Genomic DNA, 67,500 nt, shown 5'->3' with positions numbered 1-67,500 from the left:
AGGTTCATCTCTCTGTGGGGTCTGTTTGTGAACTGAGCCCCAGGACCAATACTCTCTGTTTAGGGGACAGTCATCTCCAGGTTTCATCTCTCTGTTTAGGGTCTGTAGGGCACTCATCTCCAGGTTCATCTCTCTGTGGGGTCTGTTTGTGAACTGAGCCCCAGGACCAGCTTGCTTAGGGGACTCTTCTCCAGGTTCATCTCTCTGAAGGGAATCACTTCCTTTTAGGTAGTTGTTGAATGTAATGGCTCTTTTCTCTATTTCGATAATTAGCGGGTTTCGGCCTGATTCTGCTCTGCATGCATTATTTTGTTGTACACAGATGATTTTTACATTGTATTTTTACATTGTACACGGAGGATATTTTTGCAGAATTCTGCACGCAGTCTCAATTTGGTGTTTGTCCCATTTTGTGAATTCTTGGTTGGTGAGCGGACCCCAGACCTCACAACCATAAAGGGCAATGGGTTCCATAACTGATTCAAGTATTTTTTGCCAGATCCATATTGGTATGTCGAATTTCTCTCTCTCTTATACCCCTGTTCTCTCTCTCTCTCTCTCTCTCTCTCTCTCTCTCTCTCTCTCTCTCTCTCTCTCTCAATTCAATTTAAGGGCTTTTTATTGGCATGGGAAACATATGTTAACATTGCCGAAGCAAGTGAACTAGAAAATTAACAAAAGTATCTTTCTCTCTCTCTCTCTCTCTCTCCACTTCCTTTTTAGGTAGTTGTTGAATCTCTCTCTCTCTCTCTCTCTCTCTCTCTCTCCCATTCTCTCTCTCTCTCTCTCTCTCTCTCTCTCTCTCTCTCTCTCTCTCTCTCTCCTCTCTCTCTCTCTCTCTCTCCTCTCTCTCTCTCTCTCTCTCTCTCTCTCTCTCTCTCTCTCTCTCTCTCTCTCTCTCTCTCTCTCTCTCTCTCTCTCTCTCTCTCTCTCTCTCTCTCTCTCTCTCTCTCTCTCTCTCTCTCTCTCTCTCTCTCTCTCTCTCTCTCTCTCTCTCTCTCTCTCTCTCTCTCTCTCTCTCTCTCTCTCCTCTCCTCTCTCTCTCTCCCCTCTCTCTCTCTCCAGTCTCTCCCTCTCCCCCTCTCTCTCTCTCTCCCCCTCTCTCTCTCTCTCTCTCTCTCTCCTCTCTCTCTCTCTCTCTCTCTCCTCCTCTCTCTCTCCCATCCCCTCTCTCTCTCCGTCTCCTCGCTCTCTCTCTCCCTCTCTCTCTCTCTCTTCTCTCTCTCCTCTCTCTCTCTCCCCTCTCTCTCTCTCTCTCTCTCTCTCCCTCTCTCTCTCTCCCCTCTCTCTCTCTCTCTCTCTCTCTCTCTCTCTCTCTCTCTCTCTCTCTCTCTCTCTCTCTCTCTCTCTCTCCCTTCCCTCTCTCTCTTAACCCCCCTCTCCCCCTTCTCTCGATCTCTCTCTATACCCCTCTTTCTCTTTCTATACCTCCTCTATCTCTCTCCCTATACCCCCTCTCTCTCTCCACTCTCTCCCCTCTCTCTCTCCCTCTCTCTCCCACTCTCTCCCTCTCTCTCAATCTTTCTATACCCCCCTCTCTATATCGCTGTACCCCCTCTTCCCCCCTCTCTCCCCCTTTCTCTCTCTCTCTATACCCTCTCTCTCACTACCCCCTCTCTATACCCCTCTCTCTCTTTCTATACCCCCTCTCCCCCTCTCTCTCCCCCTTCTCTCTCTATACCCCCTCTCCCCGGTCTCTCTCTCTCCCCCTCTCTCTCTCTCTATACCTCTCTCTCTTTCTCTATCGTCCTCTCTCTATCCCCCTCTCTCTTTCCCCCACTCTCACTCCCCTCCCCCAATCTCTCCCTCACTCTCCCTGTCTCTTTCCCTCTCTCTCTCCCTCTCTTCCCCTTACTCTCTCTCTCTCCCTTACTCTCTCTCTCCCTCTCTCTTTCTCTCTCTCTCTGTCTCTACCCCCCTCTCTCTCTTTTCTCTCTCTCTCTGTCTCTACCCCTCTCTCTATTACTCACTGTCTCTATCTCTCCTCTAACCCCTTTTCTCTCTCTCATCCCCTTCACTCTATCTCCCCTCTCTATCCACTTATCTTTCTCCCCCTCCCCCTCCCTCTCCCCCTCTTCTCCTCTCTCCCCTACTCCCCCCCCCACCCACAGGTTGCAAGGCCCTTTATGTGGAGATGGATGGGAACCCTCTCTGTAACCTAGGCGACGGAGACTGCCTGTCTTTGTGTGATTCATCCCTGGCCACACCTATCGACCACCTTTACTCCATGCAAGACTCCTACTTTACCTGAGTCTGGAGGCTCAGATCCCTCACACCCTCCGTCCAGACCCTTCCCTCCACGGGCACAGCGACCCACACTGTACAGCTGAGGACGGACTCAATTCCAAGTGGACCCTCTGTACAACTCTGTGTTTTGTTTGAAGTTCAGAAAATAATGTATTGTATAACTGTAAATAACTATCTTGGCTATTATTTGTATTTATTACATGTTGTATGTGTGATCTACAGTATTTGTGCCCAAAATGAATAACCTTTTAATAAATGGATACATTAATAACGTTTATTTCTCAGTTGTTATATAGGCCTACTATGACTGTATGAATACACTGCTAACTGATCTATGGTGAAGAGAAATTATAGAAGACTGACATATAGCAGACTGACGTATAGCAGACTGAAGTATAGCAGACTTAGGTATAGCAGACTGAGATATAGCAGATGGAAGTATAGCATACTGACATATAGCAGACTGACATATAGCAAACTGACTTATATAGCAGACTGACATACATAGCAGACTGAGTTATAGCAGACTGGGTTATAGAATACTGAGGTATATAGCAGACAGATGTATTGCAGACAGTTACAGCAGACTGAGGTATAGCAGACTGACGTATATAGCAGACTGAGTTATAGCAGACTGAGATATAGCAGACTGGGTTATAGAATACTGAGGTATATAGCAGACTGAGGTATAGCAGACTGACGTATATAGGAGACTGAGTTATTGCAGACTGAGGTATAGCAGACTGAGATATAGCAGACTGAGATATAGCAGACTGACATATATAGCAGACTGAGTTATAGCAGACTGACGTATATAGGAGACTGAGTTATAGCAGACTGAGGTATAGCAGACTGAGGTATAGCAGACTGAGGTATAGCAGACTGAGTTATAGCAGACTGACATATATAGGAGACTGAGTTATTGCAGACTGAGATATAGCAGGCTGAGATATAGCAGACTGAGTTATAGCAGACTGAAGCATAGCAGACTGAGATATAGCAGACTGACATATATAGCAGACTGAGTTATAGCAGACACATATATAGCAGGCTGAGATATAGCAGACTGGATAATAGCAGACTGCAGTATAGCAGACTGACATATATAGCAGACTGAGTTATAGCAGACTGACATATATAGCAGACTGAGTTATAGCAGACACATATATAGCAGACTGAGATATAGCATACTGGATAATAGCAGACTACAGTATAGCAGACTGAGATATAGCAGACTGAGATATAGCAGACTGAGTTCTAGAAGACGGAGGTATATAGCAGATGGATGTATAGCAGACAGTTATAGCAGACTGAGTTATAACAGACTGACATATATAGCAGACTGACATATATAGCAGACTGAGTTATAGCAGCCACGTATATAGCAGACGGAGGTATAGCAGACTGGGATATCAGACTGAGGTATAGCAGACTGAGTTATAGCAGACTGAGGTATAGCAGACTGAGTTATAGCAGACTGAGTTATAGAACACTGAGATATATATAGCAGACGTATATATAGCAAACAGTTATAGCAGATTGAGGTATAGCAGATTGAGATATATAGCAGACTGAATTATAGCAGACAGAGGTATAGGGCAGACTGAATATAGCAAACTGAGATTTAGCAGACTGGGAAATATAGGAGACAAAGGGTGAGTCCTTGGCCAGTCTCTCCACAGTGCTTATCTGTCCCATATCTGTGAGCAGGCCACTGAGGCCATCTCCCTTCTTCTTTCTCCCACTGTCACTCCTTCTGTCTACCCCTGTCTACCCGTCTCCTACTGTCTACCCCTGTCTACCTCTGTCTACCTCTGTCTCCCATCTCTCTCCCTCTTTCTACCTCTGTCTCCCATCTCTCTCCCTCTTTCTACCTCTGTCTCCCATCTCTCTCCCACTTTCTACTTCTGTCTCCCATCTCTCTTCCTCCTTCTACCTCTGTCTCCCATCTCTCTCCCTCTTTCTACCTCTGTCTCCCATCTCTCTCCCTCTTTCTCCCTCTGTCTTCCATCTCCCTCTCTCTGTCTCCCATCTCTCTCCCACTTTCTACTTCTGTCTCCCATCTCTCTTCCTCCTTCTACCTCTGTCTCCCATCTCTCTCCCTCTTTCTCCCTCTGTCTCCCATCTCCCTCTCTCTGTCTCCCATCTCTCTCCCTCTGTCTTTCAACCTCTCCCCATCTCTCTCCTCTTTCTACCTGTCTCCCTCTCAACCTCTGTCTCCCATCTCTCTCCCTCTGTCTACCTGTCTCCCTCTTCTCCCTCTTTCTCCCTCTGTCTCCCATCTCTCTGTCTCCCATCTCTCTCCCTTTCTGTCTATCCTGTCTCCCATCTCTCTCCCTCAACCTGTCTCCCATCTCCCTCTCTCTGTCTCCCATCTCTCTCCCTCTTTTCTGTCTCCCATCTGTCTCCCATCTCTCTCCCTCTTTCTACCTCTGTCTCCCATCTCCTCCCATCTCTCTCCCTCTGTCTCCCATCTCTCCCATCTCTCTCTTTCTCCCTCTGTCTATCCTCTGTCTCCCATCTCTCTTTCCCTTTCTCTACCTCTGTCTACCATCTCTCTCCCTCTTTCTACCTCTGTCTCCCATCTCTCTCCCTCTTTCTACCTCTGTCTCCCTCTCTCTCCCTCTCTCCCATCCTCCCTTTTCTACCTCTGTCTCCCATCTCTCTCTTTCTACCTCTGTCTCCCATCTCTCTCCCTCTTTCTACCTCTGTCTCCCATCTCTCTCCCTCTTTCTCCCCTCTGTCTCCCATCCTCTCCCTCTGTCTCCCATCTCTCTCCCTCTTTCTCCCTCTGTCTCCCTACCTCTGTCTCCCATCTCTCCCTCTCTGTCTCCATCTCTTCTTTCTACCTCTGTCTCCCATCTCTCTCCCTCTTTCTACCCATCTCTGTCTCCCATCTCTCTCCCTCTGTCTCCCATCTCTCTCCCTCTTTCCACCTCTGTCTCCCCATCTCTCTCTCCCTCTTTCTCCCTCTGTCTCCCATCTGTCTCCATCTTTCTACCTCTGTCTCCATCTCTCTCCCTCTTTCTCCTCTGTCTACCATCTGTCTCCCATCTCTCTCTTTCTACCTCTATCTCCCATCTCTCTCCTCTTTCTCTCTGTCTCCCATCTCTCTCCCTCTGTCTCCCATCTCTCTCCCTTTTTCTACCTCTGTCTCCCATCTCTCTCCCTCTTTCTACCTCTATCTCCCATCTCTCTCCCTCTTTCTACCTCTGTCTCCCATCTCTCTCCCTCTGTCTCCCATCTCTCTCCCTTTTTCTACCTCTGTCTCCCATCTCTCTCCCTCTTTCTACCTCTGTCTCCCATCTCTCTCCCTCTTTCTCCCTCTGTCTCCCATCTCTCTCCCTCTTTCTACCTCTGTCTCCCATCTCTCTCCCTCTTTCTACCTCTGTCTACCATCTCTCTCCCTCTTTCTACCTCTGTCTCCCATCTCTCTCCCTCTTTCTACCTCTGTCTCCCATCTCTCTCCCTCTGTCTCCCATCTCTCTCCCTCTTTCCACCTCTGTCTCCCATCTCTCTCCCTCTTTCTCCCTCTGTCTCCCATCTCTCTCCCTCTTTCTACCTCTATCTACCATCTCTCTCCCTCTTTCTACCTCTATCTACCATCTCTCTCCCTCTTTCTCCCTCTGTCTCCCATCTCTCTCCCTCTTTCTACCTCTGTCTCCCATCTCTCTCCCTCTGTCTCCCATCTCTCTCCCTCTTTCCACCTCTGTCTCCCATCTCTCTCCCTCTTTCTACCTCTGTCTCCCATCTCTCTCCCTCTTTCTACCTCTGTCTCCCATCTCTCTCCCTCTTTCTACCTCTGTCTCCCATCTCTCTCCCTCTGTCTCCCATCTCTCTCCCTTTTTCTACCTCTGTCTCCCATCTCTCCCTCTTTCTACCTCTGTCTACCATCTCTCTCCCTCTTTCTACCTCTGTCTACCATCTCTCTCCCTCTTTCTACCTCTATCTCCCATCTCTCTCCCTCTTTCTACCTCTGTCTCCCATCTCTCTCCCTCTGTCTCCCATCTCTCTCCCTTTTTCTACCTCTGTCTCCCATCTCTCTTCCTCTTTCTACCTCTGTCTACCATCTCTCTCCCTCTTTCTACCTCTGTCTACCATCTCTCTCCCTCTTTCTACCTCTATCTCCCATCTCTCTCCCTCTTTCTACCTCTGTCTCCCATCTCTCTCCCTCTGTCTCCCATCTCTCTCCCTTTTTCTACCTCTGTCTCCCATCTCTCTCCCTCTTTCTACCTCTGTCTCCCATCTCTCTCCCTCTTTCTACCTCTGTCTCCCATCTCCATCCCTCTGTCTCCCATCTCCCTCCCTCTGTCTCCCATCTCCCTCCCTCTGTCTCCCATCTCCATCCCTCTGTCTCCCTGTCAGGTGGAAGATGAAGGGGGATGGATAATCAGACTGGGTTATGACAGCAGAATGAGTCAGATGCAGGTAAAGAATCACATCCTCCCTCTGTCAAATGGCCCTACCTGCCTTCCTTCCTCCAGTAGACCTAAAGGGAGACCACCCAGGTTCTGTGCCCAGCTGGAATGCACCGTTCCTGGGTAGAGGAGGGGAGGCTATGTACCGGGGAGATGACAGAGGGGTTGAAAGCTGTGTGAGGGGAGAATGTGTGGTGTGCCACACAGATATGATGTATGTTGTGACCCCGCCGTGAACCCTCTCTACACACCATCCAGTCTCCTGTTCCCCTGAAATCAGACCTCAGGGAGCAGAGCGTGCAAGTCAGGGCCGGTTCCAGGCATAAGAGGTCGCTAGGGCCCCCCCACAAAAAAAAAACAACTCAGTAACTTACTGTTGAGAGTTAGAATAGTAGAATACAGGTGTAAGTTCAACTTTTGGTTGTTCATCAGCAGTTGTTATTTTGTTTTGTCAGTCACTGACAATCACTCAATTAGCCATGTCAGTTAACAACTTTTAGACTGGTAAGTTAGTCTAGCTAGTTATCTTAACATGTAGTAATCATGGCGGAATACCGACCAGGCACACAGGGCACATGCCCCGGGAGGCCTGTCCTCCAGAGGGCCCTCATTCATTATATTAGTCACTCTCATTCAGATATCTGTCACGTTCTTCGTACGAAGGAGACCAAGGTGCAGCGTGGGATATGTACGATCTTCTTCTTTATTTAATGAACACTGAACAAACTAGCAAAACAACAAAACGAACCGTGAAGCTAATATGAATAGTGCAGACAGGCAACTAAACATGGAACAAGATCCCACAAACACCAAAGGGGAAATGGCTACATAAATATGATCCCCAATCAGAGACAACAATAAACAGCTGCCTCTGATTGGGAACCATATCAGGCCACCATAAACATACAAATAAATACCTAGACCTACAAAACCCTAGATATACAAAACCCTAGACAATACTAAACCCTAGACAATACAAACCCCTAGACTATACAAAACCCTAGACAATACTAAACCCTAGACAATACAAAACCCTAGACAATACAAAACCCCTAGATATACAAAACCCTAGACAATACTAAACCCTAGACCTACAAAACCCTAGACATACAAAACCCTAGACATACAAAACCCTAGACATACAAAACCCTAGACAATACAAAAACTAGCGTATCCACCCTAGTCACACCCTGACCTAACCAAAATATAAAAGAAAACAGAGATATCTCAGGTCAGGGTGTGACAATATCATTAATATGGCATCAGTTATGGAAATTAGCTTAATGTGTTTGTGTGTGTGAGAGTGTGTGTGTGTGTGTCTGTGAGAGTGTGTGTGTGTGTGTGTGTGTTAGTGTGTGTGTGTGTGTGTGTGTGTGTGTGTGTGTGTGTGTGTGTGTGTGTGTGTGTGTGTGTGTGTGTGTGTGTGTGTGTGTGTGTGTGTGTGTGTGTGTGTGCACGTGCGTGTGTGTGTGCACGTGCGTGTGTGTGTGTGTGTGTGCGTGTGTGTGTGTGTGTGTGTGTGTGTGTGTGTGTGTGTGTGTGTGTGTGTGTGTTAGTGTGTGTGTGTGTGTCTGTGTGTGTGTGTGTGTGTGTGTGTGTGTGTGTGTGTGTGTGTGTGTGTGTGTGTGTGTGTGTGTGTGTGTGCGTGTGTGTGTGTGTGTGTGTGCGTGTGAGAGTGTGTGTGAGAGTGTGTGTGTCTGTGTGTGTGTGTGTCTGTGTGTCTGTGTGTGTGTGTGTGTGTGCACGTGCGTGTGTGTGTGCGTGTGTGTGTGTGTGTGTGTGTGTGTGTGTGTGTGTGTGTGTGTGTGTGTGTCTGTGTGCACGTGCGTGCGTGCGTGTGTGTGTGTGTGAGAGTGTGTGTCTGTGTGTGTGTGTGTCTGTGTGCGCGTGCGTGTGTGTGCACGTGCGTGCGTGTGTGTGCACGTGCGTGCGTGCGTGTGCACGTACACGCGTTTCTCCGCTGCACACTGGCCCGGTTGCCAGCAGCATCCCGTGAGATGAGGAATAATAATCAAATGGATATCATACGCTCACAGCGGGGAGCAATAACCTCATTATTATTCTGACGGTAGCCAAACGGCTTCCTGTCAGCGAAGCGGTTATTTATTGCACCTTGCGTGCCAACCGTGGGGCACAAACCCTCTGTCTTTTAACCACTATAATTGGCTTCAAGCTGTTTCAGCGCGGAGACAGATGCGCTCGCTTTGTAGAAGAATCTGGAACTAACCATTTCTTAGTTCACCTTCAGTTAGAGGCAGATGATGATATGGCCAAGTATACAACATGATGTCCAGCAAAACATGTCTGGAGAAAAAAATATACTAAAGTTTACCAACATTGGAACCAGTGTTGAGAACGGGCTCGAACAACTGAAAATATGGAATAAAAACACGTTTACCAAGCACAGGAGGCTGGTGACACCTTTAATAATAACTGAGAATCAGTGGAATGGCTAAAACGTGGTAACAACTGAACCGGAATCAGTGGAATGGTATAAAACACGTAGTTTATTGATAATAACTGAACCGGAATCAGTGGAATGGTATAAAACACACGGTTTATTGATAATAACTGAACCGGAATCAGTGGAATGGTATAAAACACGTAGTTTATTGATAATAACTGAACCGGAATCAGTGGAATGGTATAAAACACATGGTTTATGATAATAACTGAACCGGAATCAGTGGAATGGTATAAAACACATGGTTTATGATAATAACTGAACCGGAATCAGTGGAATGGTATAAAACACATGGTTTATGATAATAACTGAACCGGAATCAGTGGAATGGTATAAAACACATGGTTTATGATAATAACTGAACCGGAATCAGTGGAATGGTATAAAACACATGGTTTATGATAATAACTGAACCGGAATCAGTGGAATGGTATAAAACACATGGTTTATGATAATAACTGAACCGGAATCAGTGGAATGGTATAAAACACATCAAACACATGGTTTTAATTGGCTCCTTTCCAGCCATTATCATGAGCCGTTCTCAGCAGCCTCCACTGTTACCAAGCTACCAATTGCTTCACATTGGAAGAATCTAAGCTACGCTAAAGCTACCTTTATGGAAAATATAGATTACTGAACGTTACTTACTTTGAAAAATGATGATCATATCTTGGTCTGAAATGTTAACCTGGTCTCAGAGCATTTCGCATAACTTGTTAAATACACTCCATTTTGTATGATATGTTACGTTTTTGTATGGTATGGATTAATTTGGGGGATGTCCATCACACATTTCGCATGATATGTTATGAATTACAATCCGTACTTTACGTTACGAATGAACAAAACGTACCATATATTATGATCATGCAAAACGTATGATATGTTATGAATTACAATTTGTTGTGGTTAATTTAAGCTAAGTGGCTAACGCTAACATTAGCTAGCTGGCTAATGTTAGCTTGGCTAACGGTTAGGGTTAAGGTTCGGGTTAAGGTTAAGGTTAGGAGTTAGGTTAAAGATGTAAGGTTAGGGTTAATGTTAGGGTTAGCTACCATGCTAAGTAGCTAAAAAGTAGTTGAAAAGTTGCGAATTAGCTAAAGTGGTCCGTGATGAGAATCGAACACACCTTTGGGTTGCCAGACGTTTGCGTTATACACCCATCCATCCACCCCGACCAATCGCCTTCCTTTTGTTTTTACCTTTAGTAACCATCTGTCTCATGTAACCATACCAAATGTAACATATCAAACTCATTTGAGTGTCCAGGATTTACGTTACCTGTTTACGTTTAATCTATGAGACCAGGCTGGGAATGTCATAGACTACAAATTGGCAGGATAGATCACTCTGATGTCAGAATGTGTCATTTAGCCTATTAAACACAAAAGCTGTGTTTCAATTGAGAATTAGGCAAGGTCTGATGCAAAAATATATATATATATATATATTGCCTACTTCAAACATATTTTATTTTTGTTTGGTGCAAATGTAGTGTGTTGTTCCAGCAGTTAGCTACATCACTACAAAGTATTCAACTACTGAAAACACTACCAAGATTTAAATTTAGTTCAACTGCCAACAAGCTAATGTAGTTAAATTACTAGTTAAACTACATGCAGTTTACTACCCCCCAACACTGATTAAAACTCATATTGTGATCAGTTAAGTGCCTCATGTCAAGGCTTTCCAAAGGCCCAAACAATTCTTTATAAATACTACAAAATAATGGTTGTATTGCTCCTAGCTTGCTAATATCCCCAAATTACCTAACAGTGTCATATTTAAGGGTTATGTTGGCTTGTTCAAGAGAGCATTCCGTTTCAGTCCACATTATGAAATAGATGGAGTTGGAAGGGAGTTGACTCCAACCCTGACAATACTATCAATGTTTAGATGATGGATCACCTGTCAGACAGGCAGGACACTACATGCCAGGTTGACACCTTGTGGTCACCTAGCAACCCTCCAGCCTCCAGAGAGAGCGGGGTTAGAAAGGGGTGAGATGGGCAGGGGGAGACAGCGACGTGAGAGACTGATCAACAACTACAGGAAGTGTCTGGTTGGAGTCATTACAGCTAAAAGGGGGCACAACCAGTTATTGAGAGTAAAGGGGAATTACTTTTCACACAGGGGAATTGGGTCTGGCACAATTGTGTTAATTAAATAAATAAAATAAGTATATATATATTGTTTTGTTTTGTTATTCTTAAAAATAAAATACTTTTTTTTACAGCACTGCACATTCTGCGCATTCTATTGATCTCAATATATTGAATTCAACATTTGTCCAAGTGAACATGATGAGAAACATAGAAAGCCATGAGTTTGACTACAAGCTACATTCAGATATGGGATCTTCATTTGATCAGCCTGTTGTCGCTGAGAATTTTCCTGCGCTGCAGGATGGACATAAATTCACTGAAAACCACTAACACACTATTATATTAACATTATTGCACTGTAATGTAGCCCCATTTCGGCCAGCTAATGGCCTAACCACCGATCAAGCAACATTACATCACGAAAAGTGTGAATGGATTAAATGTTCAAATCCTGTTGATTATTTTTCTGTGACAATACGGGTCAAATTAAAATCCTACACATCTAACATCCATTAAAAAGGAGAAATATGCAGAAATCACTCCGCCATTTTCTAGTTGCTAAAATTCAAATAGTTTTCCTAATTTACACAAAACAGAGTGTAGAGAATCATTGTACCATTTAAATCGCTGTGAAATATATTTTCAATCACCCAGAAATATAGCATTTTCAGCTGTTTGAAGCTGGTGTACAAAAACCAGAAAGTAAAAGATGCCAAAAACTAAATTTAAGAATGGGAAGCATAGAAATAGTATACATAGAACAGATATAACAGCTTCTTAGACTTATTTTCAATAATTACATGTCTATAACTCACATTTCTACGTGAATCTGGTCGGGTCGCCCAAAAGTTATATATTTTTAGCTTTAACAGCCCATACACAAAAATAGGTATAGAAGGAACAGTGATGGCTTTAAATACATTGAAAGCAATTAACTCGTTATACAAAACCTTGTTTTACAGTACAATGTCATTAAGCACATTATTTTTTAAGAATTTTCAAAAGCAGGGTTCTCTCTTTCCTCCCATAACGAGTTATCAAAGTGGAAGTCACCTGTGACGGACCAGAAACAGGGATTATTATTATGGAACGGGCTTTAACTATACTTACATACTACTACAACAGTACTACACTTATATACTAATACTACTATAGTACTATAGTACCACTGCTTCTAACACAGGAAGGCCTAACACAGTAAGACATTATAGATGAAAGAAAGATGACCCGTTTGGAATAGTATCACACGCAATACATTTCCTCCCCAAGCTCTGGTGCAATAGCTTGGTGACGAGGTTACACATACAATATGAAATACATGTCTTTAATTCATTTCTCTTACCTTTCTTGCGGAGCTTCTTTGCGGCCAGCATGCCCAGACCCAGCAGTAGTAACAGCCCGGCAGCAGAGGCAGCTCCCACCACTGCATAGACCAGCATCCTAGAGGACTCTTTAACGCAACAACCACAGTCATTATCCCTGACTCTATAGAACAACCAGTCACTATCTCTGACTCTATAGAACAACCAGTCACTATCTCTGACTCTATAGAACAACCAGTCACTATCTCTGACTCTATAGAACAACCAGTCACTATCTCTGACTCTATAGAACAACCAGTCACTATCCCTGACTCTATAGAACAACCAGTCACTATCTCTGACTCTATAGAACAACCAGTCACTATCCCTGACTCTATAGAACAACCAGTCACTATCTCTGACTCTATAGAACAACCAGTCACTATCCCTGACTCTATAGAACAACCAGTCACTATCCCTGACTCTATAGAACAACCAGTCCCTATCCCTGACTCTATAGAACAACCAGTCACTATCTCTGACTCTATAGAACAACCCGTCCAACCCGTCATCCCTGACTCTATAGAACAACCAACCAGTCCCTATCCCTGACTCTATAGAACAACCCGTCACTATCCCTGACTCTATAGAACAACCAGTCCCTATCCCTGACTCTATAGAACAACCAGTCACTATCTCTGACTCTATAGAACAACCAGTCACTATCTCTGACTCTATAGAACAACCAGTCACTATCTCTGACTCTATAGAACAACCAGTCGCTATCTCTGACTCTATAGAACAACCAGTCACTATCTCTGACTCTATAGAACAACCAGTCACTATCCCTGACTCTATAGAACAACCAGTCCCTATCCCTGACTCTATAGAACAACCAGTCCCTATCCCTGACTCTATAGAACTACCAGTCCCTATCCCTGACTCTATAGAACAACCAGTCACTATCTCTGACTCTATAGAACAACCAGTCACTATCTCTGACTCTATAGAACAACCAGTCACTATCTCTGACTCTATAGAACAACCAGTCACTATCCCTGACTCTATAGAACAACCAGTCCCTATCCCTGACTCTATAGAACTACCAGTCCCTATCCCTGACTCTATAGAACAACCAGTCACTATCTCTGACTCTATAGAACAACCAGTCACTATCTCTGACTCTATAGAACAACCCGTCACTATCTCTGACTCTATAGAACAACCCGTCACTATCCCTGACTCTATAGAACAACCAGTCCCTATCCCTGACTCTATAGAACAACCAGTCCCTATCCCTGACTCTATAGAACAACCAGTCACTATCTCTGACTCTATAGAACAACCAGTCACTATCTCTGACTCTATAGAACAACCCGTCACTATCTCTGACTCTATAGAACAACCCGTCACTATCCCTGACTCTGTAGAACAACCAATCACTATCTCCCTGACTCTGTAGAACAACCAATCACTATCTCTGACTCTATAGAACAACCAATCACTATCTCTGACTCTGTAGAACAACCAATCACTATCTCTGACTCTATAGAACAACCAATCACTATCTCTGACTCTGTAGAACAACCAATCACTATCTCTGACTCTATAGAACAACCAGTCGCTATCTCTGACTCTATAGAACAACCAGTCGCTATCTCTGACTCTATAGAACAACCAGTCACTATCCCTGACTCTATAGAACAACCAATCGCTATCTCTGACTCTGTAGAACAACCAATCACTATCTCTGACTCTGTAGAACAACCAATCACTATCTCTGACTCTGTAGAACAACCAATCACTATCTCTGACTCTGTAGAACAACCAATCACTATCTCTGACTCTGTAGAACAACCAATCACTATCTCTGACTCTGTAGAACAACCAATCACTATCTCTGACTCTGTAGAACAACCAATCACTATCTCTGACTCTGTAGAACAACCAATCACTATCTCTGACTCTGTAGAACAACCACAGTCACCACAGGGTCAGAACAGAGCAGATAAGAGGTCAAGAGGTCACCCTGTAAGGACGGATGCTATGCTGTAGTTGCATGAAATGAAAAAAAATCAGGGGAAATTATGATTTGACCTAATGTACTACTATTCAATTGAATTCAGTGTATATAATATTTAATGTAAACAAATAGTCAGTACAACCTTGGACAGAGTTGATGTTTCTTTGGCAAGAGGGCACGAGGTCACTCCATTGTCCCTCTGAGGTGCAGGATAGCTCTTCTGTTCCGTTCAGATAGTAACCTTTGCTGCAGGTGAAGAGGCACAGAGAGCTGAAGCTAAACTCCCCTAGGTAGTGTGAGCAGTTCATGAAGGGTCCCTGGGTTGATGGTGGGGTTGAGGATGGAGTGGGTGGTAGAGATGGCTGTCTGGGCAATAGGTTCTCACACTGGACCACTGTAGGGGTTAAATCAAACAATCAATCAATTAATGAAGAATATTTGTATATATCCCTCACTCACTTTGACAGGGCGGCAAGTCTGTCAAGGTGAGTCTGTCAAGTCTTTTATTTGATTTACCTTTATTTAACTAGGCAAGTCAGTTAAAAACAAATTCTTATTAACAATGACGGTCGACCCCGGTCAAATCCTAACCCGGACGATGCTGGCCCTATGGGACTCCCAATCCCGGCTGGTTGTGATACAGCCTGGAATCAAACCAGGGTCTGTAGTGACACCTCTAGCACTGCGATGCAGTGCCTTAGACCGCTGCGCCACTCGGGAGCCCCTCATGCCAGATATACTGTTTCTAATCCTTCGGCTAACCACAATAGTTTAGGTTCTCCGTTCCAACCCTGGATTTATTCAGTGAGGTGAAACAATTCAGAATGTTCTAGATAGAAATGAAGTGAATAGATCTGACAGAGTTCCAAATCATACTTGACAATCACATCTGTTCTACACCACACATTTCTACCTAAACACCCCTGGTATTACCCTGAAAGACAGGAAGGGCGTGGCTCCAGTAACCCAGTGAGTAGCAATGGGTGGAGTTAGTTCCTACCAGAACAAAACCCTTCTCACACTCCAGGGTACAGGTGGAGCCATAGCTGAACTCATTCATAATGTATTCGTTTTGAATAAATAATGGTCCTTATCACATTGAAACTCCCTCTAGTTGTCTTGGTTTAGCTCACGTTCACATGCAGGTGTGTGGTTGGTCCATTGTCCAGTAGATAAACAGGTGAGGTTGGTGTCTCCTCTCAGCAGGTAGCCCTCCTCACAGGAGAACCCACAGGAGGAGGTGAAGGAGGAAGCCCCCAGGGGGTCCACACAGGACATGTTCCCCATGGCAGGAGGGGACAGGGTGCCACACCTCACCACTGTAGTAGGCAGGTTGGGGAATAAGAAATGACATGCAATCGGAATAGAAAAACACTAACTATTCAATTACGTTACCAGCAAAAATATTATAATCAGATTACAGACACTGTCACGCCCTGACCATAGAGAGCTGTTTATTCTCTGTTGGTTGGGGCGTGATAGTGACAAGGGTGGGTCATCTAGGTGATTGATGGTTTATGTTGGCCTGATATGGCTCCCAATCAGAGACATCTGTTTATCGTTGTCTCTGATTGGGGATCATATTTAGGCAGCCGATCCCTCATTGTGCTTTGTGGGATCTTGTCTACAGATAGTTGCCTGTGTGCACACCAGTAGCTTCATGTTTAGTTTGTGCTTGTTAGGTTAGTTTTGTTTGGTGAGTTTCTATTAATTAAAATATGTGGAACTCTACGCACGCTGCGCATTGGTCCAATCGTTTTCGACGAGCGTGACAGAAGATCCCACCAACAACGGACCAATCAGCGTGCCCGGGAGATAATGGCATCCTGGTCTGTGGAGGAGATTAGGGAGAGAGCATCCTGGACTTGGGACGACATAATAGCAGGAGAGAAGAGCTGGCCATGGAGGCAGGTGGAAGCAACGAAGGAGGGACAGCGACGAAGTCGGGGAGGAAGGCCACAGAAACCCCAAGAACATTTTTGGAGCAGTCGGCCGTGCCGAGGAGTGAACCAAAGCCAGTCTGGGAGAAGAAGGAAAATTTGGAGGAGAGAGAAATGGGAGAGTTGTTGGTGGAGGATGTACAGATTTGGAATGAAGGAAGGTGTTGTCAGTTTGGTGTCACTTGAATCAGCTGCCCGTACTTGTCCTGAGAAGTTTATTAAAGTTCCGGAACAATTGATGCCGGCTATACACACCAGGTTTCCAGTGCACCTTCACAACCCAGTGTGTCCTATGCCAACTCCTCGCACTCTCCCTCAGGTGTGCTTTCCCAGTCAGGTGTGCCCTGATCCTGCTCCTCGCACTCTCCCTGAGGTGCGTGTCATCAGCCCGGTACCACCTGTACCGGTCCCACGCGCCTCCAGTGCGCCTCCACAGTCCAGAGCTTCCTGCAACAGTTCCCAGTACTGAACCTCCAACGACGGTTCCCAGTACTGAACCTCCAACGAAGGTTCCCCGTCCGGAACCTCCAACGACGGTTCCCAGTCCGGAACCTCCAATGACGGTTCCCAGTACTGAACCTCCAACGACGGTTCCCAGTACTGAACCTCCAACAACGGTTCCCAGTCCGGTTCCTCCAACGACGGTTCCCAGTCCTGAACCTCCAACGACGGTTCCCAGTCCGGAACCTCCAACGACGGTTCCCAGTCCGGTTCCTCCAATGACGGTTCCCAGTACTGAACCTCCAACGACGGTTCCCAGTCCGGAACCTCCAACGACGGTTCCCAGTCCGGAACCTCCAACGACGGTTCCCAGTACTGAACCTCCAACGACGGTTCCCAGTACTGAACCTCCAACGACGGTTCCCAGTCCGGAACCTCCAACGACGGTTCCCAGTCCGGAACCTCCAATGACGGTTCCCAGTACTGAACCTCCAACGACGGTTCCCAGTCCGGTTCCTCCAACGACGGTTCCCAGTCCGGAACCTCCAATGACGGTTCCCAGTACTGAACCTCCAACGACGGTTCCCAGTCCGGTTCCTCCAACGACGGTTCCCAGTCCGGTTCCTCCAACGACGGTTCCCAGTCCGGTTCCTCCAACGACGGTTCCCAGTCCGGTTCCTCCAACGACGGTTCCCAGTCCGGTTCCTCCGGCGAGGATCCCCGGTCCAGAGCTTCCGGCGATGATCCCCGCACCAGAGCCGCAGGAAGACGTCGTATCTGCGAGCGGAGTGGGTACTTCACCCCGCACTGGAGTCGCCCCTGACGGTAGATGCCCTCCCGGACCCTCCCCTATTGAGTCAGGTTTTGCGGCCAGAGTCCACACCTTTGGGGGGGGGGGGGTACTGTCACTCTCTGACCATAGAGAGCTGTTTATTCTCTGTTAGTTGGGGCGTGATAGTGACAAGGGTGGGTCATCTAGGTGATTAATGGTTTATGTTGGCCTGGTATGGCTCCCAATCAGAGACAGCTGTTTATCATTGTCTCTGATTGGGGATCATATTTAGGCAGCCATTTCCTCATTGTGCATTGTGGGATCTTGTCTACAGATAGTTGCCTGTGTGCACACCAGTAGCTTCACGTTTAGTTTGTGCTTGTTTGTTTTGTTTGAGTTTCTATTAATTAAAATATATGGGACTCTACGCACGCAGCGCCTTGGTCCAATCATTTCGACGAGATTGATAGACACTGTATTTTCAAAAACTAGATGATTACTTTAAAAGGCATAAATGTTTTCCAAAAAATACATTTAAACACATTTCTGTTTTCGCAATGACATTCAATTCAGCATTGAAAAAAGGCGCAAGTTTGTTTGTTCTTCCTGAGTGAGTCTGACCACAAGTCAGAGACCTCTAATAGCACACCAAATGATTGCCACCAATCAGACCTCTATGACGACACACCAAACGATGACCACCAATCAGAGACCTCTATGATGACACACCAAACGATCACCTCAAGTCAGAGACCACTATGATGACACACCAAATAATGGCAACCAATCAGAGTCCTCTATGATGACACACCAAACGATGACCACCAATCAGAGACCTCTATGATGACACACCTAATGATGACCACCAATCAGACACCTCTATGATGACACACCAAACGATGATCAATCACCAATCAGAGACCTCTATGATGACACACAAAACGATGACCACCAATCAGAGACCTCTATGATGACACACTAAACGATGACCACCAATCAGAGACCTCTATGATGACACACCAAACAATGACCACCAATCAGAGACCTCTATGATGACACACCAAACGATGACCACCAATCAGAGACCTCTATGATGACACACCAAACGATGACCACCAATCAGAGACCTCTATGATGACACACCAAACGATGACCACCAATCAGAGACCTCTATGATGACACACCAAAAGATGACCACCAATCAGAGACCTCTATGATGACACACCAAACGATGACCACCAATCAGAGACCTCTATGATGACACACCTAATGATGACCACCAATCAGAGACCTCTATGATGACACACCAAATGATGACCACCAATCAGAGACCTCTATGATGACACACCTAATGTGTTTGATGGATCCTTTTTGTCCTCTTCTAATGCCTCTTAAGTGGAAAGTCATCCAAAAGTATCCGAAATAAATCTGATTTTGTTACTGCTGTTGGATAATCAACACGTTACTGATTACAATTTTGTCCAGGTAACTAGTAACTAACAGATTGCATTTACAAAGTAACCTACAAAACCCTGGTAACAGGATATAGATAAGAGAAGACGCAGAGAAACACACCACATTCACATCCTGATCTATAGAAAGCTAAATGAATAGTAATGCTGTCAGAAACGTACCTCTGTAACAATATATATTTTGACTAAATGTGCATTATGAGAATAATCTGTCCCTATTACTTATTTAAAAAGCTTCATTCTCAGCCCAGTAGATGGGGGTATGTATCCAGCATGGTTTGAAGATGTGGTGAGTTACCCAGACAGAGGGGGGCTCTCCTGCTCCATGTGCCCAGGGAGGTGCACTCTGTATCAGCCAACCCGTTCAGCAGGAACCCCTCCTCACAGGAGAACAGACACTGGGACCCGTAGTGGAACTGACCATGGAGGTCAGAGCAGTTCAGGGAGCCGTGCGGGGGAGAGGTTAAGATGTCGCACTGCTGAGCTGGAGGGGCACAGAGAGAAGTCGGTTATGAGTGACACCAGACACATTCTGTGAATCCTTTACTTATCCAATAGCACATTGACTAAACACAAGTCATTTTAGGCTTCTACATTGGAACCCTGGGGGTTCAGAGAGAAATCTATATGAATAATTCTGATCTGACACAATTTCCAACAATAGATGACAGACAGACTATGTTTCTAGGTTGGAAAATAACAAAGGTTTTACTAAATGACAGAGAGAAAATGGTTCTAGGTTGAAGATAAATGGTTAAGACAAGGATTCTAATATCCCAGAACTCTTTGCATAAATGAGGAAGAACTCTAAACTAATGAACCAGTGATGCTGCTCAGCACTGGTTCCATGAATCTGTTAATTTTCTAAAGCTTCCACATGGAATAATTACATATTCCTAACCTGGGTATCTTCAACCAAGCTATGGTTTGAACTAGGATGTGGTGAGTTACCGAGACAGAGGGGGGCTCTCCTGCTCCATGTGCCCAGGGAGGTGCACTCTGTATCAGCCAACCCGTTCAGCAGGAACCCCTCCTCACAGGAGAACAGACACTGGGACCCGTAGTGGAACTGACCATGGAGGCCAGAGCAGTTCATGGAGCCGTGCGGGGGAGAGGTTAAGATGTCGCACTGCTGAGCTGGAGGGATATAAAGAGGACACAGGTTGTGACACACAGGCCCAAGATAATCCTATTGTAATTACCCATTTATATTTATCTATTCCAATTATAATCTGATATTTTATTTACCTTTATTTAATTAGGAAAGTCAGTTAAAAGCAGTTTTATTTTCAATTGACTGTCTACCCCGGCCAAACCCTAACGATGCTGGGCCAATTATGCGCCGCCCTATGGGACTCCAAATTACGGCTGGTTGTGATGCAGCCTGGAATCTAACCAGAGTCTGTAGTGATGCTTCTAGCACTGAGATGCAGGGCCTTAGACCGCTGCGCCACTCGGGAGCCCCTCATGCCAGATATACTGTTTCTAATCCTTCAGCTAACCACAATAGTTTAGGTTCTCCGTTCCAACCCTGGATTTATTCAGTGAGGTGAAACAATTCAGAATGTTCTAGATAGAAATGAAGTGAATAGATCTGACATAGTTCCAAATCATACATGACAATCACATCTGTTCTACACCACACATTTCTACCTGAACAACCCTGGTATTACCCTGACAGACAGGAAGGGCGTGGCTCCAGTAACCCAGTGAGGAGCAATGGGTGGAGTTAGTTCCTACCAGAACAAAACCCTTCTCACACTCCAGGGTACAGGTGGAGCTCATAGCTGAAGTCATTCATAATGTATTCGTTTTGAATAAATAATGGTTCTTATCACATTAAAACTCCCTCTAGTTGTCTTGGTTTAGCTCACGTTCACATGCAGGTGTGTGGTTGGTCCATTGTCCAGTAGATAAACAGGTGAGGTTGGTGTCTCCTCTCAGCAGGTAGCCCTCCTCACAGGAGAACCCACAGGAGGAGGTGAAGGAGGAAGCCCCCAGGGGGTCCACACAGGACATGTTCCCCATGGCAGGAGGGGACAGGCGACCACACCTCACCACTGTAGTAGGCAGGATGGGGAATAAGAAATTACATGTAATCGGAATAGAAAAACACAAACTACTCAGTTACGTTACCAGCAAAAATATTATAATCAGATTACAGACACTGTACTTTTGAAAAACTAGATGATTACTTCTTGGAAAACTTTAAAAGTCATAAAGAATGTTTGCCAAAAAATACATTTAAACACCTTTCTGTTTTCTCAGTCACATTCAATTCAGCATTGAAAAAAGGCGCAAGTTTAAGTTTGTTTGTTCTTCCTGAGCGAGTCTGACCACAAGTCAGAGACCTCTATGATAGCACACCAAATGATGACCACCAATCAGAGACGTCTATGATGACACACCACATGATGACCACCAATCAGAGACCTCTATGATGACACACCAAACGATGAACACCAATCAGAGACCTCTATGGTGACACACCAAATGATGACCACCAATCAGAGACCTCTATGTTGACACACCAAATGATGACAACCAATATGAGACCTCTATGATGACACACCAAACAATGACCACCAATCAGAGACCTCTATGATGACACACCAAACGATGACCACCAATCAGAGACCTCTATGATGACACACCAAACGATGACCACGAATCAGAGACCTCTATGATGACACACCAAACGATGACCACCAATCAGAGACCTCTATGATGACACACCAAAGGATCACCACCATCACAGATATCTATGATGACACACCAAATGATGACCACCAATCAGAGACCTCTATGATGACACAACAAACGATGACCACCAATCAGAGACCTCTATGATGACACACCAAATGATGACCACCAATCAGAGACCTCTATGATGACACACCAAACAATGACCACCAATCAGAGATCTCTATGATGACACACCAAACGATGACCACCAATCAGAGACCTCTATGATGACACACCAAACGATGACCACCAATCAGAGACCTCTATGATGACACACCAAACGATGACCACCAATCAGAGACCTCTATGATGACACACCAAACGATGACCACCAATCAGAGACCTCTATGATGACACACCAAACGATGACCACCAATCAGAGACCTCTATGATGACACACCAAACGATGACCACCAATCAGAGACCTCTATGATGACACACCAAAACGATGACCACCAATCAGAGACCTCTATGATGACACACCAAATGATGACCACCAATCAGAGACCTCTATGATGACACACCAAATGATGACCACCAATCAGAGACCTCTATGATGACAAACCTAATGATGACCACCAATCAGAGACCTCTATGATGACACACCTAATGATGACCACCAATCAGAGACCTCTATGATGACACACCTAATGTGTTTGATGGATCCTTTTTGTCCTCTTCTAATGCCTCTTAAGTGGAAAGTCATCCAAAAGTATCCGAAATAAATCTGATTTTGTTACTGCTGTTGGATAATCAACACGTTACTGATTACAATTTTGTCCAGGTAACTAGTAACTAACAGATTGCATTTACAAAGTAACCTACAAAACCCTGGTAACAGGATATAGATAAGAGAAGACGCAGAGAAACACACCACATTCACATCCTGATCTATAGAAAGCTAAATGAATAGTAATGCTGTCAGAAACGTACCTCTGTAACAATATATATTTTGACTAAATGTGCATTATGAGAATAATCTGTCCCTATTACTTATTTAAAAAGCTTCATTCTCAGCCCAGTAGATGGGGGTATGTATCCAGCATGGTTTGAAGATGTGGTGAGTTACCCAGACAGAGGGGGGCTCTCCTGCTCCATGTGCCCAGGGAGGTGCACTCTGTATCAGCCAACCCGTTCAGCAGGAACCCCTCCTCACAGGAGAACAGACACTGGGACCCGTAGTGGAACTGACCATGGAGGCCAGAGCAGTTCATGGAGCCGTGCGGGGGAGAGGTTAAGATGTCGCACTGCTGAGCTGGAGGGGCACAGAGAGAAGTCGGATATGAGTGACACCAGACACATTCTGTGAATCCTTTACTTATCCAATAGCACATTGACTAAACACAAGTCATTTTAGGCTTCTACATTGGAACCCTGGGGGTTCAGAGAGAAATCTATATGAATACTTCTGATCTGACACAATTTCCAACAATAGATGACAGACAGACTATGTTTCTAGGTTGGAAAATAACAAAGGTTTTACTAAATGACAGAGAGAAAATGGTTCTAGGTTGAAGATAAATGGTTAAGACAAGGATTCTAATATCCCAGAACTCTTTGCATAAATGAGGAAGAACTCTAAACTAATGAACCAGTGATGCTGCTCAGCACTGGTTCCATGAATCTGTTAATTTTCTAAAGCTTCCACATGGAATCATTACATATTCCTAACCTGGGTATCTTCAACCAAGCTATGGTTTGAACTAGGATGTGGTGAGTTACCGAGACAGAGGGGGGCTCTCCTGCTCCATGTGCCCAGGGAGGTGCACTCTGTATCAGCCAACCCGTTCAGCAGGAACCCCTCCTCACAGGAGAACAGACACTGGGACCCGTAGTGGAACTGACCATGGAGGCCAGAGCAGTTCATGGAGCCGTGCGGGGGAGAGGTTAAGATGTCGCACTGCTGAGCTGGAGGGATATAAAGAGGACACAGGTTGTGACACACAGGCCCAAGATAATCCTATTGTAATTACCCATTTATATTTATCTATTCCAATTATAATCTGATATTTTATTTACCTTTATTTAATTAGGAAAGTCAGTTAAAAGCAGTTTTATTTTCAATTGACTGTCTACCCCGGCCAAACCCTAACGATGCTGGGCCAATTATGCGCCGCCCTATGGGACTCCAAATTACGGCTGGTTGTGATGCAGCCTGGAATCTAACCAGGGTCTGTAGTGATGCTTCTAGCACTGAGATGCAGTGCCTTAGACCGCTGCGCCACTCGGGAGCCCCTCATGCCAGATATACTGTTTCTAATCCTTCAGCTAACCACAATAGTTTAGGTTCTCCGTTCCAACCCTGGATTTATTCAGTGAGGTGAAACAATTCAGAATGTTCTAGATAGAAATGAAGTGAATAGATCTGACATAGTTCCAAATCATACTTGACAATCACATCTGTTCTACACCACACATTTCTACCTGAACAACCCTGGTATTACCCTGAAAGACAGGAAGGGCGTGGCTCCAGTAACCCAGTGAGGAGCAATGGGTGGAGTTAGTTCCTACCAGAACAAAACCCTTCTCACACTCCAGGGTACAGGTGGAGCTCATAGCTGAACTCATTCATAATGTATTCGTTTTGAATAAATAATGGTTCTTATCACATTAAAACTCCCTCTCGTTGTCTTGGTTTAGCTCACGTTCACATGCAGGTGTGTGGTTGGTCCATTGTCCAGTAGATAAACAGGTGAGGTTGGTGTCTCCTCTCAGCAGGTAGCCCTCCTCACAGGAGAACCCACAGGAGGAGGTGAAGGAGGAAGCCCCCAGGGGGTCCACACAGGACATGTTCGCCATGGCAGGAGGGGACAGGGGGCCACACCTCACCACTGTAGTAGGATACAGGTAAGATATTAAAAGATTATGATTGTGTTCCCCTATTCAGACGTTGTTGACGCCAGATCTTACAACGTAACAGCTAACCCAGTGCTTCCCAAACCTTTTTCATTCATGTCCCCTTTTCATCATTGGGGAACGTAACGCACCATGTGTTAGAGAGAAAGATTTTTACGTTTTAAAGGTGATTCCCTTCAGTTCTACACATTATGCCATGTCTTATGTATCAAACGTTACAGCAAAATATAAACATGATTAAAATACCTAGCTAAAAGCCTTAAGCTGCCATGGGCTTGTTGATCAACGGGACATTTCTGACAAGTTATACATAGGAACCACTTAGCTAATCACATATGTTATAGCAATCTGGTACCTGACGGCACAGTCGATGACGTGGCACACAACCATTGGTTGATGCATGTCTGAGCATGGGCACACGACCAAGGTAAGATAAGATTTATGGTCTGTTTCCACAGAACATCCACAGAAGTCACTGAGCTTATCAAGGCCAGTAGTCTTCCATAAGCTGACAATGTAATAATAAATAATAATTTATGCCATTTAGCAGACGCTTTTATCCAAAGCGACTTACAGTCATGTGTGCATACATTCTACGTATGGGTGGTCCCGGGGGATCGAACCCACTACCCTGGCGTTACAAGCGCCATGTTGATACAAGCATTGATCAAAGTATGTCATAAGTATTCATAACCATAGATATACAGTGCCTTCAGAAATGATTCAGACCCCTTGACTTTTCCACATTTTGTTACGTTACAGTCTTATTCTAAGTTTTTTTTCTTTTTTTTCGTCAATCTTTATTTTTTCATTTTACCTTTATTTAAGTAGGCAAGTCAGTTAAGAACAAATTCTTATTTTCAATGACGGCCTAGGAACAGTGGGTTAACTGCCTGTTCAGGGGCAGAACGACAGATTTGTACCTTGTCAGCTCGGGGATTCGAACTTTCGGTTACTAGTCCAACGCTCTAACCACTAGGCTACCCTGCCGCCCCAATCTACACACAATACCCCATCATGACAAAGAAAAAACAGGTTTAGAAATTTTTGCTGATTTATAAAAAATTTAAAAACTGAAATATCACATTTACAAAAGTATTCAGACCCTTTACTCAGTACTTTGTTGAAGCCCCTTTGGCAGCGATTACAGACTCGTCTTCTTGGGTATGACGCTACAAGCTTGGCACACCTGTATTTGGGGAGTTTCTCTCATTCTTTGCAGATCCTCTCAAGCTCTGTCAGGTTGGATGGGGAGCGTTGCTGCACAGCTATTTTCAGGTCTCTCTAGAGATGTTCGATCGGGCTCAAGTCCGGGCTTTGGCTGGGCCACTCAAGGACATTCAGAGACTTGTGCCGAAGCCACTCCTGCTTTGTCTTGGCTGTGTTTAGGGTCGTTGTCCTGTTGGAAGGTAAACGTCGCCCCAGTCTGAGGTCCTGAGCGATCTGGAGCACGTTTTCATCAAGGATCTCTCTGTACTTTGCTCTGTTCATCTTTCCTTCGATCCTGACTAGTCTCCAAGTCCTTGCCGCTGAGAAACATCCCCACAGCATGATGCTGCCACCACCATGCTTCACCGTAGGGATGGTGTCAAGTTTCTCCCAGACGTTACGCTTGGCATTCAGGCAAAATAGTTCAATCTTGGTTTTATCAGACCAGAGAATATTTTTCTATTGGTTTGAGAGTCTTTAGGTGCCTTTTGGCAAACTCCAAGTGGGCTGTCATGTGCCTTTTACTGAGGAGTGGCTTCCGTCTGGCCACTCTACCATAAAGGCCTGATTGGTGCAGTGCTGCAGAGATGGTTGTCCTTCTGGAAATTTACCACAGGTGGACTCCAATATATTTTATTTTTGACCTCTATTTAACCTTTATTTAAGCAATCAAAGTTGTAGAACACCTCAAGGATGATCAATGGAAACAGGATGCACCTGAGCTCAATTTCAAGTCTCATAGCAAAGGGTCTGAATACTGATGTAAATCAGGTATTTCAGTTTTTTTTTATACATTTGCTTAAAATGAAGGAAAAAATGTTTAGTTTTGTCATAATGAGGTATTGTGTCGTAATGGGTTATTGTGTCATAATGGGGTATTGTGTCATAATGGGGTATTGTGTCATAATGGGGTATTGTGTCATAATGAGGTATTGTGTCATAATGGGGTATTGTGTCATAATGGGGTATTGTGTCATAATGGGGTATTGTGTCATAATGGGGTATTGTGTCATAATGATGTATTGTGTCGTAATGGGGTATTGTGTCAAAGAGGTAGTGTGTCATAAAGAGGTAGTGTGTCATAAAGAGGTATTGTGTCAAAGAGGTATTGTGTCATAAAGAGGTATTGTGTCATAATGGGGTATTGTGTCATAATGGGGTATTGTGTCATAATGGGGTATTGTGTCATAATGGGGTATTGTGTCATAATGGGGTATTGCATGCCCATGATTGGCAATCATTTTCAGCTATCGTATGGCATTCAAATGTTGCTCCACTTTTATCAAGAGGCCCAATGTGTAACATGAAAACACACCCCACATGATGATGATGGATTCATGTACTCGTGGTTTTCTCCATACCCTAGTCCTCCCATCAAATAAAATGTATTTATATAGCCCTTCGTACATCAGCTGATATCTCAAAGTGCTGTACAGAAACCCAGCCTAAAACCCCAAACAGCAAGCAATGCAGGTGTAGAAGCACGGTGGCTAGGAAAAACTCCCTAGAAAGGTCAAAACCTAGGAAGAAACCTAGAGAGGAACCAGGCTATGTGGGGTAGCCAGTCCTCTTCTGGCTGTGCCGGGTGGAGATTATAACAGAACATGGCCAAGATGTTCATCAACGTGACACAGCAGGAACCCGGGATTCATCAGACCAGGCAACGTTTTTACATTCTACTGTGTGTTATGTTTTCATCCTTAGCCCACTGCAAACGCAGTTTCTTGTTCTTTGCTGAAAGAAGTCGAACTCTGTAAGGTCATCAGCTGCCATACCCCCTTTGTGCCAAATGACAAGGAGTTGTGTATTATTTTATGGGTTTTAAGCACCAATGTTGTACTGAACTGTCAGTTGACTAACTGTAGCCCATGACATACTCTAGACTCACAATACTCTAGACTCACAATTCGTGTCAGCCTCCTTTGTCCTCTTTCATCAATGACCTGCTTTCGACCACTGTCCTGCAGTTGGCTGGATGTCCTTTGAGTGGTGGACCATTCTTGATACACACAGGAAACTGTTGAGTGTGAAAAGCCCAGCAGCGTTGCAGTTCTTGACACAAACATGTGCGCCTGGCACCTACTACCATAACCCGTTGAAAAGCACTTCAATCTTTTGTCTTGCCCCATTCACCCTCTGAATGGCACTCATACACAAGCCATGTCTCATTTGGCCATGTCTCAATCAATCCTTCTTGTGCCTAATGTTTTGTGCACTCAGGTTACAGTATGAGTTACACACTGCGGGGAACTACTTTAGAGTTAATATGTACGCTGTGCGTACAGTCTATTTATGTTCAAAAGGAGACTGATATCTAAAGCAATGTCATCTAATAAGGCAAGGAAAAACCGTAGACCCACAAGCCACTGCGGCCCCTCTTAATGAGTTCCGTTTTTTTGTGCCCCCTCCTTTAAAGTTGCCCATGCCTGCTCTATAGAGATGAGGCAACGATGATGATTGTAGAAGCTGTAGATGAGGGTTGGTTCCTGGAGTGCCGCTGATACTGCAAGATTTGGTCCAAACAACGCACCACAATGAGCTACTTAGTTAATTCGTCAGTTCAGTGATTGCTTACGCTCTACACACCTGGTCTACTTTCGTTTTGTACACCGACTTCAAACGGATTAAAATGTAAAAAAAATATGTGTTTAAAGAAAATATATTTCTTATATATATTAATATATTAATATATTTCTTATATATATTAATATATAAATATACTTCTTATATACATTAATATATAAATATACTTCTTATATATATTAATATATAAATGTATTTCTTATATATATTAATATATAAATATACTTCTCATATATATTAATATATAAACATACTTATTATATATATTAATATATAAATGTATTTCTTATATATATTAATATATAAATATACTTCTCATATATATTAATATATAAATATACTTCTTATATATATTAATATATAAATATACTTCTTATATATATTAATATATAAATGTATTTCTTATATATATTAATATATAAATATACTTCTTATATATATTAATATATAAATATACTTCTTATATATTAATATATAAATATACTTCTTATATATATTCATATATACATATATTTATTATATATATTAATATATAAATATATTTATTATATATATTAATATATAAATATACTTCTCATATATATTAATATATAAATGTATTTCTTATATATATTAATATATAAATATACTTCTTATATATATTAATATATAAATGTATTTCTTATATATATTAATATATAAATATACTTCTCATATATATTAATATATAAATATACTTCTTATATATATTAATATATAAATATACTTCTTATATATATTAATATATAAATGTATTTCTTATATATATTAATATATAAATATACTTCTTATATATATTAATATATAAATATACTTCTTATATATATTAATATATAAATATACTTCTTATATATATTAATATATACATATATTTATTATATATATTAATATATAAATATATTTATTATATATATTAATATATAAATATACTTCTCATATATATTAATATATAAATATATTTATTATATATAATATATAAATATATTTCTTATATATATGAATATATAAATATATTTCAATGATTATTTACACTATACTTGCTTGTTTTTTCACATAAACTGAAATTAGGCAGAGAGATTTCTACATAGCACACACTTTATTAAGTAAACAAAAGTTAGAGGAGAAAGAGTATAGTGAAAAGAAGGTGACAAGGGGAATGTCCTCGAAGGACAAGTTTTAATATTGTAGTGGACAAAGATGAGCAGAACATTAGCATGGCCAACTGGACTGTGTGCAACTTGCTATGCAGGTTTGATGCAACTTTCATTTAATTTATTTTCATATTTATTAGCAATTATTGTAAATTAACATTATTGTAGGTCTATTTAATCATCTAAACCAGTTCTTTAAATAGCCTGTGCCAAAAGTGTTTTGTTAAATTTTGTTGAGACATTTTAGTCGGCTAAATTAAGTTCTGTCTTTTTTAATTTTGTGCTAATTTAGTTTAAGTGTCATTTGTTGGGTAGTAAGAGCTGCAATATGGGCCTAGCTTGTTCAACACGTTTTTAAAGGTGGAATTCAGCTGAGACATTTTCGTTGGCCAAATTCAATATAATAGAATCACCAGTGGGTCTTACTATGCTACTCATACAAACCATGAAAATGAAAAAAAAAGATTCTAAACTTAATTTAATGTCGCAATTATAGCAACTTGTTCATATTTTCCCTATAAACAATGACTTGAGTTACTTTTGATATTACCCTAAAAAAAGCTAATTCACTTTTGTGAAGGTTCGGTGCGGTAGGTAATTTCCCCCCAACATCTGACATCCCCTAACTTCGGACACTCTCTAGCGGTTGGAGGGTTAATTCACCTCGAGCTGATTAATCTGTAAAACAAATTGAGACATTATTTGGTTACGACACTGAAGACGATGTTGGTGAGGAACCATTTTTAAGAGTGTACAGGAGGGCGCCCCTGGCAACGCAATGAAAAGTTGACAGGGAAGCCATTTTGTTTTTCACTGGAAGGCTAGCCAACTAGTCATCTAGTGAAACACTTCGGACACAAGGTTGGTGTCTCTTTTTTCAACAAAATAAAACGGACATATATTGTAATTTAACAAAACAGTAATGTGGCCAATAACTAGGTACCGTATGCCGATAAACCCCTTATCAAAAAGCTGATTTTACTCGTATTTCCACTGAAATGTCAAACATGCTAATACATTTTTTTTATGACACCATTAATCACAAAACTTTGATGGGTTTGATGACACTGTTGAAGGTAATATATTTCTGAAACGCAGTTGAATATGCTGATAATACGGGATGCTACTTGTATTTTAATTATTAGGTTTAGCTACTGCAGGCCAATGAAGGCAGTTGAACTTGAGGTGAGGAGGAATGTTTTAGGCCTACTAGAGTTATATTCTGATAGAACATGTTCAGACTCCTTCTGTACGCCTATATCGGTAGAGCAGTAGTAGCCTATCTGACAAGTATAAAATAAATCCATGTTGTTGCTGTTAGCATGTCTCTATCTGTCTTCCGGTCTCTCTAGGGCTAGCACTACGCTTGTCTGCCTTTAATATATAGGTTTTTATACGAATGTCATGTGGACATGCCCTGATGCAACTTCGTGCTCAACTCTCTGACAGCTGAACCGTGAGGTAGACAATAAAACAATAGACTATAAAGTTTTGCATATGCTAGTCTACACATCGAAACAGAGTGAGAATAGGGTAAAGAGTGAGATTAGGGTAAAGAGTGAGATTAGGGTAAAGAGTGAGATTAGGGTAAAGAGTGATATTAGGGTAAAGAGTGAGATTAGGGTAAAGAGTGAGATTAGGGTAAAGAGTGAGATTAGGGTAAAGAGTGAGATTAGGGTAAAGAGTGATATTAGGGTAAAGAGTGAGATTAGGGTAAAGAGTGAGATTAGGGTAAAGAGTGAGAATAGGGTAAAGAGTGAGATTAGGGTAAATAGTGAGATTAGGGTAAAGAGTGAGATTAGGGTAAAGAGTGAGAATAGGGTAAAGAGTGAGATTGGGGTAAAGAGTGAGAATAGGGTAAAGAGTGAGATTGGGGTAAAGAGTGAGATTAGGGTAAAGAGTGAGATTAGGGTAAAGAGTGAGATTAGGGTAAAGAGTGAGAATAGGGTAAAGAGTGAGATTGGGGTAAAGAGTGAGATTAGGGTAAAGAGTGATATTAGGGTAACGAGTGAGATTAGGGTAAAGAGTGAGATTAGGGTAAAGAGTGAGATTAGGGTAAAGAGTGAGATTAGGGTAAAGAGTGAGATTAGGGTAAAGAGTGAGATTAGGGTAAAGAGTGAGATTAGGGTAAAGAGTGAGATTAGGGTAAAAAGTGAGATTAGGGTAAAGAGTGAGATTAGGGTAAAGAGTGAGATTAGGGTAAAGAGTGAGATTGGGGTAAAGAGTGAGATTAGGGTAAAGAGTGAGATTAGGGTAAAGAGTGAGATTAGGGTAAAGAGTGAGAATAGGGTAACGAGTGAGATTGGGGTAAAGAGTGAGATTAGGGTAAAGAGTGAGATTAGGGTAAAGAGTGAGATTAGGGTAAAGAGTGAGATTAGGGTAAAAAGTGAGATTAGGGTAAAGAGTAAGATTAGGGTAAAGAGTGAGATTAGGGTAAAAAGTGAGATTAGGGTAAAGAGTGAGATTAGGGTAAAGAGTGAGATTAGGGTAAAGAGTGAGATTAGGGTAAAGAGTGAGATTAGGGTAAAGAGTGAGATTAGGGTAAAGAGTGAGATTAGGGTAAAGAGTGAGAATAGGGTAAAGAGTGAGATTAGGGTAAAGAGTGAGATTAGGGTAAAGAGTGAGATTAGGGTAAAGAGTGAGATTAGGGTAAAGAGTGAGATTGGAGCGACAGCAAAAAAACATTCAGACTCTAGGAGTCGCCAACCAACTCCCAATCCATACAATGTAATGTAAAGAAGTTAGGGACTGTCTTTAGTTTAACAAAAAAACGCCAGGGACTGTCATAAATAGCATGGGTTACATACTGTATGGTTGACAACATGGCTGACAACATGGTTCAGATAGAGTGAGGCTCAATCAGAAAAAAGGATTTTGGACAACACATTAACAGCCAGGGTTTTGTGTTCAGTGGCAGAACAGGATGTCACAGAAAAAAAGTGACAGTTTGAAAGTATTTCATCAGGTCATATTTCCCAAAGACCACAACTATTTCACAACAGTTGAACATTTTAAATAGTGGAGATTAACAGTGGGTGCGGTCAAGTGAAGGACTGGGAGGAGACATAGTACTTCTGTTGCAATTCTTGATATTTTATTTTCTACATCTTCGACCTGAGATTTAACAGGTGTATTAGTTAGTAGCTACTATCCCATGGTGACAGTGATAAATACCTGTGCAGGTGGAGACGTTGCCTGTCCACTGTCCTGTGTGGTCACACTGAATCCTGTCTGGTCCTATTAGGTCAAACCCCAAATCACAGCTGAATTCACAGGTGGAGTTATAACTGTGCAGGGCGATGGGGTTACTGCAGTTCATAGTCCCTCTATGAGGACCACTGTCCAGCGCTGGACACTGTTTGACTGAAGGGGGCAATAAGAGAAAAGTTGTTTAAACTCAATAGGGCAGAAAATCTATGTTTCAAGCCTAAAAAAATGCTGGTTCATGAGCCTCGTTACACAATGTTATGTGTATTTGGATTAGTCAGCCTCTTAAATAAGGATGCAGGCACCGATAATGTCAGCTTTGGGAATGTCTTTAGTTTGATTCAACTGTTTATTGTTGCAGAGCATTATGGGTACTGTTGTATTTTATCCTTTATTTAACTAGGCAAGTCAGTTAAGAGCAAATTCTTATTTACAATGACGGCCTAGGAACAGTGGATTAACTGCCTTGTTCAGGGGCAGAATGATATATTTTTACCTTGTCAGCTCGGGGATTCGATCTAGCAACCTTTCAATCATTGGCCCAACATTCTAACCATTAGGCTACCTGCCGCCTCAGTACATCGTGCTATACCCTCCTGCTCTCCCATACCTTGGCACTGAGCGGCACGGTGGTCCCAGAGCCCTGTGGCCTGGCAGAGCAGTTGTGATGCCCCCTGCAGCTGGTATCCCTGGGCACAGTGGAACTGGCAAGAGGAGTTGAAGGCAAACAGCCCATGAGGATGGTCACAGTTCACTGAACCCTGCTCTGGGTCCGACACAGTGTCACACTCTACGGCTGACAGAGAGAGAGGCAGAGAGACTAGATTATCAATGACAACAAACAAACATACTGAATACTAACATGTCATTGAAGTTGAACTCAGGTAACTATTTTGGTTCACCTATATACAGAAAACCATGGTGTTATTCCCGTAGATGAATAAGAATGGTCACGACCTTATGAATGTATTGTACAGGTTAACTCACCTTCCTGGCACCGGGGGCCCTTGAAGCCAGGGTCACATTGACAGGTGTAGTTCCCTATGTTCTCTAAACACTCTGCATGGGCGCTGCAGCAATGCTCTGAGCAAGAAGCTACACACACACACACACACACACACACACACACACACACACACACACACACACACACACACACACACACACACACACACACACACACACACACACACACACACACACACACACACACACACACACACACACACACACACACACACACACACACACACACACACACACACACACACACACACACACACAGGGGAGTAGACAAATAGAATACTTAATAAAACACAACACACACACACACACACACACACACACACACACACACACACACACACACACACACACACACACACACACACACACACACACACACACACACACACACACACACACACACACACACACACACACACACACACACACACACACACAGGGAGTAGACAAATAGAAGACTTAATAAAATACACACACACACACACACACACACACACACACACACACACACACACACACACACACACACACACACACACACACACACACACACACACACACACACACACACACACACACACACACACACACACACACACAGGGGAGTAGACAAATAGAAGACTTAATAAAACACACACACACACACACACACACACACACACACACACACACACACACACACACACACACACACACACACACACACACACACACACACACACACACACACACACACACACACACACACACACACACACACACACACACACACAAATAGAAGACTTACACACACACACACACACACACACACACACACACACACACACACACACACACACACACACACACACACACACACACACACACACACACACACACACACACACACACACACACACACACACACACACACACACACACACACACACTTCTACCTGTGTAGCACAGGGCTCCCTTCTTTTTTGTGCATCTCTCATCGTTCCACTTGGCTTCGTCCTTTCCTCTTTTGATGTAGATCTCCACACAGTCCTGTCCGTCCCCTACGTTGTTGGGCTCCCCGACGGCCCAGTTCTCCGCCTCTTTGGTCAGTGTCTTGTTAGTCCCCGTCCAGGTCCACATCTCATTCACCTGATTGATTGACATAATTTATTTCAATAATACAAAATAAAAATAGATAAAAGATGTGCAGCCACAATAGAAATGAAATAGAATAAATTAAATAGAATTTAAAAACAATAGAGATTAGTACATTTAATAAACCAGCGACAGATTTTCTGCTAGACAAACCTCTTGTAGTAAGACAGACTAATCTGTCAGTCCACAGTACACTCCTGCTGATAAAGTAGCAGAGGACGGAGACCAACCTTGCGGAGGCCGATCCAGTAGTATTGTGAGTTCTTAGGGAGCATGGTGTTGAGATAGACGATCTCCTCCTGGTTCTGGATGGCCACCATGTCCGTGTAGTCCTGCCTGCACCACTGGCGGGCCGAATCCCAGTCCAGATTCTGGTTGACGCTGTAGTTATATGTCCAGGCCTGGACACCTCCTGTCTCACCTGTTAAGTCTGAGGGCCAATGAAAACAGAGGCAATACTTTCCTTTTTGAAAGGGCAATCTACAGTTGCTATATTTATTTCGGTACTTTTAAATTACTGATATGTACTCATTGATTCCTGAAGAATATAATTTATGAACACCTCATGAGCTTAGTTCACTGTTTATGTTGCTCTTCTAATTAGTAACATTTGCTATTTAGTAATTCCTTGATTTGATTTGAATGGTTTTGGTTATTAAAAGTAAGAGAACATTTCTGTCTGATAGTCAGGTAGTTGTAAACATCAGGTTGCTCTGTCTTACCTTGGTAGATTGTCATCAATAGAATCACCAGCAACCTATTATATAGGCTCTGTCTGAGATAGTTGGACCACTGAAGCATCTGGAAAACGTAACCAATATATCAACACTAAACAATAATCAAACGGGATTGTACAATTTGACTGAATGTTACGATACAATAATGCATAGTAATTTTCAATTGTACAGGAATAATCATAAAATAACCTACCTCTTCCTCAAGATTTGGGGAGACTAATAAAATGTGCTGTTTTCCATGTCATCACACCCATCCAAATGAACTGTGTAAGAGGTGCAATTTCCTTTCAGAATGAGTCAACACCAGACTTTGCAATATGCTGCATTTACTAATCTGATCATCAAACTGTCTACTGTGAAAAAGTAGCCCTTTCCTGCAGTCGAATGACCAAAGCGCCCTCTAGTGGCCTCATAGGTGGAACATATTCTTCATTATTTCATCATTAATAAACAAAACAAAAGTTTTTGTTTTATTTCAGTATTCTGTAATGTATATAAAGTGTAATATTGGGATGCAAACTCAACATTGAATACATTTAAACATGGTACAGGTGTCTTATTTAGGTTAAGTCCATAACATACCTGTGTGTGAGGTGTATACTTTAATTTCAAAGTAGATTTGTTTATGACTACCAAGAAACACTCTGTGTGACCCTGATTTAGCCCACTGCAGTGAAAGGTGAAGAAAATATATATTTTTATTTATTTATTTATAGGAACGCATACACACTCACGCCCAGTGCTCGAAGCGTGAAGAAAAAGCTGTTGTTCCCACGCACACTGATTTACCCCATATATATATACTCTGAAGCCCAAAATCAAGTGAGCTAAAATAGTTTTATTTACTTTTCTTACACAAAGCTGTTGCACTTGTAGAATTCAGATAACATACAGTAACATAATTCTAACGATTTACAACATCCTATGTTTGATGTGGACTAATCCACACAGTATGTTGAAATAATAGGTAGATTGACATAATGTATGAAGTCTCAGAGGTCCATCAGTTGTCCCCTGTCTCGTTGGATGATGTCACGCCCTCATCTGGTTCCCTTCAGGATAAGAGTGAAAGTCAAGATATCAATCAAAAACAACAACATACTATTACTGCACTTAGCCAGCACATGGTCTGAGTGAGAAGCCAGCACATGGTCTGAGTGAGAAGCCAGCACATGGTCTGAGTGAGAAGCCAGCACATGGTCTGAGTGAGAAGCCAGCACATGGTCTGAGTGAGAAGCCAGCACATGGTCTGAGTGAGAAGCCAGCACATGGTCTAAGTGAGAAGCCAGCACGTGGTCTGAGTGAGAAGCCAGCACGTGGTCTGAGTGAGAAGCCAGCACATGGCCTGGGTGAGAAGCCAGCACATGGCCTGGGTGAGAAGCCAGCACATGGCCTGGGTGAAAAGCCAGCACATGGCCTGGGTGAGAAGCCAGCACATGGCCTGGGTGAGAAGCCAGCACATGACCTGGGTGTGAAGCTAGCACATGGTCTGGGTGAGAAGCCAGCATCTCTTACCTTAGTTGAGCATGCTTCTTTTCTAACGAAAAGATCAAAAGAGAAGAAAAATAATCTTGAATTGCTTGAAATGTTGTCCCTTGGCTTTGGCACCATGTAAAAACAGTTAAAAAAATGATCTTACCCTTTTTCTACCCAATTTCATGATATCCAATTGCTAATTACAGTCTTGTCCCATCGCTGCAACTCCCCTACAAACTCGGGAGAGGCAAAGGTCAGGGGTCACGCCTCCTCCGAAGCACAACCCAAGCCGCACTGCTTCTTGACACACTGCTCACTTAACCCAGAATCCAGCTACACCAATGTGTCGGAGGAAACACAGTCCAGCTGGTGGCCGAAGTCAACTTGCAGGCGCCCGGCCCACCACAAGGAGTCGCTACAGCGTGATGAGACAACGAAACCTGTTCTGGGGGTTTAGATCTATGTCTATCTAATATATTTCATAGATCAATAAAAAACAAAAAAGGCTATTTAAATATGATATATTTTTTAAAACTAGTATAATGTGTGTTCCTCTGTTTTGTGTCACTAGTGTGTCCACCTTGAAAAATCACTGATTTACAAAGATATACAAGGACACTGAGCTTTCTCTCCAGTGGCAAACTGCTATCATGGGGAGGAGGGGGGGGGTCTATATTAAGCAACATTATTATCTAATCACACCCTTTTAAGTATGTCATCAATTTGAAAGTTCCATTGATTCTGTGTGACACACAGTTGGTAGAGTGTGGTGCTTACAACACCAGGGTTGTGGGTTTGATTCCCAAGAGGGGCCCATATGAAGATATATGCATTGCACTACTGTGAGTGTCTGTTAAAGGACAAAACAAATGTAAGATGACAATTAGGTGTGTCTAAATCAAAGGTGTTTAGTCAACTTAGATGAAGGGAAATAGCATTGTGAGCAAAGTGATTCATGATATCACTTTAGTAAAGAATTATAAAGAAAATAATTGATGGCCATCTCAGAAAATCCTCATTTATCTAAAAATGTCTCATTGGTGTTATCATCATTGGTGTTACTACTCCTAAATATATATAGTCATTAAGTCCGGGATAGGGAGGGTTTGGCCTGTAGGGATATCCTTGTCTCATTGTGCACTAACAACCCCTGTGGCATTGCGTTGCGGTGCACGCTGACCAGGTCGCTTAGGTGCACGGTGTTTCCTCTGACACATTGGTGTGGCTGGCTTCCGGGTGGTATGCAACGCTGTGTTAAAAAGCAGAGCTTGGGTTGGGTTGTGTTTTGGAAGACGCATGGCCTTTGACCTTTGTCTCTCCCGAGCCACGTACGGGAGTTGTAGCGAAGAGACAAGAGACTAACAATTGGGGATAAAAAGCGGGTAAAAAAACTACTTGTTATCTTCTAAAAAAACATTTTTTTTTATAAACAACTGGAACTTACTTTTTCTGTGATTGAAACAGCAGCAGATGCAGCAGGACATTGAGAGCATCCAACCAGCAGCTGCAGCCATTAGGACATGCTGATAACCTGAGGAAACACACAGTCAACCAGCAGCTACAGCCATTAGGACATGCTGATAACCTGAGGAAACACACAGTCAACCAGCAGCTGCAGCCATTAGGACATGTTGATAACCTGAGGAAACACACAGTCAACCAGCAGCTACAGCCATTAGGACATGCTGATAACCTGAGGAAACACACAGTCAACCAGCAGCTGCAGCCATTAGGACATGCTGATAACCTGAGGAAACACACAGTCAACCAGCAGCTGCAGCCATTAGGACATGCTGATAACCTGAGGAAACACACAGTCAACCAGCAGCTACAGCCATTAGGACATGCTGATAACCTGAGGAAACACACAGTCAACCAGCAGCTGCAGCCATTAGGACATGCTGATAACCTGAGGAAACACACAGTCTGTCATGTTTGTCATTTATTATCATGTCTTGTCCCTGTGCTCCCCATTCTATTCGTTTCCCTCTGCTGGTCTTATTTGGTTCTTCCCCTCTTTCTATCCCTCTCTCTCCCCCTCCCTCTCTCACTCTCTCGCTCTCTCTTCTCTCTATCGTTCCGTTCCTGCTCCCAGCTGTTCCTATTCCCCTAATCATCATTTAGTCTTCCCACACCTGTTCCCGATCCTTTCCCCTGATTAGAGTCCCTATTTATTCCTTTGTGTTCCGTTCCTGTCCCGTCGGTTCCTTGTTTAGTATTCACCATGCTGTGATTGTGTTTCGCCCTGTCCTGTCGTGTTTTTTGCCTTCATCAGATGCTGCGTGTGAGCAGGTGTCTCTGTCTACTACGGCCTGCGCCTACCCGGCGACCTGCAGTCTGTGGCCGCTTCTCTTGTTATTCCCCTCTACAGACTAGAGGATTTCTGTTATTCCCTGTTTGGACTTGAATAAACTCTGTTTCTGTTAAGTCGCTTTTGGGTCCTCTATCACCTGCATGACAGAAGGAACCGACCAAGGAATGGACCCAGCGACTTCAGACGCTCGTTACACTGCCGTCGAGATCCAAGGAGCCATGCTCGGCAGACACGAGCAGGAATTGTCTGCTGCTCGCCATGCCGTGGAGAACCTGGCCGCTCAGGTTTCCGACCTCTCTGGACAGTTCCAGAGTCTACGTCTCGTGCCACCTGTTACTTCCTGGCCTGCCGAGCCTCCAGAACCTAGGGTTAATAACCCACCTTGCTACTCCGGGCAGCCCACTGAGTGCCGCTCCTTTCTCACGCAGTGTGAGATTGTGTTCTCTCTCCAACCCAACACATACTCTAGAGAGAGAGCTCGGGTTGCTTACGTCATTTCACTCCTTACTGGCCGGGCTCGAGAATGGGGCACAGCTATCTGGGAGGCAAGGGCTGATTGCTCTAACAAGTTCCAGAACTTTAAAGAGGAGATGATTCGGGTTTTTGACCGTTCAGTTTTTGGTAGGGAGGCTTCTAGGGCCCTGGCTTCCTTATGCCAAGGTGAACGGTCCATAACGGATTATTCTATTGAGTTTCGCACTCTTGCTGCCTCTAGTGAGTGGAACGAGCCGGCGCTGCTCGCTCGTTTTCTGGAGGGACTCCACGCAGTGGTTAAGGATGAGATTCTCTCCCGGGAGGTTCCATCAGATGTGGACTCTTTGATTGCTCTCGCCATCCGCATAGAACGACGGGTAGATCTTCGTCACCGGGCTCGTGGAAGAGAGCTCGCATCAACGGTGTTTCCCTGCTCCGCATCGCAACCATCTCCCTCCTCTGGCTTTGAGACTGAGCCCATGCAGCTGGGAGGGATTCGCATCTCGACTAAGGAGAGGGAACGGAGGATCACCAACCGCCTGTGCCTCTATTGCGGAGTTGCTGGACATTTTGTTAATTCATGTCCAGTAAGAGGCCAGAGCCCATCAGTAAGCGGAGGGCTACTGGTGAGCGCTACTACTCAGGTCCCTTCATCTAGATCTTGTACTACTATGTCGGTCCATCTACGCTGGACCGGTTCGGTGCTACATGCAGTGCCTTGATTGACTCTGGGGCTGAGGGTTGTTTCATGGACGAAGCATGGGTTCGGAAACATAACATTCCTTTCAGACCGTTAGACAAGCCTACGCCCATGTTTGCCTTAGATGGTAGTCATCTTCCCAGTATCAAATTTGAGACACTACCTTTAACTCTCACAGTATCTGGTAACCACAGTGAGACTATTTCTTTTTTGATTTTCCGTTCACCGTTTACACCTGTTGTTTTGGGTCATCCCTGGCTAGTATGTCATAATCCTTCTATTAATTGGTCTAGTAATTCTATCCTATCCTGGAACGTTTCTTGTCATGTGAAGTGTTTAATGTCTGCCATCCCTCCCGTTTCTTCTGTCCCTACTTCTCAGGAGGAACCTGGCGATTTGACAGGAGTGCCGGAGGAATATCATGATCTGCGCACGGTCTTCAGTCGGTCCCGAGCCAACTCCCTTCCTCCTCACCGGTCGTATGATTGTAGTATTGATCTCCTTCCGGGGACCACTCCTCCTCGAGGTAGACTATACTCTCTGTCGGCTCCCGAACGTAAGGCTCTCGAGGATTATTTGTCTGTGTCTCTTGACGCCGGTACCATAGTGCCTTCTTCTTCTCCGGCCGGGGCGGGGTTCTTTTTGTTAAGAAGAAGGACGGTACTCTGCGCCCCTGCGTGGATTATCGAGGGCTGAATGACATAACGGTTAAGAATCGTTATCCGCTTCCCCTTATGTCATCAGCCTTCGAGATTCTGCAGGGAGCCAGGTGCTTTACTAAGTTGGACCTTCGTAACGCTTACCATCTCGTGCGCATCAGAGAGGGGGACGAGTGGAAAACGGCGTTTAACACTCCGTTAGGGCATTTTGAGTACCGGGTTCTGCCGTTCGGTCTCGCCAATGCGCCAGCTGTTTTTCAGGCATTAGTTAATGATGTTCTGAGAGACATGCTGAACATCTTTGTTTTTGTCTATCTTGACGATATCCTGATTTTTTCTCCGTCACTCGAGATTCATGTTCAGCACGTTCGACGTGTTCTACAGCGCCTTTTAGAGAATTGTCTCTACGTAAAGGCTGAGAAGTGCTCTTTTCATGTCTCCTCCGTTACTTTTCTCGGTTCCGTTATTTCCGCTGAAGGCATTCAGATGGATTCCGCTAAGGTCCAAGCTGTCAGTGATTGGCCCGTTCCAAGGTCACGTGTCGAGTTGCAGCTCTTTTTAGGTTTCGCTAATTTCTATCGGCGTTTCATTCGTAATTTCGGTCAAGTTGCTGCCCCTCTCACAGCTCTTACTTCTGTCAAGACGTGTTTTAAGTGGTCCGGTTCCGCCCAGGGAGCTTTTGATCTTCTTAAAGAACGTTTTACGTCCGCTCCTATCCTCGTTACTCCTGACGTCACTAGACAATTCATTGTCGAGGTTGACGCTTCAGAGGTAGGCGTGGGAGCCATTCTATCCCAGCGCTTCCAGTCTGACGATAAGGTTCATCCTTGCGCTTATTTTTCTCATCGCCTGTCGCCATCTGAGCGCAACTATGATGTGGGTAACCGTGAACTGCTCGCCATCCGCTTAGCCCTAGGCGAATGGCGACAGTGGTTGGAGGGGGCGACCGTTCCTTTTGTCGTTTGGACAGACCATAAGAACCTTGAGTACATCCGTTCTGCCAAACGACTTAATGCCCGTCAAGCTCGTTGGGCGTTGTTTTTCGCTCGTTTCGAGTTTGTGATTTCTTACCGTCCGGGTAGCAAGAACACCAAGCCTGATGCCTTATCCCGTCTGTTTAGTTCTTCTGTGGCTTCTACTGATCCCGAGGGGATTCTTCCTTATGGGCGTGTTGTCGGGTTAACAGTCTGGGGAATTGAAAGACAGGTTAAGCAAGCACTCACGCACACTGCGTCGCCGCGCGCTTGTCCTAGTAACCTCCTTTTCGTTCCTGTTTCCACTCGTCTGGCTGTTCTTCAGTGGGCTCACTCTGCCAAGTTAGCTGGTCATCCCGGTGTTCGAGGCACTCTTGCGTCTATTCGCCAGCGCTTTTGGTGGCCGACTCAGGAGCGTGACACGTGCCGTTTCGTGGCTGCTTGTTCGGACTGCGCGCAGACTAAGTCGGGTAACTCTCCTCCTGCCGGTCGTCTCAGACCGCTCCCCATTCCTTCTCGACCATGGTCTCACATCGCCTTAGACTTCATTACCGGTCTGCCTTTGTCTGCGGGGAAGACTGTGATTCTTACGGTTGTCGATAGGTTCTCTAAGGCGGCACATTTCATTCCCCTCGCTAAACTTCCTTCCGCTAAGGAGACGGCACAAATCATTATTGAGAATGTATTCAGAATTCATGGCCTTCCGTTAGACGCCGTTTCAGACAGAGGCCCGCAATTCACGTCACAGTTTTGGAGGGAGTTCTGTCGTTTGATTGGTGCGTCCGTCAGTCTCTCTTCCGGGTTTCATCCCCAGTCTAACGGTCAAGCAGAGAGGGCCAATCAGACGATTGGTCGCATACTACGCAGCCTTTCTTTCAGAAACCCTGCGTCTTGGGCAGAACAGCTCCCCTGGGCAGAATACGCTCACAATTCGCTTCCTTCGTCTGCTACCGGGTTATCTCCGTTTCAGAGTAGTCTGGGTTACCAGCCTCCTCTGTTCTCATCCCAGCTTGCCGAGTCCAGCGTTCCCTCCGCTCAAGCGTTTGTCCAACGTTGTGAGCGCACCTGGAGGAGGGTGAGGTCTGCACTTTGCCGTTACAGGGCACAGACGGTGAGAGCCGCCAATAAACGCAGGATTAAGAGTCCAAGGTATTGTTGCGGCCAGAGAGTGTGGCTTTCCACTCGCAACCTTCCTCTTACGACAGCTTCTCGTAAGTTGACTCCGCGGTTCATTGGTCCGTTCCGTGTCTCCCAGGTCGTCAATCCTGTCGCTGTGCGACTGCTTCTTCCGCGACATCTTCGTCGCGTCCATCCTGTCTTCCATGTCTCCTGTGTTAAGCCCTTTCTTCGCACCCCCGTTCGTCTTCCCTCCCCCTCCCGTCCTTGTCGAGAGCGCACCTATTTACAAGGTACATAAGATCATGGACATGCGTTCTCGGGGACGGGGTCACCAATACTTAGTGGATTGGGAGGGTTACGGTCCTGAGGAGAGGAGTTGGGTTCCGTCTCGGGACGTGCTGGACCGTTCACTCATCGATGATTTCCTCCGTTGCCGCCAGGATTCCTCCTCGAGTGCGCCAGGAGGCGCTCGGTGAGTGGGGGGGTACTGTCATGTTTGTCATTTATTATCATGTCTTGTCCCTGTGCTCCCCATTCTATTCGTTTCCCTCTGCTGGTCTTATTTGGTTCTTCCCCTCTTTCTATCCCTCTCTCTCCCCCTCCCTCTCTCACTCTCTCGCTCTCTCTTCTCTCTATCGTTCCGTTCCTGCTCCCAGCTGTTCCTATTCCCCTAATCATCATTTAGTCTTCCCACACCTGTTCCCGATCCTTTCCCCTGATTAGAGTCCCTATTTATTCCTTTGTGTTCCGTTCCTGTCCCGTCGGTTCCTTGTTTAGTATTCACCATGCTGTGATTGTGTTTCGCCCTGTCCTGTCGTGTTTTTTGCCTTCATCAGATGCTGCGTGTGAGCAGGTGTCTCTGTCTACTACGGCCTGCGCCTACCCGAAGCGACCTGCAGTCTGTGGCCGCTTCTCTTGTTATTCCCCTCTACAGACTAGAGGATTTCTGTTATTCCCTGTTTGGACTTGAATAAACTCTGTTTCTGTTAAGTCGCTTTTGGGTCCTCTATCACCTGCATGACACAGTCAACCAGCAGCTGCAGCCATTAGGACATGCTGATAACCTGAGGAAACACACAGTCAACCAGCAGCTACAGCCATTAGGACATGCTGATAACCTGAGGAAACACACAGTCAACCAGCAGCTGCAGCCATTAGGACATGTTGATAACCTGAGGAAACACACAGTCAACCAGCAGCTACAGCCATTAGGACATGCTGATAACCTGAGGAAACACACAGTCAACCAGCAGCTGCAGCCATTAGGACATGCTGATAACCTGAGGAAACACACAGTCAACCAGCAGCTGCAGCCATTAGGACATGCTGATAACCTGAGGAAACACACAGTCAACCAGCAGCTACAGCCATTAGGACATGCTGATAACCTGAGGAAACACACAGTCAACCAGCAGCTGCAGCCATTAGGACATGCTGATAACCTGAGGAAACACACAGTCAACCAGCAGCTGCAGCCATTAGGACATGCTGATAACCTGAGGAAACACACAGTCAACCAGCAGCTACAGCCATTAGGACATGCTGATAACCTGAGGAAACACACAGTCAACCAGCAGCTGCAGCCATTAGGACATGTTGATAACCTGAGGAAACACACAGTCAACCAGCAGCTACAGCCATTAGGACATGCTGATAACCTGAGGAAACACACAGTCAACCAGCAGCTGCAGCCATTAGGACATGCTGATAACCTGAGGAAACACACAGTCAACCAGCAGCTGCAGCCATTAGGACATGCTGATAACCTGAGGAAACACACAGTCAACCAGCAGCTACAGCCATTAGGACATGCTGATAACCTGAGGAAACACACAGTCAACCAGCAGCTGCAGCCATTAGGACATGCTGATAACCTGAGGAAACACACAGTCAACCAGCAGCTGCAGCCATTAGGACATGCTGATAACCTGAGGAAACACACAGTCAACCAGCAGCTACAGCCATTAGGACATGCTGATAACCTGAGGAAACACACAGTCAACCAGCAGCTACAGCCATTAGGACATGCTGATAACCTGAGGAAACACACAGTCAACCAGCAGCTGCAGCCATTAGGACATGTTGATAACCTGAGGAAACACACAGTCAACCAGCAGCTACAGCCATTAGGACATGCTGATAACCTGAGGAAACACACAGTCAACCAGCAGCTACAGCCATTAGGACATGCTGATAACCTGAGGAAACACACAGTCAACCAGCAGCTACAGCCATTAGGACATGCTGATAACCTGAGGAAACACACAGTCAACCAGCAGCTGCAGCCATTAGGACATGTTGATAACCTGAGGAAACACACAGTCAACCAGCAGCTACAGCCATTAGGACATGTTGATAACCTGAGGAAACACACAGTCAACCAGCAGCTACAGCCATTAGGACATGTTGATAACCTGAGGAAACACACAGTCAACCAGCAGCTACAGCCATTAGGACATGCTGATAACCTGAGGAAACACACAGTCAACCAGCAGCTACAGTCCAACATGGAAATGACCCAGACACAACCCCTCTAAAGACCTGAGTCAGTCTCCCACCAGACAGGAACAAGCGGCTGTGCTGACAGCATGGAACGTACCATTGTGTTGCAGTGTTGATAGATGCCCCCCCCCCACCCACCTTTTGCTACAGTATATATGCAGTATTAAACAGTATAATCGAACTCCAAACAGCCTGCCTTGACTTGTATTATTGAGTTACTTTATTTGGACAGGGTCCAATGTACAGCAAAAAAAAAGTCTCAGTATTCTGGGAAGTGATAAGTTGCACAAGATTTAGCTAATTTCCATCAGCAGCCTCACTTCCTCTGAGACACCAAGGGTGTAGCTAGCCTAGCCTAGCCTAGCACCATAACGTTGTTCAATCACCACCTTCCGGAGACACCTGAAACCCCACCTCTTTAAGGAATACCTAGGATAGGATAAGTAATCCCTCTCACCCCACCCCCCCTAAGTTTTAGATGCACTATTGTTAAGTGACTGTCCCACTGGATGTCATAAGGTGAATGCACCAATTTGTAAGTCGCTCTGGATAAGAGCGTCTGCTAAATGACTTAAATGTAAATGTAAATGTAACCCGTAGTACATGATGAGAGATGGTATCAGGGGATTTAATTACTTGCACAAACTGGCCGTTGTCCGCTCCAGACCCAGATCCTGCTCCAGATGTCATCGCCCCAGACTGCAGTCCAGACCCTGTCAGTGTCACAGCTGACTTCTGGGGATCCCAGCAGTAGGTTCCCCTTCTCACAGCTCAACCGGCATGTAGAGTTGACAGTAAAGTTGACAGCAGAGCAGTTCACAAAGCCATCAGGTAGACATAAGGGGTCACATCCCTTAGCTTTAGGGGCAAAGAAAGGTTTCATCACAACAGTGGGGTACAGTAGGGACCTGTCATAATGCCTGATGTGTAAATGAAGTACCACTCAGGAAATTGAGGAAGCAGATGTTGTAGCCATAGCGACCCTCATTAGAAAAGGTCATAGGTTAAAGTAGAGGTGTGACACATGGTGTGAACAGCAGCTTCCAGATCCCCCCTCACCTGTTTGGCAAAAGTGTCCCTCAAACCCAGGTTCACACACACAGGTAAAATTGTTGATGGTCTCCAAGCATCTCCCTTGTCCCATGCAGGATGTTTGGTTGCATTGGTCTGTGATATAAATATACATCATGTAATATATGTCACAATCTCAACACAGCTTTCATCAAATGATTTACTGGTGGCCTTTTTAAACAAAAACAAAAACTAAAACAATGGTTGAGTCCCTCACCTCTGTAGCATAGCGAGTATTTGAGATTTGAGCACATATCATCGTTCCACTTCCCATGATTCTCGCTGTTCCCTGTGTTGACGTACATCTCAACACACTCCTCACCCAGTTTGTTATTGGGTTCGTTGGGTGCCCAGGAAGAATTCCCAACCCACGTTCCGTTGGTTCCGACCCATGTCCAGTTTCCATTGATCTTCTTGATTCCGATCCAGTAGTACGGAGACCCAGTTCTATCAGGCAAGATGTTGAGGAGGTAATTATTCTCTTCCTGGTTTTGGATGACTACCATGTCTGTGTGGTTGTTAATCCAACACCACTCTCTTGCCATGGCCCAGTTCATGGTATTTGTGGAGGCATGATATGTCCAGCCCGTGGCATGTCCTCCACACATACCTAGGACTATGATAAGCATCCACATCATTGTTACTACCTGTGGCTGTCTGAAGAAGGGTCCATGGACTGCCTGTGTTTGTCCATAAACAGTAAAAATCCCACACTGTGGTTATCGAGACATAATTCTATCTACAATACAACAGTGAATGGTGAGGACGGCCAATTATAAGAGAGACCAAAGGAGAGCTCCCATCTCATACTTACCATGTGTCGGTCTCCTTCTCTTGCACTCAGACTGTGGTGTTGGGCTAACCTGGGTTTGGAATGGAGCTCAGTTTGGCTTTCAGAACAATTTGGCAAAGCCTCCTATATGGATTCCTATCTGCATTCAATGTATCACATGTAGTCCTTTTACCATTGATTCCCAAATTAACATAGAATACCCGGATGCTTGATCATTCACTAAATGTTTATTCTACATTACAGTGGATGGGGGTATGATTCACGACTGACTGAATAATGACTGTTAGTAACAGTAAAACGTTCTGGGAAGTGCAAGGCATTCCAGGTAGAGTTTTGTTTTACTTGCCCCGGTTTCAGGAAATGAAAGATGAGATCTGTTTCTGTCCCCTCACTATGCTGACAGAGAGGTTAGCTAAAGATGAGATCTGTTTCTGTCCCCTCACGATGCTGACAGAGAGGTTAGCTAAAGATGAGATCTGTTTCTGTCCCCTCACGATGCTGACAGAGAGGTTAGCTAAAGATGAGATCTGTTTCTGTCCCCTCACTATGCTGACAAAGAGGTTAGCTAAAGATGAGATCTGTTTCTGTCCCCTCACGATGCTGACAGAGAGGTTAGCTAAAGATGAGATCTGTTTCTGTCCCCTCACGATGCTGACAGAGAGGTTAGCTAAAGATGAGATCTGTTTCTGTCCCCTCACGATGCTGACAGAGAGGTTAGCTAAAGATGAGATCTGTTTCTGTCCCCTCACGATGCTGACAGAGAGGTTAGCTAAAGATGAGATCTGTTTCTGTCCCCTCACGATGCTGACAGAGAGGTTAGCTAAAGATGAGATCTGTTTCTGTCCCCTCACGATGCTGACAGAGGTTAGCTAAAGATGAGATCTGTTTCTGTCCCCTCACGATGCTGACAGAGAGGTTAGCTAAAGATGAGATCTGTTTCTGTCCCCTCACGATGCTGACAGAGAGGTTAGCTAAAGATGAGATCTGTTTCTGTCCCCTCACGATGCTGACAGAGAGGTTAGCTAAAGATGAGATCTGTTTCTGTCCCCTCACGATGCTGACAGAGAGGTTAGCTAAAGATGAGATCTGTTTCTGTCCCCTCACGATGCTGACAGAGAGGTTAGCTAAAGATGAGATCTGTTTCTGTCCCCTCACGATGATGACAGAGAGGTTAGCTAAAGATGAGATCTGTTTCTGTCCCCTCACGATGCTGACAGAGAGGTTAGCTAAAGATGAGATCTGTTTCAAAACAAAACATTTCTTGCACTATAACGGTGACAAATGGTGCCCACAAACTGTTAGGGCCTCTATAAAACTGTCCCAACTGCAGTCCCAAAATCTTACCACTGCTACACCTGGCTACCAGTGAGCCTTGTCTGGCAGTGAAACAGTTCATTCAGCCTCATTTACTGCTTTTTAAAGAAACAGCTTTTATGGCTGACTTGCTTAAACAAATATGGTTTCAAATGACAATTGAGATGTACAAACTATGGCATAAGGGAAGGACAAGCGGATAAGAGGCAATCTCTTTAAAACATTAATGAGTGAGTTTGGACGGAAGTAGTCAATATAGCTATTTGTTTAGCACTTTCGAAATGTACAACGACAGAATTCAGAACATGGGCCGTTCTTAAAGTATTCTCCATGCACACCAAGTCAGAACCATAGGATAAATAAAGGGGTATATAAGGGTATATAAGGTATATAAGCAGACTCCTCTTCGTCTGAGGAGGAGTAGCAAGGATCGGACCAAAACTCAGTGTGGTAAGTGTCCATATTGATTTATTCAAAAACACAACTGAACACTGGAACAAAATAATAAACGTGCATCAAAGAAACAGTCCCGTGTGGCAACAAACACTGACACGGAACACCCACGAAAACACAGGTGGAAAAAGACTACCTAAGTATGATTCTCAATCAGAGACATACTAGGCCGAACACAGAAACCAAACATAGAAAAACAAACATAGACTGCCCACCCAACTCACGCCCTGACCATATAAACAAAGACAAAAGAAAGGAACTAAGGTCAGAACGTGACACAGACAATGAAAGCTCTTACAATATTCAATGTTTTCATTTCTCTAAAACAGGTTATAGGCTACATGGTCACCACCAAGTCAGAACAGCAAATATAGGGGTAAATAAATTATTAGGGTGAGACACATGGGCTACTTTCTTAGCTACCATACACACATCTCCCTGGTATATTACATCATTTATGCAGCAGCATACAACACATTTTTGGACTCACCTTGTTGTGCTGTGTTCACTTCAACAGGACGGTGACGCAGCGGTCCTTTATGGGCAAATTTTGTCATCAATGTCTGGCATTCTCTGGATTTATGTTACTTTCAAAACAACTGGGAACTCGTGGAAAAAAACAAGGTCGAGATATGATAACGTCATTGATCTTCAAGTCGTAGCTCTAGAAAGAGGCCGGATTTACAATCCTGAGTTGGATGACTGTTCGAAACGTATTTTCCAAGATGGAGCTAATTTATTCCCGACTTCCCAGTTGTCTTGAACTCACTGAAGTCAAAGTTTTCGCACTTCCGAGTTGTTTTGAGAGCAGCACAAATCATGCTTCGTTGACAACATGGACAATGTTGAATGTTTATTATTTTAAACTTGGAAAAGAGCCTCTTCATCCTAGACTCCAATGAATAGCAGGCTAGTGATGGCTTTGCAATGCTTGCAGTTAGCCACTGTCAGCCATTCCGTTCAAACCATTCATTGTTACATTTGCGATTTCCAACTTGTTGTGCAATGTACAATGGCCGATGAGCACCGATACGTTTTATCTATAATGTCTCTTTATTATTTCTCTTCATATGACAAAGATTAAAAATGATTTGCGAGTTGATTGTCAACTTGATTCACGATGACTGCTAGCTAAGATTTTGAAAGTATGATGTTGACATGATCAGTCCAATCAAAGCTACTGTACATATAACGTGATTTAACCTAATTTTATCTGTCGCCAATGACCTTGAGCCTTCTTGGATGGGCACTTCTAATGTAACTCTATGGCAGCACCCAAAGGGCAAAATGTTTCTAGCTCTACCCTTAGACTTGGCGGTGACATAGTGTCTCCATGAGTGACAGAACACAGAGCCAATCATGGAACAACACTCCATATTTTCTGCTGGTTTGCCCCACCACCACAGAAAGCATTGCGCGAGGCTGAAACACATTTTGAAGCTGCCTTTGGCCACCATGTTTGTATGCAGCTTTATTAACTCAATGATATACATTATGTTTTACATCGTTTGCAAACGTATATGTGACACCTATTAATGCCAAAATAACATACAAAACATGCAAGCCCTGTTTTTTGTTGTTGCTAAAAATGTGGGGCTCAATACAGGTGGGGCTCAATACAGGTGGGGCTCTGCCCCACTTGCCCCGAATGACGGATCGCCACATGCTGACAGAGAGGTTAGCAAAAGTTCAGGGAGGAACACAATGGTCCTGGTCTCCACTGAAGTAGGGTTTCACAGTGGGGGATATGACCCCATCAAATACCTGCTGTCTAAAGGGGTCTGCAGTGAAGTAGGGTTTCATAGTGGGGGATATGACCCCATCAAATACCTGCTGTCTAAAGTGGTCTGCAATAAAGTGTTTAAAAATATATATATACTGTATATATATATATATATATATATATATATAGTGCCTGAGGTCATGAGGTCATGGTACCGCATTTGGAAATGACCCAGACACAACCCCTCTAAAGACCTGAGTCAGTCTCCCACCAGACAGGAACAAGCGGCTGTGCTGACAGCATGGAGCGTACCATTGTGTTGCAGTGTTGATAGGTGACCCCCTCCCTCTCATATCCACAAAGTATCTCAGAGCAGGAGTGCTGATCTAGTATCAGGTCCCACCTGTCCACCTTAGTCATTGTTTAAAAATAAAACTGATTCTAGATCAGCACTTCAACTCTGAGATGCTTTGTGAATACATCCAGACTGCATCACATCCGGACGTGATTGGGAGTCCCGTAGGGCGGCGCACAATTGGCCAAGTGTCGTCCAGGTTTGGCCCCGGGTAGGCCGTCATCGTAAATAAGAATTTGTTCATAGCTGACATGCCTGGTTAAATAAAAAATGTAAATAAAGAAAATTATGTACTTTTTACTCCGTACATTTTCCCGGGCACACAAAAGTACTCGTTACATTTTGAATGCTTAGCAGGACAGGAAAATGGTCCATTCACACACTTATCAAGAGAACATCCCTGGTCGTCAATCTACTGCCTCTGATCTGGTGGACTCACTAAACAGAGAACATCCCTGGTCAAATCAAAAATCAAATCAAATTTTATTTGTCACATACACATGGTTAGCAGATGTTAATGCGAGTGTAGCGAAATGCTTGTGCTTCTAGTTCCGACAATGCAGTGATAACCAACAAGTAATCTAACTAACAATTCCAAAACTACTGTCTTATACACAGTGTAAGGGGATAAGGAACATGTACATAAGGATATATGAATGAGTGATGGTACAGAGCAGCATACAGTAGATGGTATCGAGTACAGTATATACATATGAGATGAGTGTGTAGACAAAGTAAACAAAGTGGCATAGTTAAAGTGGCTAGTGATACATGTGTTACATAAGGATGCAGTCGATGATGTAGAGTACAGTATATACATATGCATATGAGATGAATAATGTAGGGTAAGTAACATTATATAAGGTAGCATTGTTTAAAGTGGCTAGTGATATATTCACATAATTTCCCATCAATTCCCATTATTAAAATGGCTGGAGTTGGGTCAGTGTCAATGACAGTGTGTTGGCAGCAGCCACTCAGTGTTAGTGGTGGCTGTTTAACAGTCTGATGGCCTTGAGATAGAAGCTGTTTTTCAGTCTCTCGGTCCCAGCTTTGATGCACCTGTACTGACCTCGCCTTCTGGATGATAGCGGGGTGAACAGGCAGTGGTTCGGGTGGTTGATGTCCTTGATGATCTTTATGGCCTTCCTGTAACAACGGGTGGTGTAGGTGTCCTGGAGGGCAGGTAGTTTGCCCCCGGTGATGCGTTGTGCAGTCCTCACTACCCTCTGGAGAGCCTTACGGTTGAGGGCGGAGCAGTTGCCGTACCAGGCGGTGATACAGCCCGCCAGGATGCTCTCGATTGTGCATCTGTAGAAGTTTGTGAGTGCTTTTGGTGACAAGCCAAATTTCTTCAGCCTCCTGAGGTTGAATAGGCGCTGCTGCGCCTTCTTCACGACGCTGTCAGTGTGAGTGGACCAATTCAGTTTGTCTGTGATGTGTATGCCGAGGAACTTAAAACTAGCTACCCTCTCCACTACTGTTCCATCGATGTGGATAGGGGGTGTTCCCTCTGCTGTTTCCTGAAGTCCACAATCATCTCCTTAGTTTTGTTGACGTTGAGTGTGAGGTTATTTTCCTGACACCACACTCCGAGGGCCCTCACCTCCTCCCTGTAGGCCGTCTCGTCGTTGTTGGTAATCAAGCCTACCACTGTTGTGTCGTCCGCAAACTTGATGATTGAGTTGGAGGCGTGCGTGGCCACGCAGTCGTGGGTGAACAGGGAGTACAGGAGAGGGCTCAGAACGCACCCTTGTGGGGCCCCGTGTTGAGGATCAGCGGGGAGGAGATGTTGTTGCCTACCCTCACCACCTGGGGGCGGCCCGTCAGGAAGTCCAGTACCCAGTTGCACAGGGCGGGGTCGAGACCCAGGGTCTCGAGCTTGATGACGAGCTTGGAGGGTACTATGGTGTTGAATGCCGAGCTGTAGTCGATGAACAGCATTCTCACATAGGTATTCCTCTTGTCCAGGTGGGTTAGGGCAGTGTGCAGTGTGGTTGAGATTGCATCGTCTGTGGACCTATTTGGGCGGTAAGCAAATTGGAGTGGGTCTAGGGTGTCAGGTAGGGTGGAGGTGATATGGTCCTTGACTAGTCTCTCAAAGCACTTCATGATGACGGAAGTGAGTGCTACGGGGCGGTAGTCATTTAGCTCAGTTACCTTAGCTTTCTTGGGAACAGGAACAATGGTGGCCCTCCCTACTGCCTCTGATCTGGAGGACTCACTAAACAGAGAACATCCCTGGTCATCCCTACTGCCTCTGATCTGGAGGACTCACTAAACAGAGAACATCCCTGGTCATCCCTACTGCCTCTGATCTGGTGGATTCACTAAACAGAGAACATCCCTGGTCATCCCTACTGACACTGATCTGGTGGACTCACTAAACAGAGAACATCCCTGGTCATCCCTACTGACACTGATCTGGCGAATTCACTAAGCACATACTTCCTTTGTAAAGGATGTCTGAGTGTTGGATTGGGCCCCTGGCTATCTGTAAAGGATGTCTGAGTGTTGGATTGGGCCCCTGGCTATCTGTAAAGGATGTCTGAGCGTTGGATTGGGCCCCTGGCTATCTGTAAAGGATGTCTGAGTGTTGGATTGGGCCCCTGGCTATCTGTAAAGGATGTCTGAGTGTTGGATTGGGCCCCTGGCTATCTGTAAAGGATGTCTGAGTGTTGGATTGGGCCCCTGGCTATCTGTAAATAAGAAAATGTGTTTTTTAAATGATTTATACTTGTACTTTTACTTTTGATACAGTGTATTTTAGTAATTACATGTACTTTTAATACGTAAATATATTTAAAACCAAATACTGTTAGACTTTTACAATTATTTTACACAGTGACTTTCACTTTTACTTGAGTCATTTCCTATTAAGTAAGGTATGTTTACTTTTACTCAAGTATGAAGAAAACTTTTTCCACCACTGGCGAGAAGACCGTTATACCCCATGATGTGTTTCTACATATGAGCTTAGCTAGCCACTATTGCCATGACATCTCCTATGAGTGTTATCAGGGATTTCTATAGGAGAAGCAGTGTCTGCCTATCTTCATCATGTGCTTTCTGTGGTTATAGCTTTGACTGTATGCTGACAGTGAATTCAGAGCCATTCAGAGGCTAACTGCACTACAAACATCATTTTACCAGGTTTCTGTGAAGCAATTGTAATGACAGTCTGACACAAAATACCAAAGAGTTTCCTGAATTGCAAGGGTTAGTCTGTGTTTATTTTATTGTTTATTAGAAACACAGATTGAGATCATTCTGACGGGATTTTGCCAGTGAATGAATGGGGATTTGGGCTTCCTGGGAAAATGTCAGAGGTTGCTATAGTAACCAAGGAGGGCGGGGCTTAGTGAATCCCTCTTGGGATCCTTTCGTACCACTCCACCTATTCTCATTCTACTGGTGTATTTGAAGTAATTTTGCTCTCTGTTGGTACATTTGAACTCAGATAGCCACGGACTATTTATTTACAGCTATTATATAAAGGATCAGACGGAAAATAATGGAAAAAATAAGAACATTATTGACAATGTTTGAAATGTTTATTATATTTAAAAAGACACATTTTCAACATCAAATGTAATTCTGTAACACACAGACTGTGGTTTCAAAATAAATATAACTTAAATACTGAAAGGCATTGATTTCACAGTTCTGTAAAATCATAAAATTATATTTATGATAATACAAATAATTATACAGGGGAATACAATATACAACTTTCTGTAGTTTGTATAAAATAGCTGTCAAAATCAGTTTCATAAGAAATGTGTCGACTTGTGGTCATATACCAGCCAGTGGTGAACAATTTGTTCAATACAAAACTCCCTTAGGGAGAAAAAATACCTTTTCTGTAGGACCATCATGAGAACAGATGATTCTGTATACTCAACGTAGCACCTCTCTCCCAGTCAGACCATTCAAGGCTATCTAACCTACTACATTACAATACTGAGGAACTGGGATCCAGGTGTGACCAGCAGATCTTCTTTGAAAACAGAGCCAGCCTGTTCCGACTGTTGTTCCTGCTGTTGTTCCTGCTGTTGTTCCTGATGTTGTTCCTGTTGTTGTTCCTGCTGCTGTTCCTGCTGTTATTCCTGCTGTTGTTCCTGCTGTTGTTCCTGCTGTTGTTCCTGCTGATGTTCCTGCTGTTATTCCTGCTGTTGTTCCTGATGTTGTTCCTGTTGTTGTTCCTGCTGTTGTTCCTGCTGCTGTTCCTGCTGTTGTTCCTGTTGTTGTTCCTGCTGTTGTTCCTGCTGTTGTTCCTGCTGTTGTTCCTGCTGTTGTTCCTGCTGTTATTGTTGTTGGTCTCTATATCAGGCTGTCGATGCTGTTCCTGTAGGTCTGTAAAGGTTCCTCAATGTCTGAGGTGCTGTTCAGATCAAACTTGTTAGCTGGAAGGAGGCAATGAAGAGCATATTGATGAGTATTGTCGAGTAAGAAATAGCCATTCTGAATCAAATCTGTGTTAAGAAACAGAGATATCTATGAATTTCTTATAACTTTCTTATTCCTTGCCAATGACTGTGAGTGTAGAATATAAGGGACTTCTTCTGTGTTTACCTTTCTGTCTGATTCGTTTGAGGAGCCATGCAGCCAGAGACAGGCCAGATAATGACACAGCGCCCCCTGCTGCCAGGCCTAGGATAGTGGGGTTCAATGGAGGCTCAGGTGTGGCTGGAGGAAACAAGAAACAACAGAGGAAAACAGTCAAACAATCTGAATCAACTGATTGGTCACATCACTGATCCCATTTATGTAGGATATGCATTCATGATGCATTCATAAAGCCTTTATAACCTCTACATAAACATACATTGTCCTGATGACCAGCAAAAATCCAAGTTGGTCGTCTCACAGAATTTCAATTTGGTTGTGTCTCACAGAATATTCAGTTTGATTGTGTCTCACAGAGAGAGTAACAGAGGTTATAACATACCTGTGCAGGTAGGTGTTTCAGCGCTCCACTCCCCTGACCGTGAACACTGCATGTTTGGGGCCCCCTGGTGATCGTAACCCTCATCACAGCTGAAGTTGCAGACAGAGCCCCAGGGATGTGAGGGGGCCTCACAGCTGACCTGACCCCCCAGAGGAACCACAGGAGAGGGGCACTGGACAGCTGAGAGAAGGACACAGTGGTTAGTATATCAAAACACCACAAAAGGTAACAAGCAGTTGTGGATGAAACAATGAAAATGATTGTCGTTGGAGAGCTCATGCGTGTGGCAGACATCCATAAGGAGATAAGACCAATAGGTAAAATGGATGCCTGCATGACTGCAACTCACTTTGGATTAAAGCATCTGCTAAATGGTGTATATATACATATAATATTGAGTTACACCCCCCCCCCTCTCCCACGGAGTTGCCCTCAGAACAGCCTCAATTCGTTTGACATGGACTCTACAAGGTGTCGAAAGCGTTCCACAGGGATGCTGGCTCATGTTGACTCCAATGCTTCCCACAGTTGTGTCAAGTTGTCTGGATGTCCTTTGGGTGGTGGACCATTCTTGATACACAGGAAACTGTTGAGCGTGAAAAACCTAGCAGCGTTGCAGTTCTTGACACAAACCGGTGCGCCTGGCACCTACTACCAAACCCCGTTCAGAGGCACTTAAATATTTTGTCTTGCACATTAACCCTCTGAATGGCACACAGACACAATCCAATTGTCTTAAGGCTTAAAAATCCTTATTTTATTTATTTAACCTGTCTCCTCCCTTTCGTCTACACTGATTGAAGTTGATTTAACAAGTGACATCAATAAGTGATCATGGCTTTCACCTGGATTCACCTGGTCAGTCTTTGTCATGGAAAGAGCAGGTGTTCTTAATATTTTGTACACTCGGGTTGAGTAAAACCTCTCACTTCACCTCTTTCTCTCTATTTAAACTCAGTCTATAGTGTTTTAGTATCGTGTGTAATTTGACTGAGTTTAAACAGAGAAGAAGATTCGAAGTGAGAGGTTTTACTCAGCTCAAAATCTGTCCGTGAAAATAAGCCCATGAAGTGAGGAATTTTAGTATGAAGGTCAATGAGATGGTGTCGAATTTGGTCAACAACAAAATGTCATTGTTAACTTGCTACGTGAGGCTTATTTGATTGAATAGAGGTTTCGTAATGGTTATGTTTGTATCCAGGCTGCATCTCATCTGGCTGTAATTGGGAATCCCATTGGGCGGCACACAATTGGCCCATCATTGTCTGTGGTAGGCCGTCATTATAAATAATAAATTGTTCTTACCTGACTTGCCAATTTAAATAAATACATGTTGTTTTACGAATGCACTGATATGAGTGGACACACGTGGCATTTCAGCAACTTTGAGAAAAATGACTTAATATTGGACATGTTTTTCCATTGTTAGAGTGGTCATGTTAGAGTGGTCTTGTTAATTAAGAGTTTAAAAACTCTTGTCAATATAGACAATGGTTTAAATTGATTTAAAAACTCTTGTCAATGTAGACATTGGTTAAAATCAGATCTATTTTAAAGATGCAAAAAAGTTTGTCCTTACCTTCACAGTGTGGTATCTCCTCACTCCACTCAGCAGCTGATGTGCAGGTCAGCGTGATCGCCCCCTTGAGGAGATAACCCTCAGAGCAGCTAAAGTTACAGCTGCTTCCATAGGTGAAGTCTTCCCCACAGCTGATAGCGCCATCCTGTGGCTGCTGGAGGGTAGGGCAGCTTACAGCTGCAAGACAGAGTGGTGCAATGGTCAGTCTGGGTCCAGAGACAGTTCTACTGTCACACAATTACAAAACTCTTTTTATCCTCCTAGATATTTCTGAATGGAAAATGTCCTGTGTCATTCATATATTTATAGCAACTACAGTTGATGTAACATGTTATGGGGTCTACGTTTACAGATATCCAGAACCTGTACACACCAATACACTGCGGCTGTGAGTCGTTCCATTGTCCTGAGGCACCACACTGCAGGGTATCAGAGCTGGAGGCCAGCCTCTCATAGCCCTCCTCACAGGTAAAGGTACAGGTGGACAGGTAGCTGAAGGAGCCCAGGGGATGGGAGCAGGCCATGGAACCCTTCCCAGGTTCATACAGCTCACTGCATGAGACCACTGGGGAAGAGAGGGCAGATCGCAATACATGACTAAATGTGTCAATGCTGTCACAGACTCTATAAATATAATCAATAATTTGTTGATCGGCAGGTAAGGGTGCTCTTGAATGGCTAGATGTTCTTTACCATTCGGCCATCAGATTTGCCACCAATGCTCCTTATAGGACACATCACTGCACTCTATACTCCTCTGTAAACTGGTCATCTCTGTATACCCGTCACAAGACCCACTGGTTGATGCTTATTTATAAAAACCCTCTTAGGCCTCACTCCCCCCTATCTGAGATATCTACTGCAGCCCTCATCCTCCACATACAACACCCGTTCTGCCAGTCACCTCCTGTTAAATGTCCCCAAAGCGCACACATCCCTGAGTCGCTCGTCTTTTCAGTTTGCTGCAGCTAGCGACTGGAACGAGCTGCAACAAACACTCAAACTGAACAGTTTTATCTCAAATCTCTTAATTCAAAGACTCAATCATGGACACTCTTACTGACAGTTGTGGCTGCTTTGCGTGATGTATTGTTGTCTCTACCTTCTTGCTCTTTGTGCTGTTGTATGTGCCTAAGAGTGTTTGTACCCTGTTTTGTACTGCTACCATGTTGTGCTGCTACCATGTTGTGCTGCTACCATGTTGTGCTGCTGCCATGTTGTGCTGCTACCATGTTGTTATATTGTGTTGCTACCATGTTGTTGTGTTGCTACTGTACCATGCTGTGTTGTCATGTGTTGCTACCATGTTGTTGTGTTGCTACTGTACCATGCTGTGTTGTCATGTGTTGCTGCCATGTTGTTGTGTTGCTACTGTACCATGCTGTGTTGTCATGTGTTGCTACCATGTTGTTGTGTTGCTACTGTACCATGCTGTGTTGTCATGTGTTGCTACCATGTTGTTGTGTTGCTACTGTACCATGCTGTGTTGTCATGTTGTGCTGCTACCATGTTGTTATATTGTGTTGCTACCATGTTGTTGTGTTGCTACTGTACCATGCTGTGTTGTCATGTGTTGCTGCCATGCTATGTTGTTGCCTTTAGGTCTCTCTTGACGTAGTGTTGTGTTGTCTCTCTTGTTGTGATTGTGTGTAATGTCCTATATTTTTACTGAATTGATTTGTTTTTTGAATCCCAGCCACGGTCCCTGCAGGAGGCCTTTTGCCTTTTGGAAGCTCGTCATTTTAAATAAGAATTTGTTCTTAACTGACTTGCCAAGTTAAATAAAGGTTAAATGTAATAAAATAAAATACATATATTTCTATGGTCTGTTGTTCACAGTCATCTCTGCCCTCTCATTGGCTAGAATGGTCCCACCTGTTCTCGCCATCTCCTGCCTGACTCCCGTCTTTGAGGACATGCTTTTTCATTGTTAGAGTGGTCAGAAGTCTATCTTGTCAATAAATACATCGGTTTAAATTGATTTAAAAATGATTGTCAATATAGACAATGGTTTAAATCAGGTCTATTTTAAAGATGCAAAAAAGTTTGTCCTTACCTTCACAGTGTGGTATCTCCTCACTCCACTCAGCAGCTGATGTGCAGGTCAGCGTGATCGCCCCCTTGAGGAGATAACCCTCAGAGCAGCTAAAGTTACAGCTGCTTCCATAGGTGAAGTCTTCCCCACAGCTGATAGCGCCATCCTGTGGCTGCTGGAGGGTAGGGCAGCTTACAGCTGCAAGACAGAGTGGTGCAGTGGTCAGTCTGTGTCCAGAGACAATTCTACTGTCACACAATTACAAAACTCTATTTGCCCTCCCAGATATTTCTGAATGGAAAATGTCCTGTGTCATTCATATATTTATAGCAACTACAGTTGATGTAACATGTTATGGGGTCTACGTTTACAGATATCCAGAACCTGTACACACCAATACACTGCGACTGTGAGTCGTTCCATTGTCCCGAGGCACCACACTGCAGGGTAGCAGAGCTGGAGGCCAGCCTCTCATAGCCCTCCTCACAGGTAAAGGTACAGGTGGACAGGTAGCTGAAGGAGCCCAGGGGATGGGAGCAGGCCATGGAACCCTTCCCAGGTTCATACAGCTCACTGCATGAGACCACTGGGGAAGAGAGGGCAGATCGCAATACATGACTAAATGTGTCAATGCTGTCACAGACTCTATAATGGCACAGATAGTTCCCCTCCTGACTCAGCCTCCAGTATTTATGCTGCAGTAGTTTATGTGTCGGGGGGCTAGGGTCAGTCTGTTATATCTGGAGTAGTTCTGTCTTATCCGGTGTCCTGTGTCAATTTTAGTATGCTCTCTCTAATTCTCTTTCTTTCTTTCTTTCTTTCTTCCTTTCTTTCTTTATTTCTTTCTTTCTTTCTCAGAGGATCTGAGCCCTAGGACCATGCCTCAGGACTACCTGGCCTGATGACTCCTTGCTGTCCCCAGTCCACCTGGCCGTGCTGCTGCTCCAGTTTCAACTGTTCTGCCTGCGTCTATGGAACCCTGACCTGTTCACCGGACGCGCTACCTGTCCCCGACCTGCTGTTTTCAACTTTCTAGAGACAGCAGGAGCGGTGGAGAACCTCTGAATGATCGGCTATGAAAAGCCAACTGTCATTTACTCCTGAGGTGCTGATCTGTTGAACCCTTGATAACCTCTGTAATTATTATTATTTGACCCTGCTGGTCATCTATGAACATTTGAACATCTTGGCCATGTTCTGTTATAATTTCCACCCAGCACAGCCAGACGAGGACTGGCCACCCCTCATAGCCTGGTTCCTCTCTAGGTTTCTTCCTAGGTTCTGGCCTTTCTAGGGAGTTTTTCCTAGCCACCCTGCTTCTACACCTGCATTGCTTGCTGTTTTGGGTTTATGGCTGGGTTTCTGTAAAGCACTTTAAGACATCAGCTGATGTAAGAAGGGCTTTATAAATACATTTGATTGATTATGCCCTCTCATTGGCTAGAATGGTCCCACCTGTTCTTGCCATCTCCTGCCTGACTTCCGTCTTTGAGGACATGTTTTTTAATTGTTAGAGTGGTCAGAAGTCTATCTTGTCAATAAATACATTGGTTTAAATTGATTAAAAAATTATTGTCAATGTAGACAATGGTTTAAATCAGGTCTAGTTTAAAGATGCAAAAAAGTTTGTCCTTACCTTCACAGTGTGGTATCTCCTCACTCCACTCAGCAGCTGATGTGCAGGTCAGCGTGATCGCCCCCTTGAGGAGATAACCCTCAGAGCAGCTAAAGTTACAGCTGCTTCCATAGGTGAAGTCTTCTCCACAGCTGATAGCGCCATCCTGTGGCTGCTGGAGGGTAGGGCAGCGTACAGCTGCAAGACAGAGTGGTGCAGTGGTCAGTCTGTGTCCAGAGACAATTCTACTGTCACACAATTACAAAACTCTTTTTATCCTCCTAGATATTTCTGAATGGAAAATGTCCTGTGTCATTCATATATTTATAGCAACTACAGTTGATGTAACATGTTATGGGGTCTACGTTTACAGATATCCAGAACCTGTACACACCAATACACTGCGACTGTGAGTCGTTCCATTGTCCCGAGGCACCACACTGCAGGGTAGCAGAGCTGGAGGCCAGCCTCTCATAGCCCTCCTCACAGGTAAAGGTACAGGTGGACAGGTAGCTGAAGGAGCCCAGGGGATGGGAGCAGGCCATGGAACCCTTCCCAGGTTCATACAGCTCACTGCATGAGACCACTGAGGAGGAGAGAGCAGATCGCAATACATGACTAAATGTGCCACGATGAAGACATTACTCAAGATACACAACAACTGAAATACAGGATGTCTAAGCTGCCATACTGGTATAAAGACCGATAGCAAGACACTGAGGTAATTCAAAGAAAGTACAAATCAAAAGTTCATTACAAATTGTAGCTTATTTTCTTCTGTTATTAGTCTTTCCAGAACACCTTATTTATAAGGTTTATAAGAGGATATACTTACATTCACAGGTGGGAGGCTGTTCTGACCATGATTCTGAGGCTGTGCATCTCACAGGCCCGGAGCTGCTCAGCCGGTACCCCTCTTCACAGGAATACTGACACGTCGAGTCAAAGGAGAAATTCCCATTGGGGTGAGAGCAACTGACACTGGCTTTAGCAGGGACAGTGACCCCCTCCATCTTACATTCAACAACTGCCAACAAAGGAAAACAGGCAAGGAGTTACAATTAATATATATGCCATTTAGCAGACGCTTTTATCCAAAGCGACTTACAGTCATGTGTGCATACATTCTACGTATGGGTGGTCCCGGGGATCAAACCCACTACCCTGGCGTTACAAGCGCCATGCTCTACCAACTGAGCTACAGAAGGACCACAATTAAGAGAACATTGTGTGTGATAACAGTTGGCTTCATACTGCCTGTATTAGATATTTTGACTATATCATCCTGGGCTTGCTTACCGTGTTCACACTGCTCTCCGTAGAAGCCCTCAGAGCATTTACAGCGGTGGCTGTTGATGGTCTCCACACACTCTCCATGGTAACATGAGTCGCTCTGACACGAGGCTGTGAAGCACAGAGCCGTCTTCTTCTTCATACACGACTCGTCGTTCCACTTCCCTGTGTCCGCCTCTCTCTTGATGTACATCTCCACACAGTCCTCGTTGTTCCCCCCGTTGTTGGGTTCCCCGTCTGCCCAGTTCTCTGCCTCTTTAGTCAGGGTCTTATTGGTCCCCACCCAGGTCCACACGTCGTCCACCTTACGGATCCCTATCCAGTAATAGTTGGTCTGCCTGGGCAGGATGCTGTTAAGGTGGGAGATCTCTCCACGGTTCTGGATGGCCACCATGTCAGTGTAGTGCTCCGTGCACCACTTTCTAGCAGTGTCCCAGTTCATAGTTTTGTCGGAGTGATGGTAGGACCAGCCCTCTACTCTAGTGCACATGGTGACAACTGAGGAATGACAAAAAGATCAATATTGACATACAGTACATGAATGAGTTTACATGAGTGGGATTTTAGAAATGCATAGATCTTTTGAAATGTGTTTCTTACTTGAGTACAGGAGGAAGAGGGTGATCCATGAGCTGAGGCTTCTGGTTTGCTGTGATGCAGAGCAGAAGTCCTGTGGAGACAACATCAAGCCATACCTTACAGACTCAGAAATGCATTGGCTGTCTGAACTGTATATAAACTAACTGGTGCATCTTAATTTTAAGGCATAAATCATTTCTCTCAACAGTACTTACCATTGTAAGATTAAAATGTGATGCTCTTCTGCAGGTAAATCTCCAAACGATATGTTTCTAGTCTGATCCAGTGGATGAAATGATACTGCTCTCTGGTACTCTGTGCAGACATATATATACACCAACCCACACTTCAACAACGGCCAAAGACCAGAATTCATCGTTATGACACTGCCTGGGCGTGAATCAGATACTCTGGAATTTCCAACTTGGAAACTTTCTCCCTCTCTCCCCCTCCCTCTTTTAGATATCTGGACTCTATCCTATTGTGTCGGTCAGACAGATAAGAGCGTCTCTGAGTAGGTGCCAGAGCCCAAAGCCCGGGCTGCAACAGGAAACAAAGACTGAGGAAGCAGTCATTAACAACAGCCTCTGCCCTGGGCAGAGACTCACAGATACTGAGCTGGTGTTGAAATGTTTCTTTCACTCCTTTGAAATGTCTGACTAACACCACATCAAGCATTTATTGTCATGAAGAGTGGGGTGTATAATCTGTTGAATATTGTAAGCTAAACAGTTGAGAAATGTACTATGTCAAGTCAACCTCTATTTCAAGTGCATTTCATTGAGTTTGGTTTTAATATAACAGTGTAGAATTTGACTAACCCACTGCTGTCTTTCTGCATTTTTATTAAAGGATATGCACAGCTTGAGAGGATACAGGGAGACAGACAGGTTGTCATGAGGATACAAGGAGACAGACAGGTTGTCATGAGGATACAGGGAGACAGACAGGTTGTCATGAGGATACAGGGAGACAGACAGGTTGTCATGAGGATACAAGGAGACAGACAGGTTGTCATGAGGATACAGGGAGACAGACAGGTTGTCATGAGGATACAGGGAGACAGACAGGTTGTCATGAGGATACAGGGAGACAGACAAGTTGTCATGAGGATACAGGGTGAAAGACAGGTTGTCATGAGGATACAGGGAGATAGACAGGTTGTCATGAGGTTACAGGGAGACAGACAGGTTGTCATGAGGATACAGGGAGACAGACAGGTTGTCATGAGGATACAGGGAGACAGACAGGTTGTCATGAGGATACAGGGAGACAGACAGGTTGTCATGAGGATACAGGGAGACAGACAAGTTGTCATGAGGATACAGGGAGACAGGTTGTCATGAGGATACAGGGAGACAGACAGGCTGTCATGAGGATACAGGGAGACAGGTTGTCATGAGGATACAGGGAGACAGACAGGTTGTCATGAGGATACAGGGAGACAGACAAGTTGTCATGAGGATACAGGGAGACAGGTTGTCATGAGGATACAGGGAGACAGGTTGTCATGAGGATACAGGGTGAAAGACAGGTTGTCTGTCTGTGTGATGGGAAACAACACTATAGGCGCCTGTTGGCTGCCTGCACTGACTACTATGGCTCACATCCTTCCTGACTGGACTCACTTACACTCTGAACATCAACCACAGCAGAACTCTTTTGTTGACCCCTAGAAATTCCCCCATTCCTGAGGTCCTAAACATAAATACTGCCGGTGAGGAAACAGAGATTTCAAGATGGCGTCTGATAAAGGTTTGATATCCCTAATGGATTCTAATTAGGATGACTCAGTTATGAGCAATAATATGAGGATAAATAATCACTTTCCAACAGTTTATGTTTGAGTTTTACCACTTAATAATGTAATCATATACAGTGTTGCTTGGTAACTTCAGTGACATTTTTAGTAGTCATAACGGTTATTGTAAAGGTTGGCGTATACTGTAAATGCAGAGGAAAAGGGCAGGATGTTGATATCTTCAAAGCTATTTAATTTAGAAGCCCTGTAGATGTTTTACCAGAAAAGGGAGATGTGGAAGCATGGACTTAACCATCCCAAAAAATCAATGTTATGCTGCAAATATGGTTGTTATTATGAAAGAACAATGAGGGTTTGCTCTCAGGCTAGAATGAATGACGGCTGGTGAAAGAAATGAGGTTTAGCTGTCAGGCTGGGATGAAAGACGGCCGGTGCCTGTAGAGTTCAAAAGGTTGCACTCAAAATCATGAAGAGGAATTACCTAAGGAGGCAGAGATGGAAAATAATTAATTTAATCCATGCTCGAAAGAATACAAAAGTGGAAGTGCAAGGTGCTACATAAAAAAACTACTAGTCAAAGTTTGGACACACTTACTCATTCAAGGGTTTTTCTTTATTTTTACTATCTTCTACATTGTCAAATAATATTGAAAACTATGAAATAACATATGGAATCATGTAGTAACCAAAAAAAAGTGTTAAACAAATGAAAATATATTTTATATTTGAGATTCTTCAAATAGCCACCCTTTGCCTTGATGACAGCTTTGCACACTCTTGGCATTCTCTCAACCAGCTTCATGAGGTATTCACCTGGAATACATTTCAATTAACAGGTGTCTTCTTAATTTGTGGAATTTATTTCCTTCTTAATGCGTTTGAGGCAATCAGTGTTGTGACAAGGTAGGTGTGGTATACAGAATATAGCTGTAATGAGTGCGCTGAGAATAGGGAAGTTCAGGGAGTGAGCATTTTAATTAATTAAATAAACAATGAACACGAAACACAGACAACGCACAGACATGAAAACAGAGTCAATAACACCTGAGGAATGAACCAATGGGAGTGACAGATATAGGGAAGATAATCAAGGAGGTGATGGAGTCCAGGTGAGTGTCATGAGGTGCGTGAGACGATGGTGACAGGTGTGCGGGATAATCAGCAGCCTGATGACCTAGAGGCCGGAGAGGGAGTATACGTGACAGTACCCACTCCCTGACGCGTGGCTCCAGCCGCAGGACATCGTCAAAGGAGACGACCCCGGGATCAGGAGTGGACCGGTCACCCTGCTGACTATAATTTGTTTTTCAACAGGACAATGACCCAACACATGTAAGAGCTATTTTACCAAGAAGGAGAGTGATGGAGTGCTGCATCAGATGACCTGGCCTCCACAATCCCCCTGACCTCAACCAAATTGAGATGGTTTGAGATGAGTTGGACCGCAGAGTCAAGGAAAAGCAGCCAACAAGTGCTCAGCATATGTAGCAACTCCTTCAAGACTGTTGGAAAAGCATTCCAGGTGAAGCTGGTTGAGAGAATGCCAAGAGTGTGCAACACTGTCATCAAGGTAATTTGAAGAATCTCAAATCTCAAATATATTTTGATTTGTTTAACACATTTTTGGTTACTACATAATTCCATATGTGTTATTTCATAGGTTTGATGTTTTCACTATTATTCTAACATGTAGAAAATAGTAAAAAAATTAAAAGAAAGAAAAACCCTGGAATGAGTAGGTGTTCTAAAACTTTTAATATAATAATGTAATGACCCGACTAGATCATAAAGGAACAATTGTCCAGACAGAGGCTTGAGTTTACGAATTGACGGTTTATTACACCAACTTTACACAGGCTACTGTTTGGGCCGTAGCACACGCCAAATAGATGACACAAGCCAATCGT

At 44.1% G+C, this 67,500-nt stretch overlaps 3 protein-coding genes and 1 long non-coding RNA gene across 4 annotated transcripts in view; 1 reads left to right on the top strand and 3 right to left on the bottom strand.

Moving 5' to 3' along the window:
* Positions 1-2,335, top strand: part of lmx1a (LIM homeobox transcription factor 1, alpha) — a 45,717-nt gene extending 43,382 nt beyond the window's left edge. Inside the window, exon 10 of the mRNA XM_046299823.1 lies at positions 2,112-2,335. Within this exon, the coding sequence (XP_046155779.1) occupies positions 2,112-2,251 (140 nt within the window). The 3' untranslated portion in view covers positions 2,252-2,335. The remainder of the gene's footprint in view (positions 1-2,111) is intronic.
* Positions 2,336-9,305: 6,970 nt separating this feature from the next.
* Positions 9,306-36,115, bottom strand: LOC123996342 (selectin P). Its single transcript, XM_046299714.1, has 17 exons — positions 36,046-36,115; positions 35,838-35,916; positions 35,346-35,545; positions 34,917-35,109; positions 33,943-34,050; positions 33,566-33,751; positions 32,923-33,111; positions 24,577-24,762; positions 23,654-23,839; positions 23,001-23,186; positions 21,061-21,246; positions 20,138-20,323; positions 19,485-19,670; positions 15,695-15,880; positions 14,704-14,955; positions 12,580-12,687; positions 9,306-12,290 (listed from the first exon to the last, which is right to left on the bottom strand). The coding sequence occupies exons 2-17, from the start codon at positions 35,914-35,916 to the stop codon at positions 12,226-12,228; spliced, it is 2,682 nt and encodes an 893-aa protein (XP_046155670.1). The 5' UTR covers positions 36,046-36,115; the 3' UTR covers positions 9,306-12,225.
* Positions 36,116-36,771: 656 nt separating this feature from the next.
* Positions 36,772-38,884, bottom strand: LOC123996343. The gene is made up of 3 exons (XR_006831962.1): positions 38,773-38,884; positions 37,368-37,389; positions 36,772-36,904 (listed from the first exon to the last, which is right to left on the bottom strand). It is a non-coding gene; the product is annotated as an uncharacterized LOC123996343 (long non-coding RNA).
* Positions 38,885-55,320: 16,436 nt separating this feature from the next.
* sele (selectin E) lies at positions 55,321-64,191 on the bottom strand. The gene is made up of 13 exons (XM_046303305.1): positions 64,047-64,191; positions 63,853-63,922; positions 63,259-63,750; positions 62,795-62,986; positions 62,354-62,545; positions 61,981-62,157; positions 60,739-60,930; positions 60,366-60,542; positions 58,683-58,874; positions 58,310-58,486; positions 56,731-56,910; positions 56,355-56,468; positions 55,321-56,185 (listed from the first exon to the last, which is right to left on the bottom strand). The coding sequence occupies exons 1-13, from the start codon at positions 64,047-64,049 to the stop codon at positions 56,103-56,105; spliced, it is 2,241 nt and encodes a 746-aa protein (XP_046159261.1). The 5' UTR covers positions 64,050-64,191; the 3' UTR covers positions 55,321-56,102.
* Between the last annotated feature and the right edge of the window lie 3,309 nt (positions 64,192-67,500).

The sequence above is a fragment of the Oncorhynchus gorbuscha genome, linkage group LG15, assembly GCF_021184085.1.
Source record: "Oncorhynchus gorbuscha isolate QuinsamMale2020 ecotype Even-year linkage group LG15, OgorEven_v1.0, whole genome shotgun sequence".
Classification (NCBI taxonomy): domain Eukaryota; kingdom Metazoa; phylum Chordata; class Actinopteri; order Salmoniformes; family Salmonidae; genus Oncorhynchus; species Oncorhynchus gorbuscha.
Note: the sequence above shows the minus strand (reverse complement) of the source record. Positions and strands in the feature narration are given on the sequence as shown.

What these genes read in the sequence shown, in the direction of transcription:
- LOC123996342 (XM_046299714.1), bottom strand. Translation starts at nt 35,916, where the DNA reads ATGCTTCAGTGGTCCAACTATCTCAGACAGAGCCTATATAATAGGTTG. An exon ending in CCACACACCTGCATGTGAAC is followed by an intron (nt 23,840 to 24,576) that starts GTGAGCTAAACC and finishes ATATCCCTCCAG; the next exon opens with CTCAGCAGTGCGACATCTTA. An exon ending in GAGAGCCCCCCTCTGTCTCG is followed by an intron (nt 19,671 to 20,137) that starts GTAACTCACCAC and finishes GTGCCCCTCCAG; the next exon opens with CTCAGCAGTGCGACATCTTA.
- sele (XM_046303305.1), bottom strand. An exon ending in ACAGCCTCCCACCTGTGAAT is followed by an intron (nt 62,546 to 62,794) that starts GTAAGTATATCC and finishes TCTCCTCCTCAG; the next exon opens with TGGTCTCATGCAGTGAGCTG. An exon ending in GGAGATACCACACTGTGAAG is followed by an intron (nt 56,911 to 58,309) that starts GTAAGGACAAAC and finishes TCCTTCTCTCAG; the next exon opens with CTGTCCAGTGCCCCTCTCCT.